The 66367-nt window shown below is 45.3% G+C and overlaps 1 gene segment (V, D, J or C); it reads right to left on the reverse strand.

Annotated features, from left to right (window-relative positions):
* Positions 1 to 43046: 43046 nt before the first annotated feature.
* On the reverse strand, positions 43047 to 55053 carry LOC148149261 (Ig kappa chain V region Mem5-like). The segment is given in 4 exon segments: positions 43047 to 43916; positions 54049 to 54082; positions 54516 to 54811; positions 54998 to 55053. Coding segments are annotated over 4 exon segments (708 nt in total).
* Between the last annotated feature and the right edge of the window lie 11314 nt (positions 55054 to 66367).

Raw genomic sequence — 66367 nt, forward strand, 5'->3', positions numbered from 1 at the left:
TCGAGGGTCATAATCTCTGGATTACTACCCGAGCCACGTGCTAATTGTCATAGGGATAAGAAAATTAGGGAAGTAAACACGTGGCTAGGAGATTGGTGTGGGAAAGAGGGTTTCCGTTTCATGGGACATTGGCATCAGTTTTTGGAACCTGGGCGATCTGTACCGATGAGACAGTCTCCACCTGAACCGATCTGGAACCAGTGTTCTGGTGAAAAGGATAAATCGGGTGGTCACTAGGACTTTAAACTTATCAGTCTGGGGAAAGGGAAAGCAACAGGGAGTATGGAGTCAAGTAGAAAGATAAGCAGCGGGTAAGCATGTGTGCAGGGTTTAAGTTCAAGGCAGACTAGAATTGAAGCAAAAAAGGATAACTTCGAACATATTAGTAGAGATGTTGGAAATCATGAGGATAAGAAAACTAGGATTAAGGCACTTTACTTGAATGCTCGTTGTATTCATAACAAAGCAGATGAATTAACAGCACAAATCATGATGAACGATTATGATGTGGTAGGCATCATAGTGAGGTGGTTGTAGGGGGTTCAGGACTGGCAGTTAAACATCCAAGGATTTACAACTTAGAGAGAGAGAGAGAGAGGGCAGAGTTGCCTTTTTAGTTCAGAATGAAATTAAATCTATGGCACTGAATGACATAGGGTCAGATGATGCGGATTCTCTGTGGGTGGAGTTGAGCCATAAAGGCAAAAAAACCATAATGAGCGTTATGTACAGACCTCCCAGCAGTGTTCAGGACTAGGGGCACAGATGTACCAGGAAATAGATAGGGCATGTCAGAAAGGCAAGGTCACAATGATCATGGGGAACTTCAATATGCAAAGGACTGGGTGAATGATGTTGCCAGTGGATCCAAAGAAAGGGAATTCATGGAATGCTTACATGATGGCTTTTTGGAACGGCTTGTGATGGAGCCTACAAGAGAGCAGGCTATTTTGGACTGAGTGCTATGTAATGAGCCAGATGTTGTAAAAGATCTTAAAGTAAGGGAGCACTTAGGAGGCAGCAATCATAATATAGTCGAGTTCAGTCTGCAATTTGAAAGGGAGAAGGCAAAATTGGATGTAATGGTGTCAAAGTTAAATGAAGGCAATTACAGGGGCATGAGAGAGGAACTGATGCAAATCGACTGGAAGCAGAGCCTAGTGGGGAAGACAGTAGAGCAACAATGGCAGGAGTTTCTGGGTGTAATTGAGGACACAGTACAAAGGTTCAGCCCCAAAAAAAGGAAGATTATACGGGGGTGGGGGGAGGGGGGTGGCGAGGGCATTAGACAGCCATGGCTGACAAAGGAAGTCAGGAAATGGATCAAAGAGAGTGAGTAAGCCTATAAAGTGACCAAGAAAACTGGGAAATCAGAAGATTGGGAAGACTGTGAAAACAAACAAAGAGAGAAATAAAGGAGGAGAGGATCAAATAAGCTCACCAGTAATGTTAAAAATGATAGTAAAAATTTCTTTTAATACATAAGAAACAAACGAGAAGCAAAAGTAGAAATTGGGCCATTCCAAATTGATACAGGAAGGCTTGTGATGGGAGATAAGGAAATAGCTGAAGAACTTAATCAGTCTTCACAGTGGAAGGCATGAGTAATATCCCAACAGTGAAGGAGAGTTGGGGGCAGAGTTGAGTATGGTATCCATTACAAAAGAGAGAGTGCGAGAAAAGCTAACAGCTGTAAAAATTGATAAATCCCCTGGCCCAGATGGGCTCCATTCCAGATGTTCTGAGAGACGTGTCTGAGGAAATAGCAGAGGCATTGGTTGTCACTGGAGTCAGGGAAAGTCCCAGATGATTGGAAAATCGCTTTTGTAACTCCCTTGTTCAAGAAAGGATCAAGACAAAAGATGGAAAATTATAGGTTGCTTTGCCTCACCTCGGTTGTAGGAAAATTCTAGAATCCATCATTAAGGATGAGATTTGTAAGTTCTTGGAAATGTCGGGTCTGATTAAAACAAGCCAGCATGGATTTAGTAAGGCAAGGTCATGCCTGAAAAACTTGTGGGCATTCATTGAAGAGGTAACAAGAAGGTTAGACCAGGGAAACCCAGTGGATGTGATCTATCTAGACTTCCAAAAGGCCTTTGGTAAAGTGCCTCATGGGAGGCGGCTGAGTAAGGTGAGGGCCCATGGTGTTTGAGGTGAGCTACTGGCATGGATTGAGGCTTGGCCGTCTGAAAGAAGGCAGAGAGTTGGGATAAAAGGTTCTTTTTCGGAATGGCATCTGGTGACGAGTGGAATCCCGCAGGGTTCAGTGTTGGGGCCGCAGCTGTTCACTTTATATATTAATGATCTGGATGAAGGGAACTGGGGGCTTTCTGGCGAAGTTCACCAATGATAAGAAGTTAGGTGGACAGGCAGGATGTTCTGAGGAGGTGGGGAGACTGCAGAAAGATTGAGACAGTTGAGGAGAGTGGTCCAGGAAATGGCTGATGAAATTTAACGTGAGCAAATGTGAGGCCTTGCACTTTGGAAAAAAGAATACAGGCCGAGACTATTTTCTAAACGGTGAGAAAATTCATAAAGCCAAAGTACAAAGGGATCTGGGAGTGCTAGTCCAGGATTCTCTAAAGATTGACTTGCAGGTTGAGGCCGTGGTGAGGAAAGCAAATGTAATGTTGTCATTTATCTCAAGAAGGTTGGAATATTAAAGCAGTGATGTGCTACTGAGACTTTATAAAGCTCGAGATAAGCCTCACTTCGAACACTGTGACCTATTTTGGGCCCCACACCTCAGGAAGGACATACTGGCACTGGAGTGTGTCCAGCAGCGATTCACACGGATGATCCCTGAAATAGTCGGCTGAACATAAGATGAATATCTGAGAATCCTGGGATTGTATTCATGAGAGTTTAGAAGGTTGAAGGGAGATCTACAAGAAACTTAGAAGATAATGCATGGCTTAGAAAGGGTGGACGCTGGGAAGTTGTTTCCGTTAGGCAGGGAAACTAGGATCCATGGGCACAGCCTTAGAATTAGAGGGGGTCAATTTAGAACGGAAATGAGGAAACATTTCGTCAGCCAGAGGGTGGTTGACCTGTGGAATTCATTGCCACGGAGGCCGGGATGTTAAATGTCTTCAAGGCAGAGATTGATAAATTCTTGATCTCGCAAGGAATTAAGGGCTACGAGGAGAGTGTGGGTAAGTGAAGTTGAAATGCCCATCAGCCATGATTGACTGGTGGAGTGGACTCGATGGGTCGAATGGCCTTACTTCCACTCCTCTGTCTTATGGTCTTCATTTTTAAACTTCTCTATCAAATCTCGTTTTCAAAGTTCTCTATCCTGTCACTAGTTTATACAGTTAATGGTCGGGCCCTGGGGAGTTTTGCTGAACAAAGAGACCTTGGGATGCAGGTGCATAGTTTCTTGAAAGAGTAGTTGCTGGTAGAAAGGGTGGTGAAGAAGGCATTTGGCATGCTTGCCTTCAATGGTCAGAACATTGACTGTAGTGGTTGAGGCATTGCATTGCAGCTGTACAGGACATTGGTGAGGCCTCGTCTGGAATACTGCATACAGTTCTGATCGCCTTTCTACAGGAAGGATGTTAAATGTGAGAGAGTGCAGAAAAGATTTACAAGGATGTTACTGGGACTGACTTACAGGGAGAGGCTGAATAGGCTGAAGTATTTTTCCCCAGAGCATTGGAGGCTGAAGGGCTTTTGCAGAGGTTTGTAAAATCATGAGGGGCATGGATAGGGTGAATAGCCAAGATTTTTTTTCCCAGGGCAAGGGAGTCATAAACTAGAGGGCAAAGGTTTAAGGTGAGAAGTGAAGATTTAAAAAGGGCCTGAGAGGCAACTTTTTCAGGCAGATGGTGCTGCATACATGGAATGAGCTGCCAGAGTGGTGGAGAGGGGTTCAATTTTAACTTTTTGAAAGCATCGGGATGGCTACATGAATAGGAAGGGTTGAGAAGGATATGGATCAAATGCTGACAAACTGGGACTAGATCACGTTGAGATATCTAGTTTGTGCGGGTGAGTTGGGTCTGTTGTATAACTGACTCTATGACCCCTTGCCTTTTGACCCCCATGCTCAATCAATGTTTGGAGATGAAATATTTCATGGCCAGAACTATCTGGAGTTTAACATTTTTTTAAAAAAAGGTGCATTTGTAATGAAGTTGATCTGTTTATTCTGTATATGAAAAAGAAAGAGAATTAGTAATTATTTTTAAAGATGAAATGATGGCTGAAGGTTGCATTTGACTTAAAACCTGTATACTTGCTGCTGCAGAATATTATATGCTCATATAGAATATTATCAGTTCTATTGGGTGAGTTTTTGAGATGTGCCTTAAAGCAGTCTAGTGGGTGAAAGATTTCTCCAAAGTATTGAGTATTGTTGGAATGGAGAACTGCCACATATATTGTGATCCGACCCCCATGCTGTAATTTTTCAAACAATGAAATGGACAAGATCACTGCCCGTTCATATTCAATACCCTTTTATACATGAAATGTGACCTTAGTTTTGCTTCCCACTTCCCTATCTCTATCTCCTGAGGATCTGAAACCTGAATACAGACTGAGGTAACTAGTTGTTGTCAGGAACAACCACTTAACCCATGCTGTTACTAACTTAAGTGGGAACAAAATGGCTTCTCAATGCAAATAATATGACAAAATGGCTTCCAGGCTGCAAATTGACAATTCTGTTAAACGCTGCATAAAATAGCTTTTAACGCTGTTCGAGCTACATAATTGACTCATCACAGTCTGCGAGGAGAAAGTGAGGTCTGCAGATGCTGGAGATCAGAGCTGTAAATATGTTGCTGGAAAAGCGCAGCAGGTCAGGCAGCATCCAGGGAACAGGAGAATCGACGTTTCGGGTATTCCTGAAGAAGGGCTTATGCCCGAAACGTCGATTCTCCTGTTCCCTGGATGCTGCCTGACCTGCTGCGCTTTTCCAGCAACACATTTTCAGTGCTAATCACAGTCTGCCTCAACAGAGATTAGCAGACAATGCTTCCTTTACAGCATAGAAATAACTAGACTAGGTGAGACATTACTGGCCACCCTAACTGACCTTCAAGTGCAGATGGCAAGACTCGGTTAGTGAGATAAAAGTGGCTTAAGTGTTGGAAAACAAAGTTGGTTCCCAGGAAATATCATTGGACCGAGAAGCTATCAGTTAAGATTGTTTCATAAGTTAGTTTGTAATTGTCTAAATGTACTATACAATAATGGCCTGTACCTTTCTTTAAGAGAAGTATAAAAATGTCTGTTTGAAGGGGTGTAGGTTTGCTCGCTGAGCTGTAGGTTTGATATCCAGACGTTTCATTACCTGGCTTGGTAACATCATCAGTGGCGACCTCCAAGTGAAGCAAAGCTGTTGTCTCCTGCTTTCTATTTATATCTTTCTCCTGTATGGGGTTCCTGGAGTTTGTGGTGATGTCATTTCCTGTTCGTTTTCTGAGGGGTTGATGGATGGCATCTAGATCTATGTGTTTGTTTATGGCATTGTGGTTGAAGTGCCAGGCCTCTAGGAATTCTCTGGCATGTCTTTGCTTAGCCTGTTCCAGGATAGATGTGTTGTCCCAGTCGAAATGGTGTTTTTTTTCAACCATGTGTAGGGCTACGAGGGAGAGAGGGTTGTGTCTTTTTGTGGCGAGCTGGTGTTCGTGTATCCTGGTGGCTAACTTTCTTCCTGTTTGTCCTACGTAGTGTTTGTGGCAGTCCTTGCATGGAATTTTGTAGATGACGTTGGTTTTGTCCATGGGTTGTACTGGGTCTTTTAAGTTTGTTAGTTTTTGTTTGAGAATGTTGGTGGGTTTGTGTGCTACTAGGATTCCGAGGGGTCTTAGTAGTCTGGCTGTCATTTCTGAACATTCTTTGATGTATGGTAAGGTGGTTAGGGTTTCTGGTTGTGTTTGGTCTGCTTGTCGTGGTTTGTTCTTGAGGAATCTGCGCACTGTATTTTTTGAGTATCCGTTCTTCTTGAATACGTTGTACATGTGGTTCTCTGTTTTCCGAAGTTCGTCTGTGCTGCAGTGTGGTTCGTTGGAATAGTGTTCTGATACAGCTTTGATTGGAGGTTGCCACTGATGATGTTACCTAGCCAGGTAATGAAACGTCTGGATATCAAACCTACAGCTCAGCGAGCAAACCTACACCCTAAACCTCAACCTGAGCTACAAACTTTGCAAATGTCTGTTTTAAGCAATATGTGCAGCTCCTCTGAGGAACATGGAAGTGTATAACCTCTGTGTTTGTGGATGATCTGTGCCTGGCTGTATGAAAAATAAAGAATTAAATGTTAAAGAACCAGACCAATTGTGAGTGCTTTTTCACCGATCACGGAATAGAGAGATGTACAAGAAAGCTGGTTTTGTAATTTAAAGTATGACTCATAACTGGAGATGAGTCGTATTGCGTGCAGTTCTGGTCTCCTTCCTATCGGAAAGATGTTGTGAAACTTGAAAGGGTTTAGAAAAGATTTACAAGGATGTTGCCAGGATTGGAGGATTTGAGCGACAGAGAGGGGTTAAACAGGATAAACAGGTTAGGGCTGTTTTCCCTGGAGTGTCGAAGACTGAGGCGTGACCTTCTAGAGGTTTACAAAATCGTAAGGGGCAAAGTCTTTTCTGTGGGGTGGAGGAGTACAGAACTAAAGGGCATGGGTTTAGGGTGAGAGGGGAAAGATATAAAAGAGACCTAAGGGGGAACGTTTTCACACAGAGGGTGGTATGTATATGGAATAAGCTGCCAGAGGAAGTGGTGGAGGCTGGTACAATTGCAACATTTAAAAGGCATCTGGATGGTTATATGAATAGGAGGGATATGGGCCAGGTATTGGCAGGTGGGACTAGTTTGGGTTGGGATATCTGGTCGGCATGGACGAATTGGACTGTGCTGTACATCCCCATGACACTAAATGCAATTTACGACGATCTAGTGGAAATAAAATCGTGCAACAATTTTGTGATTCTGCCTGGGGTTATCACTGTTCAGTTGCCAGTTTTGCCTATTGCAGACTGTGTTGAAGGTTAGACAGAAATGGGGGAATGTTGCTCATTGAACGTGATTAAGTTAGACGGCTACAGAGATAAGTCTGGACAGTGGGACTATCTAGATAGCTCTTTGGGTAGCCGGGATGGACACAATGGGTTGAATGGTCTCATTCTGTACTTTAAAATTCTATGATTCTATAATTATGGATGCTACATCTGTGTCACCACTGTCCAGGAAGGTGGTGTTGGGATGTATCCATTATGAAATTACAGAGCTGATTATTCTGCATGTGCTGTGTGTTTTATGCTGCGAAATTCCAACTTTATAAATTATCTCCCATGTTTCCAGGACTGGATCTGCAAAGAGCTGGAAATCTCTTACTGAGAGTGAAATATCTAAAGCATCACTGGGCCCCATTACAAAGCAGGATATGTATGTAACACCACAAACTATAGGGCTTGTTTCTTTACAACAACTATGGCGTTAAGTTAGTTCAGGATTGCAAAATTCCATAAAATGTTTACGAGTAGTTTAATAAATTGACTTTGTTTATTCAGCAGCAAACTATCAGCATTCAAACCGGAAACTAACATAAATAGACAGCTGATGTATCTGGTTTTTTTGTAATTCTGCAATTCTCCACTAACTGCTTCAGCTCAACATGTTCTCCCTTGTAGCTGGATTTTTTAAATTTAGTTCAGACCACTATGTGCCATCACTAAACCTTGTTTTTAAAGAATCTAAATAACATATATTTCAAAAAGGCTTGTTCTTTCATTAAGAATGCACATTTTTTCGAAAGGTATAAAAATTGCATTCTCAAGCGCTTTCATTGCAAGATTACGTAAAGTAAGTTCATGTCCCACTTCAGAGACCTGTGTTTTGTGAATCAGACTGATGCACCAGTGCAGTGCCATGGGTGTGCTTTGCTGTTCGAGTGCGATCATTTGCTGAGCTGAGGCCCCGGCTGCTCATCAGATAAATGCAAAGAGTCTTTGCTACTTTTGAAAGACAAGCATAGAGGGTCCTTGTGGGTGTCTTAGCTAATATTCAGTCTTCAACGAACACCTAAAACAATTTATTTCATCTGTGTCATTGCTGGAACTATGCTGTTCAAAATTGGTTTTGGACTTCCAATGTTTCAACCATGTGCTGAAAGATTATTTGATTCATTACAATAAGATTTTGGGGATCATTGATTGTGAAAGACATTATATTTTGGCACTTTCTTTATAGATACCGAGTTATAAACACAAATTGCTTATATTTGTTACAGATCGAAGATCGTCGAGTCGAGATGGGCAGAAATCCAACTTGTTCAGTGAACTATGCATCAGATCGAAACAAGTCTGCACTCTTCGATAGTCGACTTGATCCCCCTCTAAGAGTCCTTCTCCAGTTTTCAAATGTTATTTGAAATCTCGACCTGACTTTGTTGAAGGGCTGGATAATGTGGCAGGAGCTCTTAAATATAGTCGTATGCCAGATCAGTTGGCATTTAGGCCAGAGGATGGTTCTGGTGATGAAAGTGTTGTGTCCAGTCATCAGTCTGTGCAACATGATATCCAGGAGGAACTTAGTCATCTAAAATCATAAGACTCTGATGTCGAGGATGTACTAGGCTTGTCTCAGCAATCTGATCAGTCTGAACCCTTGCTGAAATGAGACATTGAGAAACTGCAGCACATCAATGTCCCTGAGCATATCAAGGAATTAACTCCAATAAACAGAGTCCTATCTGATGACACAAAACAGCCTTTAGTAGCTTACCTTGTTGAAAAGACATTTGAGGACTTGAAGGATGAGGAATATTACTTGCACATGGACGGCAATCCTGATGAGGAGGACGGTGCAAGTGATCATTCAGCCAGTTCTGTGAAGATTGTCACATCAGTTAAGTCGGGCACCTCCATTGCATCTGCGCTATCTGACTCTGGAGAACTCCATCAGAGAATGATTCTTATTCTCAAGATTTTGAGTACCTTTCCCAAGGAAAGGAAGCAACTTACTCAGAAAGTTTTGAGTCATTGCGAAGGAGGAATGAAGACATGAATAAAAGTTTACACGGTGGGAGTTGCAAAGCTGGCCCAGAATCTGCAGAAGCCCTTTCGCGAAGGATCAAAATCACCAGTGACAAAAATCTCACTGAGGCCCAAGTGCTCTCCTGTCCTGTGCATTTCAGCAGGAGGGAATGAATGACCAATGTGTCTTCCAGTGCACAAAGGGAGGAGTTTTCACTAAATATCCACAGGAACGCTTCAATTTCTCTGTTGAATTTACTCAACAGGGAAAAGGCTCAATTTAAAGTATCATTCCTCGAGCCTGAATCTGAGGAAATCCATGAGGAGCACGTGGACATCAAAGGAGAGGAACTCAAGGACAATCGTGAGGATAGTGAAGACTTTAAAGGAGATGATCGGAAGAGCAGTGATTCAAAAGCCAATTCTTTGGTTGATATGTTGCCATCTTCCTTTGTGAAGGACGCTATTGAACATTCAGCTTACTAATCAAGGATTACAGTTCAAACTGGATGTTGAATCCTGGCCCAGGTCACCTTCCAAGGCTCCAAAGGAGGAACACAAGACTGTTATCCAGTTGGAGACATCCGAAAGAGATGACAGTGTTGATGATAAGGAGGAAGTATTATCTCCAGATCTTTGTCCCTGACCTGTAAGTATTAATTTTGAAGCTGTTTTGGGATGGATTTGAATTTCAAGAATTGGAGATGTGTTATTGGTCTCGAAGCATTGATGCAATTGTTTTAGTCATGATTCCAGAGCTTGTTAAATTCCCACAGTTGAACATACAGGTAGACAATTCTTTATTCGAAATCCCGAAATCTGAAAAGCTCCGAAATCGGAAGTTTATGTCGTGAATTTTTTTTGTCTAATTAACAAAGTTGTTTGGGTTCACTCCACACCCACTCGACCCACATCACACTGGGGGTGTGGCCCAGCACTGGCAGGCGTCAGTTCTGTCTCAGGGCTCATAGTTTTCACAGGTGGGTCTGTTGTTCAGTAAGAGTTTTAAAACTTTTACTGTTAAACTGTCACTCTGAAAACTAAAGAATTCCAAATTCTGCAAACCAGCTGGTCCTGAGGGTTTCGAATAAAGGATTGTCTCCCTGTCGTACCGACAACAGGATGGTGGACCAATGACAGGATTGTTGTTGTTTCCCGAACAATATGTCAAAATACAACTCCACTTTCTTCAGGCACATTTTGCAGGTCATCATTTTCAGAAATTACCCTGTGTTCCACTTTCCCAAGGACCCTTTACCAAAAGACTGTTGTGAGGAATATCTTGATAAATTGTGAAATATATTTGTGGGTGATAAAATCAAGTTGTGGGGAATGTACTTAAAATTTCTGGTGTCTCGTTGTTTTCTACCTTGCCCATCAGTTCTCAAAATATGTATAAGTACACCCGATTATTTCTCAAGGATTTAGTGACCATTTCTACTGTGTAATTATTGAGTTTAGAACTTAAAGATTGCTATTGAAATTCAAATCTTTTCCTCCTGCACTTTTCTGACCTTCCCTCAAAGGGAGGCAATGTTTTTAAAGAGGTTTTTTTAAAAAACTAAGTTTTGAATCATGCTTTTCAATCTCTGGCTAAATCAGTTCACACACAGTTTATCCAGCGTAGTGTTCTGAAGCAAAGTCCCGAGCCTGAATGACCATCTGATTAGAAGAACAGAAGGGTTTATGGTTTGCACATATTAACATTGATTGGACAAGCAGCTCTTTTCATGGAAGTGCTTGACAAGTTCTCATACTGTCCATTCCTTTCTGAGCAATCAATGCAGGAAATCGCTGAAATAGGACCTTGGGTCACTTTGATTTGATACAGCAACATCCTGACTAAACTGACACATTCTTTTCTGATTTGCATTTACCTACAAATTGCAGGAATATAAAAGGGATGCAGCAGTCAACTGAAAATGATCTGATTTTGGAAAGCTGAAGCTCAGAACCTTCAGTATGAAATCGTTCATTCCCCTAAGTATAATAAATAGAAAGATGTAGAGAGTGTGAGCAGAAGAGTGTTTTGTGAGGTGAGATTCAGCTTTTGGCATTTGAACACAAAATTATTTTCCCTTAGTTAAGCAAGAAAGGTGTGGGTGAAGAGTGCTCCACAGCAGCTCTGATTGATAATATGTATAACAGAGCATGTTAAAAACATTATCTCGATCCTGATGACTGTATTGAATTCAATTTACCATTTTGCCCCTTCCCTAAAAATCCAAAACCCCTTTCTCCTCCACTGTTTGTACTCTCCCATTATTAATTTATCATCCTCATCATCATCAGACTGTTATCCATTAAATCCCATCTGTCATAACTTTGTTCACTCTGAGAATCTATAGTTTCTGTTTCTATTTACATAATATATGGTGTCTCTTCCAGTCACTCAGTATTTGTTTCAAGTTCTTCTGTATCATTTCTGTCTTTCTATTGCTGTTTCCATTTGTTGATAAGACAATATATGATTATTATTCACCTTCTTAAAACTCTCTAGAATCATGATCTTCCACGTGTCACTCCATAATTTTCAGATAAAGAGTGCCTCAAAGGTTGAACTTCTCAATCTGTGATCATGTCTGTACCTCTTTTCCTGATAATATCTTGAGAATATGCACTATGTTGAGATTCCCAAAATTGACCAAAATATTTGAAGATCTTATGCAACTGTAATGGAAATTAAATCGACTTGACTCAACTATTAGCAAGAGCAAAGAAAGGAGCTTTATTTAAATTCTGCAGAATATTCAGCTAGATGCCTCAATGTAAGGGGTATCTGAGCAGTGTTCAGATACTTGCCTTATACTGTTTCTTATCACGCTCTCAAAGGCAAAGACTGGGAAAACTCAAATTGTTATTCTCTCATCCCCTGGTCTTGGACATGACAGTTCTTCAGCTTTCGCTGAGTACGACTATCGCAAGGTCAAGGTGAATGATTACAAATTCAAACAGCTGACTGCAGACCTCCTCAAAGTATTGTTTACAAAGCTCAGCACAGCATTAAGTTTTAGAAAAGCATTCTCTTTCAAATTTCACAGTAAATGGATAATTTTCCATTACACAACTTAATGTGACTTAAATTGTTTGTGTCCAGTTGGAAGAGCCAGCTGTTTTTTTAATGGCCATATCTATCACCTTAAATTGCCTGTATGTTTGAATACTTTGTGGCCTTTGCTGTAATCGGATTAGGAACTTACCATTTCAGGTGTAATTCCTTTTTTATCTTCTCAATATATGACTTCGTCTCACTCTCAACTTCAATTCCATCTTCCGGTAAATATTCTTCTGTATCTGTCACTGCATTACAATTCCATCTCTGTCCCTTCAACCCAAGTTGGAATCATTTAGTTTCCATCTCTTAAATTCCCAAGTCAAGATTGTGTTTATTACTATAACAATTAAGGGCAATCTGAGCATGGGCTCCTGTGGGTCCCTTCTATTCTCCGCACCTTTCTTGTGTGAAATCTTTATTTTACTCTGACCCTTGCATTTTCCCAACCACCTCTATCCATTTGACTATGCTCCCCTTCATTTGAGGTGCCCTTGAGTTTTGCCATTGGTCTCCTCAGAGGCAACTACTTGAAATAATTTCTGAAAATCCACGTCAACCATGTAAACTTTTTCCCACTAATCTGCTCTTTTACAAATACAACCTTGTCAAATTGTTTGGTAGGTTCACAACCTGCTCATTAGAAATTCATGCTCATTTCTCCTGATTAGCTACGGTCTCTTCAAGTGCTCATACTTCACTCCATATTGTTCACTCTTAATTTACCAACAAATGAAGCAAAACTAACTAATCACAAAATTCCTGTTTTGCTTTTTTTGAACAAGGAGTTAGCTGCCCGATAATCCTCTGGTCGAATTTTAGGATATAATAATTGGAGCCATGATAGTTTGCTTTCTATTTGCAGCATGTCCCATAGGTGTCATTCATTTTGTTTCAAAGGTTTGCCTCCTTTTATGTTGTGGTGCCTTCCTTAGTATTATGCAGGTAATCTTATCTAATACATCCGCACCTACCCTTGGTAGTTCTGCAATCCTATTAAACCCCTTCTCTAATCTCTCTTTTGCCTTTTCTCCTGTATTCATTGATATTCTAAATGTATCCTGGTTCAGATCGTGGTAAGTTGTTATTTTATGTATTTTGAACAGTATTCCCTTTTGTTTTCACTGTAGCAATCTAACAAACATTTTTTTGGGGGGGAGAGGACGTATCTAATATAATCTTTTCTCTGTTACTCTTTTCCTTCTTCCACCTTGTATTTAACATGACGAGAGAAATTTTCACTGAGGTATTTTCTGAAGATCCCAGTTCCAGCCGACCTCCATGGATGAAGCCAAGCCAAACTAGCTCTGTTTTTTTCAAACGAGCGAGGAACCCACAGAATTTAAATGAAGCGAAGCTAATAACTCCATGTCATGCTTTTGTCCTACTTGTCAGTAATAATGTTGCAAGTGTGATGCTGTTTGGAGTTAAAATATGTAGATCGATTAAGTGAGTGACTCAACTTGTAAAGAGTGGCCACTATCCTGACTTGAAATCTGTCACTGCTTCTGGGAAGTCCCTCCCTAATGAGATTGTGGGTCCAGCTCAGCACCATCTTCTCAAGGACAACTGGGAAGGGGCAATAAGTGCTGGCCAGACAATGATGCCCACATTCCATGAACAAACTAAAGAAATATTTTCCTCTAAGCTCATTGAACACCAAGGAACACCATTTTAATTCTAAACTCCTCAATAAACATTCTTTTAAAATGACTCTCAGGCTCTGGGCATCGCCGGCTGGCCAGCATTTATTGACTGATCCTAGTTGCTTTTGAGAACCTGGTGAGCTATCTTTTGTAACCACTGCAGTCCATGTGCTGTAGGTAGACTCACAATGCCCTTAGTGGTCAGATGCATGGCAGATGCAGTTCAATGTGGATAAATGTATGGTTATCCACTTTGGTGGCAAGAACAGGAAGGCAGATTACTACCTAAATGGAATCAATTTAGGTAAAGGGGCAGTACAAAGAGATCTGGGTATTCTTGTACACCAGTAAATGAAGGTAAGCATGCAGGTGCAGCAGGTAGTGAAGAAGACTAATAGCATGCTGGCCTTCATAACACGAGGGATTGAGTATAGAAGCAAAGAGGTTCTTCTGCAGCTGTACAGGGTCCTGGTGAGACCACACCTGGAGTACAGTGTGCAGTTCTGTTCTCCAAATTTGAGGAAAGACATTCTGGCGATTGAGGGAGTGCAGCGTAGGTTCACGAGGTCAATTCCTGGAATGGCGGGACTACCTTACGCTGAAAGACTGGAGCGACTGGGCTTGTATACCCTTGAGTTTAGAAGACTGAGAGGGATCTGATTGAGACGTATAAGATTCTTAAAGGATTGGACACTCTGGAGGCAGGAAACATGTTTCCGCTGATGGGTGAGTGCCGAACCAGAGGACACAGCTTAAAAATACGGGGTAGACCATTTAGGACAGAAATGAGAAGAGACTTATTCACCCAGAGAGTGGTGGCTGTGTGGAATGCTCTGACCCAGAGGGTAGTGGAGTCCCAGTCTCTGGATTCATTTAAGAAAGAGTTGGATAGAGCTCTCGAGGATAGTGGAATCAAGGGTTATGGAGATAAGGCAGGAACAGGATACTGATTAAGGATGATCGAAGGGCAGAAGGGCAGAATGGCCTACTTCTGCACCTATTGTCTATTGTCTATTCCAGTAATTTGATACAGCAATCCTGTAGAAACAGTGATATTTTTCGAAGTCAGGATGGTGAGTGTCTTGGAGGGGCACTTGCAGGTGACAGTCCTGTGTTTCTAGTCTCACCTATGCCCTACAGTTTTGGATTTCCTACACCGGTTAAAAGACTTGTCTATTTACCCTATCCATGCCCCTCATGATTTTATAAAATCTTTACACAGTCACCCCTCAGTCTTCTTTGCTCCAGGGAAAATAGCCTCAACCAATTCATCCTCTTCCTATAGCAGAAAACTCCCAACCCTGACAACATCCTTGTAAATCTTTTCATAACCCTTTCAAGATTCACAACATCCTTCCCAGAGCAGGGAGTCCAGAATTGCATCGAGTATTTTAAAAGAGGCCTAATCAGTGTCCTGTAGAGCCGCAGCATGACCTCCCAACTCCTATACTCAGTGCTCTGACCAATAAAGGCAAACATTCACTATCCTGTTTACTTGTCACTCCACTTTCAAGGAACTATGAACCTGCACTCCAAGGTCTCTTTGCTCAGCAACACTCACCAGTGCTTTACCATTGAGTGTATAAGTCCTGACCTGATTTGCCTTTCCAAAATGCAGCATCTCACATTTATCTGAATTAAACTTCATCTACAACTCCTCAGCCCATCTTTTCGAGATCCTGTTGTATTGTTAACCTTCTTACTGTCCACTGCACCTCCAATTTTGATGACATCTGCAAAGTACTAACCGAAGTATGTGGAGAAAGTGAGGACTGCAGATGCTGGAGATCAGAGCTGAAAAATGTGTTGCTGGAAAAGCGCAGCAGGTCAGGCAGCATCCAAGGAGCGGGAGAATCGACGTTTCGGGCATAAGCCCTTCTTCAGGAATGAGGAAGGTGTGCCAAGCAGGCTAAGGTAAAAGGTAGGGAGGAGGGACTTGGGAAAGGACATTGGGAATGCAATAGGTGGAAGAAGGTTAAGATGAGGGTGATAGGCCGGAGAGGAGGTGGGGGCGGAGAGATCGGGAAGAAGATTGCAGGTCAAGAAGGCGGTGCTGAGTCCGAGGGTTGGGACTGAGATAAGGTGGGAGGAGGGGAACCATACTATGTTCCATGTTCATATCCAAATCATTTATGTAAATGACAAAAAGCAGTGAACCCAGCACCGATCCTTGTAGGTCACCACTGGTCACAGGCCTCCGACTGGAGATGGTTATTGATTGGCAGTTTTGGTGCAAAAATCACTTGCCTCTTGTCAGTCCAAACCTGCATATTGTGTAGATCTTGTTGCCTTTGAATATAGACTGCTTCAGTATCTGAGGAGTTATGAATGTTACTGAATAATGTGCAATCTCTCTCTCTCTCTCTCATTCCCCCATTTCCGATGAGATTTCTTCCCCTAACTCCTGATTCCAAATTTCCTTGACTCTCTCCATGTCCCCCAAGACATTCCCTCTCTGCAGATGATATATGGTACTAACTGAAAGACCGTCCCCACGTCGGAGCACTCATCATTCTGTATCCGACTTGTAGGGCTAGGTCAAGAACTTGGTAAATTTAATTAATTTTAGCGCCAAATAAATGATCCAAGCCATCCCGCAAACCTCCGCAGCACCTGGTTGGGTAATAACAAAGGGAACATCCTCACAGGATATAACAACCAAGGAAGAACAGTCATTTTAATCAAGGCTATATGGCCTCACCATGATCTGGGTATTCCCTCCCATCGCTGCAAATCCTGCTTTATCCTCTCAAACAGCGACACAAAGTTAGCTCCAAACAGTTGCAGGAAGTGAGGGGTGATAAAAATTCCCAGATAGAGAAAAGCTTTCTGTGACCATCTAAAAGGAAACTCCATTCCATCCTCCACCTTCAGTACCTCCACCAATCCCCCCACAGGCAGGACTTCAGATTTTGGAAAATTTATTCTGTATTCCGAAGAGCTGCCTAATAATTTAATGTTTTGTATGATCTGGGGTATGGACATTTCAGGGTTAGCTAAAAACAGTAGGACATTGTCCATATAGAGAGTGATTTTTATTTCCCCAACTCCCACCTTCGGGGAAAGAGAATTTCAGGGTCTTTTCAGACAGCCTCTGCCAGTGGTTCAAGTACCAAGGTAAACCGTAGGGGCAACAGGAGACATCCCTGTCGGCTGCCACTCCCCACACCAAAATTACTCAATTTAACCCCATTCATGATAACTGCCGCCTTGGGGTCTTTAGAAACACTGCCATCCACCTGGCAAAGGCCCCTCCCACACCAAAACGATCTAGAACAGCAAAGAGATACGACCATTCCACCCAATCAAAAGCCTTTTCTGCCTCCAGGGAGACCACCAAACCCGGAATCATTCTTTGCTGACACAGTTGCACTATGTTCAATACCTGCCTGATGTTGTTGGAGGAGCTGCGGCCCTTGATAAAACCCGTCTACTCCTCTTTTATAATAACAGGCAGCACCTTCTTCAGTCTCAGAGCTAACACCTTTGATAGAATTTTAAAATCCACATTCAACAACGAGATGGGTCTATACAATACACAATCCTCAGGGTCTTTTCCTTTCTTTAAAATAAGAGCGATATTAGCCTCTGTAAGAGAGGGCAGAAGACAGTCCTGGCGATACGAATGACTATACAGCTCTGGCAGTGGTTCAGCTGACATGTGTATGAGCTCCTTGTAAAATCCACATGGGAATCTGTCTGGACCAGGTGCCTTATCCCGTTGGACCTGCCTTACCGCCTCTTGCACCCCCTGTACTGTGAGAGGTACATTTAAAAGGGAGGCCTGATCTGCATTTATACCAGGGAGGTCCAAGTTTTCAAAAGAGGATTCCATTCTCACTTCTCCATCCCCACAGCCCTCTGACCGGTATAACTCTGCATTGAACTCCCAAAATCTGGCATCGATCTTCCTCAGTTCACGAGTGACATTGCCAGTTCTCTCCCTGATAAACACAATGGACTGTGGAGCACTTTCCTTCCTCGCCAGGTAAGCCAGGGATCTACCTGGCTTATCCCCATATTCAAACAGCCTTTGGTTTGCAAAGGAGACCCTTCTCTTTGCCACTTGTGTGAGCGCTGAGTCCAGAGCAGCCCGGAGAGCCGTGACCCGTTGCAATTTGACCCCGGATGGTCTGGGATAATGTACCGATTTGGCTGCCTTCAGCCAGGCCTCGAGTATCAGCTGCTGCTCTCCTCTCTGCCTCCTTCTCATTGTCAAGTGTGAAATAATCAAACCCCTTAAGAATGCTTTGGTGGTCTCCCAGAGCACTGATGGGTTAATGGCCACGCCCAGATTGATGTCCCAAAAACCCTGAACTCCCTTGTGATACACTGTACAAAGTTGTCATCCTTCAACAGAAACAGATTCATGCGACATTGCTGTGTGTCTACTCCACTACCTTTGGTCTTAACATCTAAATATACTGCCACATGGTCCGAAATAATAATGCTCCCAATCCTGCGGTTAACACCAAGTCCAAATAAACCGAAGGAACAAAGAACATTTCAATTCTTGTGTGGCACTTGTGCGGGTTGGAGTAAAAGGTAAAGTCCCTCCCATTCGGGAGGAGACACCTCCACACATCCACTAGCCCCAACTCCTCTCACAAGTCCACTAACTGTCTAGTCTGCAGAGGTGTACCCGACAGCTCCTTTGGCATCCTGTCCACCCCAGGGTCCATGAGACAATTAAAGTTTCCTCCTATAATCATACGGCGCATCCCAAGAGCCATTAACTTAGAGACTGCATCAACTAAAAACTTGAGAGGATGCGCCGGGGGACAGTAAACGTTCAGGATGGCATACACTTCTCCGTGTCCCAGAGCGTTGAGAATAATGAACCATCCATGCTCATCCTTAGTTTGATCTATCACCTGAAATGGGAGGTTCCTTCATACCAGTATGGCCACTCCTCTGCTTTTGGAGTTGAAGGAGGAGAAGAACAGCGTATCGTATTCTCCCTGCTGTAATTTCAGATGTTCCCTGTCAGTCAAATGCATCTCTTGCAGTAGAGCGATGTCAACCCTTTCCCTCTTAAGATTTGAGAGCACCTTCTTCCTTTTGACCACACACTACAGCCCGCAGTCCACCGAGAGGAACAAGCCCATTCAATGTGTGACGAGTGGGAAAAAAAAGACTTTATCAAATCTGAAGACTATTTCTACAAACGCCACCAAAACTTCTAAAACTAAAAAAAACTAACCACTACTCCTAATGTCAACAAATAAACACAAAAAACACACATTTCCAGAGATCCACCCCTTGCCCATAGGGGCCTTTCACTCCCAACCTCACAACCATCCCAGCACGTTCCAGTTAAGGTCATGCCCCAAACCCAAGCAATGGGGAAAAAAACATATTATTTCCACTCCGACAAGTTAACAATGGACACCCACCCCTCCCCCTTCTCATCTCAACCCCACACACCTTTACATCAAAGGAGTAACCACCCTCACCCAGCAAATCAGAACAATAGAATAGCTAATAACCACCAAACAGCTATAATATAAAACAAACCGGATCTCTCACTAAAGCAATACCAAGCCTATAAAGCGCGAGACCCCAAAAGGGAAAAGAACAAAGAGAGAGAAGATTAAAAAAAATTACGTTATGCCATTGTCTGCACGCCTCTTTTCCTTCCTCCTCGGTCAAAGTCTATCATTTCAGCAAGTTCAAAAGTTCTTTTACTTTTTCCGCCGAGTCGAAGTTGTAGACAGTTCCCCCATAACTGAAACGTAGCACCGCCGGGTAACTCAGAGTATTCAATGTTTAATTTTTTTTTCTTGACATCATCAAAAGTCTTTCTTTTCTTAATTATAGCCCCAGAAAATTCATGAAAAAACATTATTTTCAAACCTTTATAAGCCAAAGCCTATGGATCCCTTCCCAGTCTTCTGGCTGTTTCTATTATTAAATGCTTTTCCTTGTGATGCTGGAGTCGCACTAGGACCGGGCGGGGGCACTGGGCCGGCCCAGTCCTACACATCACGATGCGGTCGGCCCACTCCACACTCACCCGGCCCAACTCGATCTCCAGGCCCAGCAACTCCGGAAGCCACCTCTTGAGGAAATCAGCGAGGTTTTCACCTTCTACATGCTCAGGTAAGCCCAAGATCTGTAGATTTTTCTCCGACCTTGATTTTCGAGGTCGTCTGTTTGTTCCTTCAGGGCCTGAACCTGCCCTTCCAAGGTTCGAACCCGCCCCTTGGACCTTTCCATCGTGGCCTCCAAGGCTTCGTTAGTAAATTCTGTTGCTCCACTGAACTTAAGGACGCTGCCACAGGGTTTGACATAATGGCTGTGGGTGTGCCCGACATAGGGGAGCACCCTGCCTGCTGCACTCCTCTAGCTCCCTTTCCTTTAGATGTCTTCATTTCAGCTTCAGATCTTCCCAATCCTAATTTAAAGGGGCTCTAGGTTCTCTCCCGACTTTCTACCACAAACCTTCGTCAGGGGTGACTAATGGGGGGAGGTATAGGAGCCCACCTTGCCTGGGATATGGCACAGAATCCAACACACCAGACTGTTCAGACTGCCGCCATCTTGAATCTCCCATACCCATTCTCTACTGATCACATCCTCAAAACCTTCCAGAAGATGTGTCAGGCCTGATTTCCCTTTAGTAAATCCATGCTGACTTGGACCAATCCTGTCACTGCTTTCCAAATGCTCGGTTATTGTATCTTTAATAATTGACTCATGTAAAATTCCTCATTTTCACACTCCCTCCTTTTATTAAAAAGTGATGTTACATTGGATACTGCCTAGTCCATTAGAGTCTACAGAATGGTGATCATTTTCCAGCAATGTGTCCACTATTTCTACACCTGCTTTCTTATGGACTCTGGGATGTAGAGCATCAGGCCCTGGGGACTTACCGAGTTTTGATTCCATCAGTCTCCCCAAAACCATTTCCCGACTAACAAGGATTACCTTCAGTTCCTCCTTCACACTTGACCCTCTATCCCCCTGCATTTCCTTTCAATACGATTAGCATTCTTGGATATTTAGTTCCCAGCCCTGATCCCCTTGCAGCCACGTCCCTGCACTACAGGCTCATTTACCTTGTTTCATAAACTCGATACATCAAAGCACAACAACAGTCGTGCACTGACTGCCTCCTTCTCATAGTTATCTCCTTTAGAAATCACAGAATCCCTACAGTGTGGAAGCAGGCCATTCAGCCCAGACTGACCCTCCAAATAGCATCCCACCCACCCTACAATTCCCATGGATAATCCTCCTAACCAACACATCTTTGTGACAATGGGAGGAAACCCAAGTAGACACGGGGAGAATGTGTAAACTCCACACAGTCAGTTGGAATTGAGTCTGTCTCCGGAGCTGTGAGACAGCAGTGCTAACCACTGATCTACCATTCCACCCTGCGGTGCCTCAAGTTCAATTCCGTCTCAGGGGCAATTAGGGATGGGCAATAAATGCTGGCCCTGCCAGTGACACCCACATCCCAAGATGCACTTTAAACAATGTCTGTTCTTTTATGGGGTTTGTTAGGAGTTGGCGACAAATGTTCAAATGGATTGTTTTGCCAGTTCATGTTCGTAGAGTTAAAATCCCTTCAAAAGGCAGGGATTAAAATTGCTTCTCTTGTTTTTCAGGCCGTGAGAACACTCAGCCCAAGCTGACCCTGCTACCCCACTCCCCAGAGCAGGTCAATGCCAAGAGCACTGCCGCCCTGGTGTGCCTTGCCAATCACTTCTATCCCGATGAGCTGGAGGTGCAGTGGAAGAAGGGCAGCCATTTTGGACGGGGTTCAGACCAGCAACTACCTGCGAGCTTCAGACAGCACCTACAGTGTCAGCAGCCTGATGACCCTCTCTGGGTCTGACTGGGTGTCCAATGCTCGCTTCTCCTGTGCCCTCACCCACGTGACCCTCCCCTCAGCAAGAGCATCAGGAGATCAGAATGTGTGTAGAGTGTTTGAGACAGTCCACAGAGGAGACACAACTTTAAATAGAACAGGGCTGAGCTGGCAGGACAAAGGTCATTGTCAGCACTGAATTTCAACTCTCTTCCTTCTTGGGATTGGCTTGGTGACACTTCTGAGGTTCAAGGGTTAAGGCAGGTCATTGCGATCATCAAAAAGAAGCATTACGCTGTATTAGACTTCATGCTGACCCTGTTCTGGGAGTGTTTGATTGGGGCAGTGATGACCTGTGATGCCAAGTCAAACCTATTGAAAATGCTGAAGACTGTCAGCTGTACAAAAACAATGTGAACCTCAGAAGTCTCTGCTTCAGTAAAACAGACCTACTTCCTGCTCAGCCGCCAGTTCCAGTTTAAGGTTTTGTCACTGTTTAAAGGAACAGGATTCTTAGGTTATTGAGAAAATCTCCACAAGTGTTTTCCTCAAGCTCCATTGTGGCTGTGAATTTGTGCAGCTTCCTCTGCCTGGGCTGTTAATTGCAGTCTGTTTTCTGTCAATGTCAATCTGGGAAAGGGAATAAAGATGAAGAAGATTCAGTCTCTGTCTCGTGTGTGCTTTGGAAATGGCCAGAGCTGAAGCCTCAGGGAAAGCTGTGTGAAGTGTTAACCTCCACCCTCAAGGCCTGGAGAATGAGGGGGAGAATAGAGGGGGCAATGGGGTCCCCAGAGCAGGAGGGCAATGCTACCATTGTGTCCAGAAGGGGCACTTTCAGCAAGAATCCACAACCCCAAGGAAATCTTTCCCAATAAATGGGGAAAAGAAGGAAGGTAGGAGGGGACAATGGGGAATACAATAATCTGATGGAAATTCCCCATCAACGCTCACCCATCCCTTAGGCACAGCAAGATCACAAGCCAAGAAATTCAAATCAACTGTTAGGGTTCCCAGTGGCTCTGGCTCCCTATATTGATGAATATGACAAGCAGGACCTTGTTACTCAGAATAACAATTGCACAATAACAATTTGGGAAATAAATATTCCATAAATTAGACCTGGGTTTTCTTTACTCTTCAAATGAAATGAAATTGTCCCGTGTGTCCCTGGGGTGAGATTGAGAATGTTCAGTCCGGGGGAGTCTGGGAGTCACAGCTGGGGAGGACAGTCAATGATAAACTGGTTCCACTTTCTGCTGTCATATTCTGTAGCACCTGGGCCATCTCAGAGAGGATCATCCAGGGCTCAGGGTGGATTCCAGAGCAGCTCATTGTGTTGACTGTTGTATTCCTCAGTCCACATGTGGCTCCGGCAATCTCACTCCATGGTTCTGGTATCAGTGGGGCCCAATGAGGCTGAAATCTTATCCAAACAGACCCTCACACAGCGGGGAGGCTGCTGGTGGCTGAGAAACCCCTTGGATTCAGTCCCAGATTCCACTGTGGCTCTTTCATTCAAACACAGCATTAGCACACTGACACCACATTCAGAGGGCAATCCTGAGATGGGGCAAGTTTGGTTCTTGATTCCAGTGTGAGGAAATGGGGGCTGGGTGTGAAATGTCTAGTCTGAAACTGGTGGGGGCACTTTATAATGAACAATAGAAACTGATATCAGGATAAAGTCAGGTATTGATGGGAGTGAGGAATATCTCAGTGATCTGTCTCCAGAATCCACAGACGACACACATCCTTCTGTCAGACCATGAAGGCTCAGAAACAGCTCCTTGACATTTAATATTTCTCCAACTTTCCTAGAAAAGGTGACATATTTTCTGCATCAGTGATTCCCTGGAACAGGACATTTTAAAAAGTGCTGTGGGAAGGGAACTGTTGCCTCTCAATGACAAAGCCAATGGAAGGATGTGGAGCTGGCACTGTGAAATGTTAGGGCACAGAGGATGACACCAGAAGCAATTCAATTTTGTCACTCTCTCCTTTGCAATTGCTAAACTGGTAATAATTGGTTTTCCCTCACAATTTGCTCTCTTGTGTTCGATCCACTTGCCTTTCTTGCTGTGCTTCTTTTGACTTGAGTCTGTGGGTAGCTCCATCAAAACCCAATTTCCTCACTCTCATCCAGGCCCCTGAAGAGATTAGAGACAAAACAAACTGCAAATGCTGGAATCCAACATTGACAAGCAGGAGGCTGGGAGAACACAGCAAGCCAGGCAGCATCAGGAGGTGGAGAAGTCTATGTTTTGGCTGTAACCTTTCTTCAGGAATGGGGGTGGGTTGGAGGGTAGGGGGAATGATGGGGGAGCTGCAGATAAAGGGAGTGGTGGTGAGATGGGGATAGGTGAAGATAGGTAGAGGATACTACCTGATTGGTTGATGGGAGGGACGAATACAAATTAATCTCTCCTATCGACTAATCAGATCATACTCTCTACCATTCTCAACCTATCCCTACCTCAACACCCTGCTCCGCCCCATTTCCTTTATCCCCTTTTCCAATCTTTCCTCATCACACAGCCCACTCATTCCAGGGATCAATCGGGTAAAATTCCTGTGAACCACCTCCGATGCATTTATATTTTTCTTTCAATAGGGAGACCAAAACTACCCTCAGTATTTGAGATGTGGTCACACCAATGTCCAGGAATAACTGAAACATCACAGTCTCACTTTCTGGTCTTTAAGCATGCCTACTCTTACTTGTACCAGGCTTCTTACTGTCCATGTCTAATTGCCCTGGACCTGGTAGTGATTAATTGTCTTCTTGAACCCCTGCAGTCCCTGTGCTGTTGGTAAACCCACAATGTCCTTAGGAAGGGAATTCCAGGATTCTGACCCAGTGATGATGTAGGAACAGCTTCATATTTCCAAATCAAACTGGTGAATGACTTGGAGGGGAACTTGCTGGGGTGATGGTCCCGTGTACCTGCTGCCCTTGTCCAAATATAAGTGGTCATGGGTTTGGAAGCTGTTGTCTCAGGATCTTTGGTGAATCTCTGCAGTGCATCTTGTAAATAGTACACAGAGCTGTTACTGAGCATCGGTGTGGGGGGAATGCGTGTGTGTGAATGTGGTTCCAATCAAGTGGGTAAACTTGTTTTCAACAATATTTAAATAAAATAATATAAAACAGCATAAAATTAAATATAAATAAAAATTTGCTGCCTTTTAGATAAAACTTCATTGAACCCAAAAAGTTAATCCTCCTCTTCCCACAGAGGCTGAACCTGTTCCCTTTCCCCAGCATCGCGCTTCTATTTGAGATTTGCAGTATTTTGTTTCTGTATCTGTTTTAACGCCATTGGTCAGCACACTGGGGAGATATTCCCTGAGATGGTCTCAAATCCCTTATATTCACATCAACCTGAGAGGGCAGTGGTTTAACCGATCATCCAGCAGATGGCGTCTTTGCCTTTGCCAGCCTCAAGATAGTGCTCCAGTGTCTGGAGTGGGGCTTGAAACCTGCAGGTTCAGGTGACGGTGTTATCACTGAGCCCATCTATTCTTTCCTGGGATGTGGGTGTCACTGACAAGACCAGCATTTGTTCCCCATCCCTACCTGCCCCGAAACTGAGTGGCTTGTTTAGCCTTTCAAATGGCAGGTAAGGGTCAGCCACATTGCTGGAGTCCTGGCAGAGTCAGACATCTACAACAGGTCGACAAGAACAAGGCCCTTTGGCCCAATGAGCCAAAGCCAGTCAAACAACCACCTCACTATCCTAATTCCATGTTCCAGTACTTGGCCCATAGCCCTGTATACCTTGGCATTCCAGCTGCACATTGAAATACTTCATGTTATGGGAGAGCTTCTACCTCAACCACCCTTACAGGCAGTGAGTCCCCAGACTGTCACCACCCTCTGGGTGAATGTGTTTCCTTATGTTCCCTCTTAACCTTTGGCCATTTACCTTTAATCTATATCCTCTGTTCATTGATTATAACATAACCCCATGTCACCAAGTCACCCTTTATTGACACATGAACAGTCCTTGACTGTAATGCCTCATAGAGAGTCAGACACCGGAGGCTCGGGGTCTCTGACACTCAGCCTGTTTATGTCAGCGAAGATTTTCCCGGTTATATCCTGGTAACGATTTGAGCTTTTCTTGTGAAACCCAGTTAGGAATTTTAATGGCATTGAATCTCCCACACACTCCCACCTCTCTTGATGCTCACCCTTGTCTGGTTAATTCTTCCCATTTCCTTCTCTACTTTCAGGTCATTCCATTTCAGTAAAATCTGTGATATTTCCACGAAAGATGTGCACGAGAAACCGCCATAGAGAAGCTCCCAGCCCTTCAATAGGAGGACGGCCAATGTTTGCAGCAAGCCTGGACTGTGCCCTTGTGTACCTTGCCTGAAGGATTCCATGTGATCTGTCAGCCTCCATCCCAGCCTGATAACCATCTCGGACATTGGAAGGAAATGCCCAGGGAGTAGGTTAACATGGTGCAAAAAGCCTTTCAGCTGAAGCTTCAGTGTTTGCGCTCAGTGTGCATTATCATATGCTCATTGCTCCCCTTTTACACAATAATGGAGAGAGAACTCTTGTTGATGCAGTTTTTTTTTAATGTGTCAGGCTATTGAAAGCTGTGAGCACAGAGCAGTCACGTTCACGGGCAAGATGGTGCGGTCCCACAGACAGTAAATGAATGACAAGACAAATCTGTTTTGGTGGCACTAGTTGAATTTTGAGCAGGGCCCCTGAGGGGATCTCTTTTAGATTGGGATCTTGTCGAACCCCCTGAAGTGGGGGTGGGGGTGGTCGGGGTATGGTGGTGGTGGAGCCTCAAATGATGGTGCCAGAGACTGTGCAACTTTGAGCAATGCACCGCAGTCTCAGCGTGGATTCTAATTTCTGAGGTGGCTTTCAATCCGATGACCATTTTGACGATGAGGCAGAGCTTTGCCCATGGAACCACGGTCAGTAACAATGTAAACTGTGTGGCATTGAAAGCCTGAGTCTGCATCTCAGCTCGGAAGGATATCAGCTCATTCATCAAATCTGTTTCTGCCCCTCTGCAGGCTGACCAGGCTGCCGGTGCCTTTCCAACACTCCCACATTTCCTCTTGTGCCACAGCTCATTCTCCTGAGGGATAGTTTACTCGGAGTCGAAAAGTGTGGCGCTGGAAAAGCACAGCAGGTCAGGCAGTTGTGCTCAGGCCGAGGACATGACCTTGTCCCTCTGTCAGATCCTCTTCGAGAAACTCATGGCTCACCACCGCCCTCTCCAGGACAATTAGGGAAGGGCAACACCCACTCCATCCCAGGAGAAATCAAAATAAATTACCTATAATTCAAATTATCAAATTGGTGAGGCTTGAATTCATCTCTTTGAAAGACTGGAGCCTCGGTCAGAAACAGAGCCATGACATGGATGAACCTGGTTTGTCAGACTGCAAGGTGGCGTGTCCTTCGGATTGACACTGGGCTCAGCAAAAAATGAATTACACTCAAAAGATGTAACAACTGGCTATCAAAACGTGCCCCCAAACTGCACAGAACAGCACTTGTGGCTTCGCGCTCCCGTCTCCATCCTTGCTTGTTGACCTTCCCTGGGAAATATCTGGGACGGTCATTCCCACGGGAATCCCCTGGAATTCCTGTGGATTTATTCTCGGATAATGGAAGGAGTCATTACCCATCGTCCTCAGTTGAAGTGCACATTCTCTATAGTTACTAGAAAGCAGCTGTTTCACTGTGCCTGAACAATATAAAGTCAGAAGGCACACAACACCAGGTTCTCGCCCAACAGGTTCATTTGAAATCACAAGCTTTCGAAGCCCTGCTCCTTCATCAGGTGTACCCCAGTCCCCACATAACTGAACAGTACAAATAAACTGGGGCTCTGCGAGGATCTAATTGGCTCCATCTGTAGAAACAAGGCGAGAGAGAGATCAGCTTTCGGACCAGGATACTTATCGCACCACAATGAAAATGCTCTGCATGCTATGATATATCAAAAAGAAGTACTTTGGTGTGATTTTTGATTGTCTTCAAAACAAGTGCTGTTTTGTTCATTCTGTGATACACGGAGACTATGTCAGTATTGGGTAACACAAGGTATGTTCCCTCCATTAAACACTTTCCAACACACTCTCTCCATCTTGCTTTACTCCTTATTGACTCTTCTACAATTGTCCCTGTTCCCTCACTCCGTCCTGGTCCCAGAAGGGTTGATGGCCGGAGTTCATGACCCCGCACTATGTGACGGTTGGTGTGAAGTGAGGCCAGTGTGTTGGAGCTTGGGCCCCTGCCTCAGGCCCAGGTGTAGGGGCCTTTTCAACAATCTGCACATTGTCCTTTTTCTCTTTCTGAATGAACTGGATCAAGTTGCAGTAACGAGCTGGCAACAAGGTGTTTTGTCTAAAATGTTCCCAGCATTGGGCACAGAACTGGCTGTGTAGGAGGAGACAGAGGTCAGTGATGGGAGGATGAGTTTCAGATTGGAGGGCTGTGACTCGTGGTGATCCACAGGGAACTCTGCTGTATATGGTCTACATAAATGATTTGGAGGAAAGCGTAGCTGGTCTAATTAGTAAGTTTACAATTGATACAAAGATTGGTAGAATTGCAGATAATGAGAAGGATTATCTAGGATATGGCAGGATAGAGGTCAGTTGGATGCTTGGACAGAAAAATGTCAGAGGTAGTTTAATCCAGACAAATGTGAGGTGATGCATTTTGAAAGGTGATGTACAGGTGGGAATTATACAGTGAATGGTAGAATCCTTTGGAGTATAGATATGCAGAGGGATCTGGGTGTGTATGTTCACAGATCACTGAAGGTGCCAGCACAGGGAGGTAAGGTTGTAAAAAAGGCTTATGGCCTGCTTGCCTTCATTGGAAGGGGCATTGAGTATAAGGATAGACAAGTTATGCTGCAACTTTATAGAACTTTAGTTCGGCCACACTTGGAATATGGCGTACAGTTCTGGTTGCATACAACTGCATACCGTCCAAAAAGAAGGATGTGGATGTTTTGAAGACGGTGCAGAAAATGTTTACCAGGATATTGTCTGGTATGGGGGGGGGGATTGTAGTTCTGAAGAAAGGTTGGAGAGACTGAGTTTGTTTTCACTGGAATGCAGGAAAATGAGGTGCGTCCTGATCGAAGTTTACAGAGTTGTGAATGGGATAGGCAGAGTGGAAAATATGAGGCTTTTTCCCAGGGTGGAGGGGTCAAATACTAGGGGACACAGGTTCAAGGTGCAGGGGTTTGGGGGGAATTAATTGTAAAGAGATGTACAAACCAAGTATTTCACACAAAGGGAGTTGAGTACCTGGAACACACTGCCAGAGGAGGGGGTGGAAGCAGACACAATAGAATTACTCAAGAAATACCTGCCCTAATGCATGAATAGAGGGGAAGGGAATAGAGGGATATGAATCCTGTCGATGAAGGCAGTTTCAGTATAGAAGGGCAAAATGTATCAGCACAGGTTGGGAGGGCCGAAGGGCCTGTTCCTGTGCTGTATTGTTCCTTGTTCTTTGGTCCCTGCTGTTGAATTGGATTCTCGGGAGCCAGCTCCGTATGAAGAGCCTGTTCTCATTCTTTTGTTGGAGTTCATGGGGCAGCTGCTGCTTCCTTGCTACGTCACTGATCAAACCAACAATGCGGAAAGCCTCTTGATATTTTAAATACACTGTCTGCAGGAAAATGTTTGGCTGAGGTTTTAATATTGTTTAATAAGATAATGACATCAATATACCAGTGTTGTTTACGGCTGGGAACATTTAACATCATAGTCCGTGTTTTAAATGAACTCTCACTCATGATAATACAGTTTTCAATGTTTCTCTCCCTTTACGTGTTATGAAGAGATTTGCCAACATGTTTTGGTGAGGACAGTGCATCTTCATTGGAGGATTGGAAGATGATATCTTAAGGACACATGCACTAAACAACCCCACCACCCTGTGACCGACCATTTCAACTCCCCTTCCCACTTGCTAAGGATATACAAGTCCCTAGGCCTCCTCCACCGGCCAATTGAAGCCATCTAACAACTGGGGGAAGAACACCACATCTTCCAACTTGAGACCCTCCAATGACACGGAATCAATGTTATAGAGTCATAGAGATGTACAGCATGGAAACATACCCTTCGGTCCAACCCGTCCATGCCGACCAGATATCCCAACCCAATCTAGTCTCACCTGCCAGTACCCGGCCCATATCCCTCCAAACCCTTCCTATTCATATACCCATCCAAATGCCTCTTAAATGTTGCAATTGTACCAGCCTCCACCACATCCTCTGGCAGCTCATTCCATACACGTACCACCCTCTGCATGAAAAGGTTGCCCCATAGGTCTCTTTTATATCTTTCCCCTCTCACCCTAAACCTATGCCCTCTAGTTCTGGACTCTCCAACCCCAGGGAAAAGACGTTGTCTATTTATACTAGCTATGCCCCTCATAATTTTGTAAACCTCTATAAGGTCACCTCTCAGCCTCCGACGCTCCAGGGAAAACAGCCCCAGCCTGTTCAGCCTCTCTCTGTAGCTCAGATCCTCCAACCCTGGCAACATTCTTGTAAATCTTTTCTGAACCCTTTCAAGTTTCACAACATCTTTCCGATAGGAAGGAGACCAGAATTGCACGCAATATTCCAACAGTGGCCTAACCAATGTCCTGTACAGCCGCAACATGACCTCGCAACTCCTGTACTCAATACTCTGAATGTTAATGTTACTTGTTTCCTCATCTCCACTCCCCCCAGCTTATCCCAGATCCAACCCTCCAACTCGGCACCACCCTCTTGAACTGTCCTACCTGTCCATCTTCCTTCCCACCTATCCACTCCACCCTTCACTCTGACCTATCACTGTCACCCCCCACCTCCACGTACCTATTGCAATCTTCACGACCTTCCCCCCAGCCCCAATTCCCTCCCATTTATCTCTCCGACTCCTCACTCCCTCCTCCCCATTCCTGATGAAGAGCTTATGCTCAAAACGTCGACTCTCCTGCTCCAGGGATACTGCCTGACCGGCCATGCTTTTCCAGCACTACACGATTTCACTCTGTGCTGTGGTAACAGTGTGTTAAAGCCCAGTGCAGGTCATCCATCATCTCAATCAGGTCATAGAGTCTAAGGTTGGTCAGTAATGTCTGTCCCCAGAACAGTAACACTGACTGACTGGAGACAACCCAGATCAAGTCCCAGTGAGAGTGTTATTGACCTTCACACTCAAAGCCCACCAAGGAGGTGGTTGTTGTTAGTCTCAATGTTGCCACAGATTAAGTTCTCCCAGAGATTCATAATTCATTCTAGATTTTAAACAAGGGAGGGATGTTGTGGGGAGCCAGATGGGAAGGCATGGAGAGGAAACAAAACGGAGAGAGAATTGCACTTCTGTTACACCGTTCATGAGCTCAGGATGTTCAAAGATGTTTTACAGCTAATGGAATACTTCCAAAGTCTAGTCATTGTTGTAATGTGGGAACTGTGACAGCGCATTTACTCTCAGCAGGCTCCCACAATAACAGCGAACTATTGACAAGGATCTCAGGGATAGGACGCGGAGTGGAGAATAGGATGGAATGGCAAGTGAAACCCAAGCAGCCAATGAGGCCTGAGTATGAGGCTGGGTGGAAGGGAGATGTCAAAGGAAATGGGCTTCTTAAAATTCCTTCATGGGATGTGGGGTGCACTGAATGGGCCAGCATTTATTACCTATCCCTAGTTGCCCTGGTGAAGTTGGTGCTGAGTTGCTTTCTTGAACCGTTGCATCCATGTGCTATAGATAGACTCATGAAGCCCTTCGAGGGGAAATTCCAGGATTTTGACCCAGTGGCAGTGAAGGAACAGTTCAAAGTCAGGATGGTGAGTGGCTTGCATGGAACTTCCAGGGATTGGTGTTCCCATATATCTGCTGCCCTTGTCGTTCCAGACTGAAACGGTCATGGGTTTGGAAGGAACTATTTTAAGGACATTTGGTGAGCTGGTGTTAGTGGTACAGTTGGCTGAAAATGATCACCTCTCTACAGCTGTGGTCATTCCCTTTCCTCTTACATCTGTCAATAAATAACTCCTGGTCAGTAATATCAACAACAACTTGTATTAATATAGCATCTTTAATATAGTAGCCATTCAAAAGGTGGGGACACATGGTGTTTGTGATGGTGACCAAAAAGAGACAAAGAGCTCATTCTAAGAAGTGGGAGGGGTTTTTGGAGGAAATCCCCGTGCTGAGGGCCTGGGAGACTGAAGGCACAGCTGCGAGTCATGAGGGGGAAGGCCAGATTTGAGAGTTTGGGAGATGAGGGAGGGATTGAGGATAACCGAGTGGTCCATTATATCGCCTCCCCCACCTGCTGGGAAGAGGAATTGGGAGGCTGGGCAAGGCACCACCCAGAGGCTGGAGGCTGTTACTGCAAGCAGGTGCCAAACCAGTTCTGCTGTGAGAAATTGGAGCAGGAGGATGCTTCCAATGCCAGTCCATCCTTTCTTAAATACAGGGACCCGAACTGCACACAGCACTGCACGCGCAGGCTCATTAACACCCATTAGAATTGGTACAAGATTTCTCTATTTTTAAATTCCAACCTGCAGCAATAAAGGTTAAAATTCCATTCACCCCCACCCAGTGCCCGAGAGGTTTGGGGGTGGGGGGGGGGGCGTGGGAGGTTGGGGGTGGGGAGTGGGTTGGGAGGGAGGGGTGAATGACAGCATTCCCCGACAGAAGGAATGCTAAAAATGCTATCACTTTCAGAGTGAAAAGGTGGGGTGGGGACAGTGACAGTGACCCCCTCCACAGAGAGAGGGGAAAGTACACTGACACATTTAAAACTGTATTATCACAAGTGAGAATTCAAACAACCACCCACTCCATCATGAGTCTTCCCACATTGTTGGTTTGATCAGTGACGTAGCAAGGAAGCAGCAGCTGCCCCATGAACTCCAACAAAAGAATGAGAACAGGCTCTTCATATGGAGCTGGCTCCCGAGAATCCAATTCAACAGCAGGGACCAAAGAACAAGGAACAATACAGCGCAGGAACAGGCTCTTCGGCCCTCCCAGCCTGTGCTGACATATTTTGCCCTTCCTCACTGAAACTGTATTCACCTACAGGATTCATATCCCTCTATTCCCTTCCTATCCATCTATTCATCCAGGTATTTCTTGAATGCTGCTATTGTGTCTGCTTCCACCACCTCCACTGGCAGTGTGTTCAGCCCCTCACCATCGTTTGTGTGAAATACTTACCTCACACATCTATTTTAAACACCCACCAGCTCCCCCCCCGCCCTCCCCACACCTTGAACCTTTGTCCACTAGTAACTGACCCCTCTACTTTGGGGAAAAGTCTCATATTTTCTACTCTCTCCATGCCATTCACAATTTCATAACCTTCTATAAGGTTGCCCCTCAACCTCCCGCATTCCAATGAAAACAAATCCGGTCTATCCAACCTTCCTTCATAACTAAAACCCTCCATATCAGACAGCATTCATGGTAAATCTTTTCTGTACCCTCTCCAAAGCATCCACATCCTTCTGGTCATGTGGTGACCAGAACTGTATGCAAATGTTCCAAGTGTGGCCAAACTAAAGTTCAGTAAAGCTGCAGTATAACTTGTCTATCCTAATACTCAGTGCTCCGACCAATGTAGCCAAGCGTGCCATTGGCCTTTTTTACTACCTTAGGTGCTGCTACCTTCAGTGATCTGTGAACATGTACACCCAGATCCCTCTGCATATCAATACTCCAAAGGATTCTGCCATTCACTGTGCAGGTATTCTGCCACGTGCTTCATCTTTCAAAATGCATCATTTCACATTTATCTGGATTAAACTTCATCTGCCATTTTCTATCCATGCATCCAATTGATCTATGTCCTGCTGTATCCTCTGATAATCTGATCATTAACTGCAACTCCAGCAATCTTTGTGACATCCACAAACTCATCAATTAGACTAGCCATGTTTTCATCCAAATCACTTATGTAGACTATGAACAGCAAAGGTCCCATCATTGATCCCTGTGAAACCCCACAAGACACAGCCCTCCATTCTGAAATCCATCCTTCCATCACTACTCAGCCAGTTCTGTACCCAGTGCTGGGAACATTTTAGACAAAACACCTTGTTGCCAGATCATTACTGCAACTTGATCCAGTTCACTCAGAAAGAGAAAAAGGACAATGTGCAGATTGTTGAACAGGCTCCTACACCTGGGCCTGAGGCAGGAACCCAAGCTCCAACACACTACACATGAAACTTAAGACAGAGTGGGGTCATGAAGTCTGGCCATATGTTCCTCTGGGACCGGGACGGAGTGAGGGAACAGGGACAATTGTAGAAAAGTCAATAAGGATTAACACAAGATGGAGAGGGTGTTTTGGAAAGGGGCTAGAGGAGGAAATATACTTTTTGCCACCCAACGCTGACATACTCTTCGTGTATCACATCATGAATAAAACAGCACACTGTGCGGACAATCAAAAGTTACACCAAAGCACTTCTTTTTGATATATCATAGCATGCAGAGCATTTTCATTGTGGTGCAATTAGGTATCCTGGTTCAAAAGATGTACTCTCTCTCTCTCCTCGTTTGTACATATTCAGCCGGTTAGATCCTCGCAGAGCCCCAGTTTATTTGGACTGTTCAGTAATGTGGGGATGCCGATGGTGGACTGGGGTACACCTGATGAAGGAGCAGCGCTTCGGAAGCTTGTGATTTCAAATTAGTCTATTGGGCTAGAACCTGGTGTTGTGTGTCCTCTGACTTTGTATTGTTTGGGCACAGTGAAACAGCTGCTTTCTAGTTACTATGGAGGACTTGCACAGCTGCTGAAGACTATGGGTAATGACTCCTTCCATTAGCCGCAAACACACCAGTAGTCATTCCAGTGGATTCCAGTGGGAATGACCAATCAGTTGCTTTGACCTGGTTCCCCAGTTAATCAGGCCATGGCTGACCTGGAATACATTCTCCCTTTGTCCTGTAAACCGTACTGCCCTGAGAAAATGAACATTGAAACCCAACCTCAACAGCTTTTTATTTTGGATTGAGGGTTCCAGATTTCCATCACTCTGTCGGAAGGAATTTTTCCTGAAATCATCTGAATTACAATTTTTACAACCCTCTTGTTCTGGACTCTGGCACTGGAGAAAGCAATTTACATCAACACTGTTCATCATCTCTGGGGAAAGGTCTCGCTGATGTAACCTGTTCTCTCTCATTAATAGTTTCTGATCCGAAGGTGACATGACAGGCTGGATACTGAGAGGGTGGTTCCTGTTATTGGGCAGATGAGAACTGGAGGGCCGGTTTAACACAAAGCAGTCTCCCATTGAAAAGGAAGGAGGGGTTTTCTTGCTGAGGGTTGACAGTCTGTGGAAGTCTCTTCTCTACATGGGAATGGAAGTTCACTCATGGAGTTGGCACAAGGCTGCGGTAGACAGAGTTTTTGATGAACAAGGCAATTAAGGATAATGGGAGGGGGTGGGGAGCAAGAAAGTGCAGGTGAGACCATAAGCAGTGATCGTCTTCATTGGCAGAGCAGCTCCCAAAAGGCCTGCTCCTGCTCCTGGGTCCTATGTTCTGGCAGAGGCTGCAGCAATCCGGGACCCCCATCTTCCCTTTGTCACTCACCGACAAAAATGTAATTTTAAAATGAAAATTATTTTCTTGAACAAGACCAACTCAACTCTTGTTGCCGTCTTTTTCTTTGCTGACTTTTAATTTTAACAGGGTTTTAGAAACACGTCATTTGTCTTATGTTGCAGTGGAGACAGGCACAAGGCAGTGAGGCCTCAGAGAACACCGAGAGCTTTCACTCTGCACAACAAGGCTGTCAGCACAAGCATCTGGTGACAGGATTGTAGGGGGTTGAAAAGGAGAGAGTCACGGAGAAAAGAGACCTATCGTTCAAAATAAAACCTCTTCGTATATTCCCACACTCTAATGAATTAATGTTAGAGGATTAGAGACCCAGAACGGTGAGAGTGTGGTGGCTCAGACGCTAAAAGGCAGACAGCAAGGAGCTGCATTATTCCTTCTCATTATTATTTCTGCTTCATCATTGGCGAGCTTCATAATTATTGCCCACCCCCAGTTGCTTGGACTAAGTTCTTTGCTGAGCCAGATCATGGGGTCATTAAAAATGGATCATGTCACAGTGGGGCAGGAGTCACAGACCAGGCTCCCTCGCCGAAAGAACATTTGTGAACATCACATTGATTTTCATGTCTTTTTTTGTACAGATTCCAGTGCCTCCCTTCCCAGATATTACATGGCTCACCACCGCCCTCTCCAGGACAATTAGGGAAAGGCAACGCCTGCCCCATATCAGGAGAAATCAGGAGAAATGATGTAAAATTAAATGATCAAACTGCTGAGGCTTGAATTCATCTCTTGAAAGACTGGAGCTTCGGCCAGAAGCAGTGCCATGACATGGGTGACCCTGGTTTGTCAGACTGAAAGGTGGAGTGTCCTTCGGATTGACACCGGGATCAGGCACAAAATGAATTACACTCAAAGACCGAACAAACGGCCCCCAAACTGCACAGAACAGCACTTGCAGCCACGTGTCTCCATCTCCATCCTTGCTGTTGCCCTTCCCTAACTGTCCTGGAGAGGGCGGTGGTGAGCCATGAATATCTCGAAGAGGATCTGACAGAGGGATAAGGTCATGTCCTCGGCCTGAGCACAACTGCCTGACCTGCTGTGCTTTTCCAGCACCACACTTTTCGACTCCGAGTAAACGATCCCTCAGGAGAATGAGCTGTGGCACATGGGAAAACGTGAGAGTGTTGGAAAGGCACCGGCAGCCTGGTCAGCCTGCAGAGGGGCAGAAACAGATTTGATGAATGAGCTGATATCCTTCTGAGCTGAAATACAGACTTAGGCTTTCAGAGCTACACAGTTTACATTGTTACTGACCGTGGCTCCATGGGCAATGCTCCTGCTTCAGAGTCAAAATGGTCATTGGATTGAAAGCCACCTCAGAAACAAGAGCACAGAGTCCAGGCTGAGACTGCGGTGAACTCTTGCACCATGTTATGTATGGGATGCTCATTTAAAGCCCCACCAGCACCACCCAGACCCCAATCCCTCCCACCTCAGGAAGCTCGACAAGATCCCATTCTGAAGAGATTCCCTCGGGTATCCTGCTCAATATTCATCTAATGCCACCAAAACAGATTTGTCTCATCATTCATTTGCCTGATTTTGGGACCTCAGCATTTTGTCTTGTGAAGGGGATTGCACTGCGCACGCAGCTTTAAATATCCTGGGACGATTAAAAAAAACACTGCACCAACAAGAGTTCTCTCTCCATTCTCATGTAAAAGGGGAGCAATGAGCAAGTGAAAATCCAGACTGAATGCAAACACTGAAGCTTCAGCTTAAAGGCTTTTTGCACCATGTTAACCTGCTCCCTGGGCATTTCCTTCCAATGTCCGAGATGGTTATCAGGCTGGGATGGAGGCTTGCAGGAGGCTGGAAGAACACAGCAAGTCAGGCAGAATCTGGAGGTGGAGAAGTCAACATTTCGGGTATAACTCTTCTTCAGAACTGCAGGTGGGGGTGGAGGGAGCTGCAAATCAAGGTGGGATCAGTTGTTTGGGCGGGTGAAGGGGAATGGTGGAGTGGTCGGTATTGAATGATGAACACAGGTAGAGGGTTTGAAGTGGTTGGTCGATGGGAGGAATGAATCCGTTTAGTGGCTGGAAGGAAGGGTCCATAAGTGGAATAGAATGGAGGAGGGGGACAGGAAAGGGAGTTGAAAGTTGGGAAAGGGAGGCTTTTTGAAATTGGAGAACTCAATGTTGATTCCTCTGGGTTTAAGCTACCCCAGGCAAAAGATAATTATTTGTTCGTCCAACTTGCAGTCTGATTGCTTGTGGCAATGGAGGAGGCAGAGGACGGTCATGTCAGAGAGCGAGTAAGAAGGGGAATTGAAATAGGCAGTGACTGGGAGGCCAGGTGAGCCTTTGTGAGCATGGCTGAGATGCTCAGCAAAACATGCCCTTAGTTTATGTTTGGTCTCACCGATGCAGAGAAGACCACAGCGGGTGCACTGGGTACAATAAACTAGGTTGGAGGAGAGGCAGGTGAACCTCTGTCTGACCTGGAAGGACTGGGGTCCTGCATGGAAATGACAGGCGTGGTGTGTCGGCAGGTTTTGCATCTTTTACGGTTGCAGGGGAAGGTACCAGGGTTTTGTTGGGGGAGTAGGTGTGAAGAGTGGTGAAAACCAAGGATTGGCAAAGGAAACACTCCTTGTGGAAGGCAGAGAGGGGTGGGGAGGGGAAGGTGTTCTCAGTGGTGGGGTCTAGCTGGAGTTGGCTGAATTGTTTGAGGATGATACGTTGGATGTGGAGATTGGTGGGGCGTAAGGTGAAGACAAGGGGGAACCCTGTCTTTATTGCATTTTGGAGGGGGGTGTTTAGATTTGGGGAGCAGAGAATGGAGGAGGTGCGGTGGAGGGCTGTCTGGATGGCAGAAGTGGGAAAAATACATTGTTCAAAATAGGTGGACATTTGAGACACTTGGGAGTGGAGCACCTCCTCGTTCGAGCAGATGTGACGGAGATGGAAGAATTGGGAAAACGGGACGGTGTTCTTGCAGGATACTGGTTGGGAGAAGGTGATGTCCAGGTAGTTGTGTGAATCTGTGGGTTTACAGTAAATGTCTGTTCCTAGACTGTCACCGGAGATGGAAATGGGGCGGTCAAGAAAGGAGAAGGAATTGTCCAAGATAGACTACATGAATTTAAGGGCAGGTTGGAAGTTGTTAGCAAAGTCAATGAACTGCTCCAGTTCAGCCTGGGGGCAGGATGCAGCACTGATGCAGTCACTGATGTAATGGCGGAAGGTTTGGGGAACGGTGCCTGTGCATGTACTGGTAAGGTGTTGTTTGATGTAGCCGACAACAAGCAGACATAGCTGGGACCCATGGCCACCCACTGGATTTGGAGGAAATGGGAAGAGTTGAAGAAGGCTGACAGATCACATGGAAATGTTTGGAAAAGGTACACAAGGGCACAGTCCAGGCTTCCTGCAAATATCAGCCTTCCTTCTATTGAAGTGCTTCTTCATAGGAGCTTCTCTATGGCGGTTTCAAGTACACATCCTCCGTGAAAATATCACAGACTTTACTGAAATAGAATGAAATGAAAGAAGACAAGAAAATGGGAAGAATTAACCAGACAAGGGTGAGCATCAAGAGAGATGGGAGTGTGTGGAAGATTCCGTGCCATTAAAAAATCCCAAAGGAATTTCACAAGAAAAGCTCAAATCTTTACAAGGATATAACAGGGAGATTACTCACTGACATCAAACAGGTTGAGTGTGAAGGACCATGTGCCTCTGGTGCCTAACTCTAACATTACAGTCAAGGACGGTTGATGTGTAAATAAAGGGTGACTTGATGATGTGGAGTTATTTCATGATCAATGACCGTGGGCATAGATTTAAGGAATTGGCTGAAGATTAAGAGGGAATATGAGTAAACACACTTTCGTGCAGAAGGTGGTGGTAATTTGTAACTCGCTTTCTGTAAGAATGGTTGAGGCAGAAGCTCTCCCATAACATTGAAGTATTTCGATGTGCAGCTGTGATGCCAAGGTATGCAGGGCTACGGGCCAAGTGCTGGAACATGGAATTAGAATAGCGAGGTGGTTGTTTGACTGGCTTTGGCTCATTGGGCTGAAGGGTCTTTTTCTTGTAGATCTGTTGTAGATGTCTGACTCTGCCAGGACTCCAGCAATGTGGCTGACCCTTATCTGCCATTTGAAAGGCCGAGCAAGCCACTCAGTTTCAGGGCAGTTAGGGATAGAGAAAAAATGATGGTCTTGCCAGTGACACCCACATCCCAGGAAAGAATAGACGGCCTCAGTGATAACACCGTCACCTGAACCTGCAGGTTTCAAGCCCCACTCCAGTCACTGGAGCACTATTCTGAGGCTGGCAAAGGCAAAGACGCCATCTGCTGGATGATCGGTTAAACCACTGCCCTCTCAGGTCGATGTAAATATAAGGACTTTGTGACCATCTCAGGGAAAATCTCCCCAGTGTGCTGACCAATGCTTCTCTTATACCCAATGGCATTAAAACAGATACAAGAGTAAAATACTGCAAATCTCAAATAAAACAAGATGCTGGAGAAAGGGAACAGGTGGAGCCGCTTCAGAGAGAGGAGGGAATAATGTTTTGGATTCAGTGATGTTTTATCAAAAAGACACCACAGTTTTTGATGATTTTATTTAATTCGAAACTGTTTTCTGTTATTTTGTTTTTTACATCTTGTTTATCAAATTTCAGCCGGCTTGGTTGGTACCACATCCACAAATATCCATTGCCTCCACACTGACCCTCAGTAACAGTTGTGTGCACTATCTACAAGATACATTGCAGAGATTCAGCAAAGATCCTGAGAGAGCACCTTCCAAACCCATGACCACTTCCATCAAGAAGGACATAGTAGCAGATACACAGGAACACCGCTCTTTGCAAGTTCCCCTCCAAGCCATTCAGCCGTCTGACATGGAAATATATCGCTGTTCCTACATTTTCACTGGGTCAGAATCCTGGAATTCCCTTCCTCAGGACATTGTGTGTCTACCTACAGCACACAGACTGCAGCGGTTCAAGAAGGCAGCTCAGTGCCACTGTGTACATGACAATGAGAAATGGACAGTAACAAGGCTGGTGAAGAGTAAGAGCAGGTGTGATTAGGGATCTGAAAGCGAGAATGTGATGTTTCAGTTCTTCCTGGACATCTCAATGTTTGTATGAACTTTTGGTCTCCTAATTGCAGAAAGAATATAAATCCATTGGAAGTGTTTCAGAGGGGTTTTACCCGATTGATCCCTGGAATGAGTGGGCTGTGAGATGAGGAAGGATTGGAAAGGCTGGCCTTGTTCTCACTGGAGTTTCGAAGAGTGGGGGGTTTTCCTGTCCCACTGTATTCTCCAAACCCTTATCTGACCCCCTCTTGGGTCATACCTTCCTGCCCCTTACTAACATGGAATTGGACTGCCCAGTCCCGAGGCTTACACCTTCCATCTGGAACAAAGTCTCCAGGTATCTCTGCCCCTCCCTGATGTATCAGGATTCTTACAACTCAGTTTCCAATCCAAACCCCCTGAATGGGAGTTGGTGTAGTTTTATACAGTCACTACAGATTTATTTACCCCGAATCATTTCAGTTTAATGAACAAATGCTGATCCTACTTACAAATGAAAGAAATCAATTCTTTCATTCAACTAGTAATTGTCCTCAGTCTCTGGATCAATGTTTCAGTGCTTTTCATTTCTTGAATTTCCCTAATGGAGGTTTCCTAAGCATACTATTTATATGGTTCCTTACACAAAGCTCTTCCCAGCTGATCTGGTCAACAGACTCCTGTCCCCTTGTTTATTAATTTGCTATTTTCAAACCAAGTGCATGTGCAGGCTCTCATCAGCTGAAGTGACAATCAGTTCACCGAACTCCCACATTGTCCAAACTTCCCAGCATCCCCCTCTGTGCCAGCTGCATGAGTGCCAACTGCAGGATATAGGCTGCCCTTTATTTATACTGGTACTAATTGATATCACTTTGTTCTGTTGTGCTATTAGAGTCATAGAGATGTACAGCACGGAGACAGAACCTTCGGTCCAACTCGTCCACGCTGACCAGATATCCCAACGCAATCTAGTTCCACTTGCCAATGCTCAGGATCTGGGTTAAGCTCGCTCATTTCTCAGTCTGAAGCTTCCTTCTTTCAACCGAGAAATACATTACTTTTACAACCAACAAATGTGACTTTAATGCTGGAATCTGTTTTGAAGATTAATGGGCTCAATGGTTTGATTCAATGAGGTAAAATATGAAATACCTGTGACACTTGTTGTAATCCAGTCTTCTCTAACCAATCTCTTCAGGGGCCAGGATGAGTGTGAGGAGATTGGCTTTTGATGGAACTACCCACAGACTCAAGTCAAAAGAAGCAAAGCAAGAAGGACAAGTGGATCGAATACAAGAGAGCAAATTGTGAGGGAAAACCAATTATTACCAAAGGAGAGAGTGACAACATTGAATTGCTTCTGGTGTCATCCTCTGTGCCCTAACGTTTCACAGAGCCAGCTCCACATCCTTCCATTGGCTTTGTCATTGAGAGTCAACAGTTCCCTTCCCAAAGCCCTTTTTAAAATGCCCTGTTCCAGGGAATTACTCAGACAGAGAATATTTCACCTTTTCTGGGAATGTTGGAGAAATATTGGATGTCGATGAGCTGCTTTCTCAGACTTCAGGGTCTGACAGAAGGATGTGTTAGTCTGTGGATTCTGGAGACAGATCACTGAGATATTCCTCACTCCCATCAAAACCTGACTTTATCCTGACATCAGTTTCTATTCTTCAATATAAAGTACCCCCACCAGTTTCAGACTAGACATTTCACACCCAACCCCCATTTCCTCACACTGGAATCAAGAACCAAACTTGCCCCATCTCAGGATTGCCCTCTGAATGTGGTGTCAATGTGTTAATGCTGTGTTTGAATGAAAGAGCCATGGTGGAATCTGGGACTGAATCCAAGGGGTTTCTGAGCCACCAGCAGCCTCCCCGCTCTGTGAGATTCTGTTTGCGTAAGATTTCAGCCCCATGGTTCCCACTGATACGAGAATCATGGAGTGTGATTGCTGGAGCCACGTGTGGACTGAGGAACACAACAGTCAGGACAATGAGCTGCTCTGGAATCCACCCTGAGCCCTGGATGGTTGTCACTGAGATGACCCAGGGACTACAGAATATGAGAGCAGAAAGTGGAACCAGTTTATCATTGACTGTCCTCCCCAGTGGTGACTCCCAGATTTAACATTCTCAATCTGACTCCAGGGACACACGGGGCAATTCCGTCTCATTTGAAGAGTAAAGAAAACCCAGGTCTAATTTATGGAATATTTATTACCCAAACCCTGTGGAATTGTTATTCTGAGTTCCAAGATTCTGCTGATCATATTGATCAATAGAGTGTCCCAAGTGGCCCTGATCTGAATTGCTTGGCTCAGGATCTTGCTGTTCCTGATGGATGGGTTGGTGTGAAGGGGGAATTGCCAAAAGAATATTTTGTACCAGGGAAGGATCAAATCAGTATAGTGGGTGACATGGTGACTCAGTGATTAGCAATGCTGCCTCATAGTTCCAGGGACGTGGGTTCGATCCCTTCCTCAGGTGAATATCTCTGTGGATTTTGCATATTCTCTCCAAATACGAATCAAATGCTGCATGGAATATTTACTTTGCAAACCCTGTGGTATCGTTATTCTGGGTAGCAAGATCCTGCTGGTCAAATTGCGAACTGAACTGCTTGGCTCGGGATCTTGCTGTGCTGAAAGGATGTGTTGGTGTTCAGGGGAATTCCCATCAGATTACTGTGTTCCCCATTGCCCCCTCTATTCTCCTCTTCCTGCTCCATACCTGCGGGGGTGGGGCTTTTCACTTCATACACCTATCCCTGAGGACTCAGCTGTGGCCATTTCCAAAGCACACACAAGACAGAGACTGAATCTTCTTCATCTTTATTCCCTTTTCCAGATTGACATTGACAGCAAACAGTCAGCAATTAACAGCCCAGACAGAGGAAGCTGCACAAATTCACAGCCACAATGAAGCTTGAGGAAAACACTTGTGGAGATTTTCTCAATAACCTGAGAATCCTGTCCCTTTAAACAGTGACAAGACCTTAAATTGGAACTGATGGCTGAGCAGGAAGGAGATCTGGTTTACTGAAGCAGAGACTTCTGAGGTTCACATTGTTTTTGCACAGCTGACAGTCTTTAGCATCTTCGAGAGGTTTTACTTGACATCGCAAATTAACACTGTCCCCATCAAACACATCCAGGTCAGGGAAAGCATGGGGCTAGATAAAGTGTAAGGTTTTCTCTACACTATCCCAATGACCTGCCTTAATCCCTGAAGCTCAGAAATGTCTCTGAGCCAGTCCTGAGAAGGAAGAGAGTTGAAATTCAGTGCTGACAATGGCCTTTGTCCTGCCAGCTCAGCCCTGTTCTGTTTAAAGTTGTGTCTCCTCTGTGGACTGTCTTGAACACTCTACACACACTCTGATCTCCTGATGCTCTTGCTGAGGGGAGAGGGGAGGGTCACGTGGGTGAGGGCACAGGAGAAGCGAGCGTTGGACTCCCAGTCAGATCCAGAGAGGGTCAACAGGCTGCTGACACTGTAGGTGCTGTCCGAAGCTCGCAGGTAGTTGCTGGTCTGAACCCCGTCCGAAATGACTGCACCATCCTTCTTCCACTGCACCTCCAGCTCATCGGGATAGAAGTGATTGGCAAGGCACACCAGGGTGGCAGTGCCCTTGGCATTGACCTGCTCCGGGGAGGGGGGCAGCAGGGTCAGCTTGGGCTGAGAGTTCTCACGGCCTGAAAGACAAGAGAAACAATTTTAATCCCTGCCTTTTGAAGGTACATCAACTCTCTGAACAGTAACTGGTAAAACATTTGAACATTTGTATCCAGTACCGAGCATACCTGACAAAAGCACTGGCATTTTAAAAATTGCTTTTTGTGACATGTACGGCACTGGCAGAGCCAGTTGCTGCCCATCCCTAACTGTCCCTGAGAAGGTGATGGTGACGCAGCAGAAAGAGAAGGGACAGTCCTGGACTATCATTTAAGGAATGAATGTGGGCACCTGAAAGGGCTATCAATGGGGGAGCATTTTAGTGACAGTGATCGGAACTCAGTGAGATTGAGAGTAGGGATGGAAATGGAGAACCATGGAGCAAGTGTAAAAGTTTTCATTTGGGAACAACCCATTTTACCAAACTGTGTGGTAATTTGGTAAAAGTGTACTGGAACCATCGACTTGATGGGAGATCAGTGACAGGGCAGTGGGAGGCCTCCAAGGACGAGACAGAGACAGAGATCATTCAGAATCTTTTCCCAAAAGAGTAAGAGTGGCATTCCCAAAGGGAGAGTCTCAGCAAAAATGTGAAACTATCGATATGATGTGGAGGCTCTGGTGTCCGACTGGGGTGGACATGTTCAGGAGTCACATAACACCAGGGTACAGTCCAACAGGTTAATTTAAAATCACGAGCTTTTGAAACGCTGCTCCTTCTTCAGGTGAAGCGACTTCAGTGCTGAAGGAACAGTGCTCTGAAAGGTTGTGATTTGAAATAAGCCTGTTGGACTATAACCTGGTGTCGTGTGACTTCTGACCTCAAATGAAGCCCAGTTAGAGCATAATGAGAGACCTGTGTGCAGTTCTGGTCACCACATTGCAGGAAGGATGTGATTCCCCTAGAGATGGGGACAGTGGAGGATTTTGTCAGGAATGAGGAGTATTAGCTTTGAGGAATGATTGGTTTGGCTGGGACTGGTTTCTTTGGAACACAGGAGGCTGAGGGGAGATTTGATCGAGGTGTGTAAAATGATGAGGGGTCTGGATCGAGTGGGTAGGAAGGACTGATTTCCATCAGCACAGAGGGCAATAACTATGGGGAGAGATTGAAATGAATTGGGGCAGGGTTAGAGGGGAGTTGAGGAGTAATTGTTTTCACCCAGTGGCTGGTGGGATCAGGACCTCACTAGCTGAAAGGGTGAGTGCGGCAGAAACCCTCATCACATTGAAAAAACACTTGGATATTCACTTGAAACACCAAAGCCTCCAGAGCTATGGAGCAAGAGCTGGTATGTGGGGTGGAGTTCGACACCTCTTTAACAAACCTCCGATCACCCACAGCTCGGGAGAACTTTATGTAAGAACACTGGAGCAGAGTTGGATCAGCACACTTCAGGAAGGAGTCACGTTGGGTGTCCATGTAGAAGGTTCTAGATTTTGTTTCAAATCTTCCAGCTCAGCACTGGGGTAAAGTCAAGAGTGAGGCTGCAAAGAGTCTCAGTGTCTTGGGATCAGACAGTGTCATTGCTCTTAATGATCCCATGTTCCCTGGAAGATGGAAGCGTGCATCCGATGGGCAAGGGTCAGGTTCAGGAGACTCCAACCTCAAAGAAAGACTTGCATTTATGTTGCACCTGCCTCCACCTAAGGATGTCGCATTGGCTCTTTCCACCAGACTGTGCTCAGCAAGATCCCAGAGAACTGGGTGACAATGAGTCGAAGATCAGGTTTTTAATGATGCTAATTAGGGAATCAATATTGACCAGGACACCAGGGGAAACAGTCCCGCTGTCTGTCTAATAGGGCCATGGAATGGCATCTCTGATATCTGAAAGGCTCCCAGTGCATCAAAAGAGAGACTTGTATGTCAGGCTCTCCCAAAGCATTTACAGAGAGTGAGGGACTTGTCTGAACACTGGTCACTGTTTAATGCAGAAAACATAATTTGTACATAGCAATATCGCGCAATCGTAAATGAGATTATGAGCATGTTCAGTGATGTTTCAGGGATGAATATTGACCTGAAGTCAACCCAAAGAGAAAGCAAATGGGTTCACTTGCACAGAACGTGAGAAAATGAAAGGCACAGGAGAAGGTGGGATTCGTGGTTAGTGATGGGTTTGATTGTTACCAGAAAATAAAAGGAAGGATCAGAATTTGTGAATGTCATATTGTAACAAGGCAATACAGACGTGCAGGGGAACTTGACAGTAGAAATAACTTAAAGTCTTTGTATGATAAAGCATTCGGAATAAGGTAGACAGAGTGATGCCACAAATTGAGGTTCCCAAGGACTTTAAAATCATTAAAGTGACGCAGGGCTCAGGAGAGGTTAATAAAGTTCCCAGAATAATGAATAGGACATAGATTATGGAAAGGGTCAGAAAATTAATTTTAGGCATAGTGCATAAGGGGACAACTATGAAAAGGAGGGCAGTCAATGCAGGACTGAGGGTGTTGTACCTGAATGCAGGGAGTATCCGAAATGAGGTAAATGAGCTTGTAGCGCAGATTGGAATTGGCAGGTTTGATGTTTTGAGTATCACAGAGACATGGCTGTGAGGGGTTGAGGGCTGGGAATGAAATACTCAAGGATGCACATCCGATTGACAGGTCATGCTGATGGGCAGGTGGGGGTGGGGTTACCTTATTGGTAAGAAATTAAATAAGATCAATCACAAGAAGGGATTTGAGTTGGAATGCATTCAATCTGTGTGGGTGGAGTTGAGGAGTTGCAAGGGAGAAAGAGCATGATGAGAACTTTGCACAGCTCCCCTCCCCCCCAGCAGTCGTCAGGATATGAGGAAGAAAATAAATCAGGAGATAGAGAAGGATGTAATAAAGGCCCTGCTACAATAGTCATTAGGGACTTCAATATGCAGGTAGACTGGAAAATTAAGTTGTTTGGGGATGTCAAGCGAAGGAATTAATGGAATTCTACGAGATGGTTTTTGGAGCAGCTTGTGGTAGAGTTCACTATGGAACAGGCAATTCTGGATTGGGTGATGTCAAATGAAGCAGACCTGATTAGGGAATTTAGGGTGAAGGAATCCCTTGGGGGCATTGACCGTAATATGACAGAATTCACCTTGCAGTTTGTGACAGAGAATCTGGAGTCAGTTGTACCGGTAATGCAGTTAACTGAAGGTAACTACAAAGACATGAGGGAGGAGCTGGCCAGAGTTGATAAGAAGGGAAGCTGAGCATAAGAGAGAATGAAGCAGCAATGGCAGGAGTTTCTGTGAGTAATTTGGGAGGCAGAGCAGGAATCCAACCCAAGGAAGAAGAAAGATACTGAGTGGAGGCCAAGGCAACCATGGCTGATGAGGGAAGTCAGGGTCAGCATCAAAGCAAAAGAAAAAACATGCAATGTGGTGGAGATTATTGGGAAGCCAGAGGATTGGGAAGCCTTTAAAAACAGCAGAGAGTAAGTAAAAAAAAGTAAGGACGGGTGTGTAAATAAAATATAAGGGTAAGCGAGCTAGTAGCAAAAAAAAATTGCAAGAGTTTTCCTTTAGATATATGAAAGGCAAGAGGGAGTCAATAATAGAAATTGTACCACTGGAAAAGGCAGAAGTAGTAATGGGGAGCAAAGAAATGGTGGAAGAAGTGCATTGATGCTTTAAACCAGCTTTCACAGTGGTGTGACAATACTGCTCATTTCACAAGGTTGAGTTGTCCTTTGATTTTCTTTCAAGAGGGGTTGTAAAGGCAGAGGTTCCAATTTGTCTGGGTTAGGGACTTTGCTCATGGCTAACAGATACTGCCTAAGGCAGCAGTCAGGGAAAAGGCTTTTAGGTTTTATATTAAACACTTGTCCAATAAAAGGAGAGTGGCCAGTTCTTCCAATTTGCTGTTTTTGACAAACAGTCGGTTGGAAGCTCCTGGATAAAGAAAGCTGCTGGTGATAAAGGTTCCCCAATTCAACATTTTTCAGTGGACTCTGTCTGAAATTCCTCACCTGTAAGAACCCCTGTGTTTATATTTACCTTTTTGCCGAGGCTGTTGCAGCAAATTGGAACAGCTCTTTGTCAAGTTACATTTTCTCATCAGTTGGGATTTCAAATAGTTAAGTTATTCTAAAGTCTGTTTTCTTTTGATTGTGTGTAAACAAATTCTCTTTTCCTTCAAGCTGAGCAGTTTGGCCAGTTGTATCAATCCTGGAATATCCAGGTTACATTTGCTTAACACAATTCGAAAAGGGAAGGTCTGGGCTGCATTCTCAAAATGTTTCGAAGGGTCTGGCCTGGTCCATAACAATGTCATAGAGTCCTACAGCATGGAGACAGGCCATTTGGACCAAACTGGTCCATGCCAACCAAAATGTCCATTTACGCTAATCCTGCACATGGCCCATATCCTTCTGAATCCTTTCCTTTGCTGTATTTGTCCAAATGCCTTTTAAATGTTATTAATGTAACCACCTCAACCACTTCCACTGGCAGCTCATTCCTTGTGCGAACAACACTCTGTGTAAAAAGGTTGCCTCTCAGGTTCCCTTTTATTCTTTCCCCTCTCACCTTAAACTGATGCGCTCTAGTCCATATTCGCAAACCCTGGGGAAAAGACCGAGTGAATTCACCCTATCCAAGCCTCTCATGATCTCATGAGGTCCTCCCTCAGTCTCCTACACTCTAAAGAAAAAAGTACTCTCCCTTTAACCAAAACCATTGAATCCTGGCAACATCCTTGCAAATTTCTTCTGCACTCTTTCCAGGTTAATAACATCCTTCCTGTAACAAGGTGACCAAAACTGAACACAATATTCCAAGTGTGGCTTCACCAATGTCCTGTATAACTGCAACATAACTTCCCAATGTCTGTAGTCAATGCCCTGACTGATGAAGGGCACTGCAGAAAAAGCTCTCGTCTCTGCTCTATTTACTGTGACTCCATTTTCAGAGAATGCTTACCTGAATTCTAAGGACCCTCTGTTCCACTATATTCCTTAAGGCCCTATCATTCACCATGAAACTCCTACCTTCCTTTAAATTTCCAAAATACAAGACCTCACATTTATCTGTATTAAACTCTATTTGTCATTTCTCGGCCCACTTCCCCAGCTGAGCAAAGTCCTGCTGCAATTTCTGATAACTGTCCACGATGCTGCTTATTTGAGTGTCATCAGCAAACTCACTAACCATGCCTTGTACATTCTCATCCAAAACATTGATACAGATAACAAACAGCAATGGGCCCAGCACTGACCCCTGAGGCACTCCACTAGTCACAGGCCTCCAGTACAATAAGCATCCTTCCCCTGTTACCCTGTGCTTTCTACCATCAAGCCAATCGTGTATCCAATTTGCCAGGTAACCTTGGATTCCATGCAATCTAACCTTCCATAACAGCCTACCATGTGGAACCTTATCAAAGGCCTCACTGAAATCCATATAGACCACGTCTACCATCCTGCCCTCATCAACCTTCCTGGTCAATTCATCAAAGTACCTTAACAAATTTGTGAGGCATATTCTCCCACTCACAAAGTCATGCTGACAACTCCTAATCAAATCCACTCTTTTCAAATGCATGCGTATCTTATCTTATCAAACAACTTACCCACCACAAATATTAAGCTTATAATTCCCAGGCTTATGTTTTGCAGCCCTTTTTGAACAATGGCACAGTCTTCGCTATCCTCCAGTCTTCTGGGACCTCACCTCTGGCTAACCATGATACTAAAATATCAAGGAGAAAGTGAGTCTGCAGATGCTGGAGATCAAAGTTGAAACTTTATTGCTGGAACAGCACAGCAGGTCAGGCAGCATCCAGGGAACAGGAGATTCGACGTTTCGGGCACAGGCCCTTCTCCTGAAGAAGGGCCTGTGCCCGAAACGTCGAATCTCCTGTTCCCTGGATGCTGCCTGACCTGCTGTGCTGTTCCAGCAATAAAGTTTCAACTACTAAAATATCAGCCAACACACCTGACCTTCAAGAGAGTTGGGAGCAGAAGTGAGTGGGGAGGGCATCACTAAGGTGGAGGGGTTGAGGCAGCTGAAAGGTCTGAAGGTGGATAAATCATTCAGACCCGATGGACTACACACCAGAGTTCTGATGGAGATAGCTAAGGTAATTGTAGGGCCATTGGCTGTGATCTTTCAGAAATCACTGCAGTCAGGGGTGGTCCCAGAAGACTTCAAAATAGTGAATGTAACATCCCTGTTTAAGAAAGGAGGGAGGCAGAGATGGGACATTATAAGCTGGTTAGCCTGACCTCGGTCATTGGTAAGATTTTAGAGGTCTACTTAAGGGTGAGATTGCAGGTATTTGGAATCTCACCCTGAAACCTGGTAAAATTGCAGCCTGGTAAAATTGGGCTGAGTCAGCACAGCTTCATCAAAGGGAGGCATGCCTGACAAATCTGTTAGAAATCTTTGAGGAGGTCACAAGTGAGTTAGACAAAGGAGAGCCAGTGGATGTGATCCATTTGGATTTCCACAAGGCCTTTGACAGGGTACAATAAAGGAGACTGCTAAGTCAAATCAGAGCCCATGTTGTCAGGAGCAAGGCACTGCGGTGGGTAGAGGATTGGCTGACCGGCACAAAGGCGAGAGTAGGGACAAAGGGATTCTTTTCTGGATGTCTGTTGGTGCTTTGTGGCAATCCGCAGGGATCTGTGTTTGGACCACAGCTATCTATTAACAATCTGGATAAGGAACTGAAGATATTGTTCATATGTTTGTAGATGACACAAAAATTGGTGAAAGGATAGGTGGAGTTGAGGAAGTGGGGGAGATTGCAGAAGGACTTGGTCAGGCTAGGAGAATGTGCAAAGAAGTGGCAGGTGGAGTACAATGCGGGAACTTGTGAGGCTAGATACTTTGGTGGGAAGAATAGAGGCACAGACTGTTTTCTAAGTGAGGAAAGATTTCAGAAATCTGAAGCACAAAGAGAATTGGGAGTCCTTGCTCAGGTTTCTCTGAAGGTTAACGTGCAGGTTCACCATTGGCAGTTTGAAAGGCAATTACAATGTTAGCATTAACTTTAACATCAGAGGTGTACTGCTGAGTTTGTATAAGTCTCTAATCAGACCAGATTTGGAATTTTGGGCTCCTTATTATGGAAGGATGTGCTGTCATTGGAGAGGGTCCAGAGGAAAAAGTGAGAAAGAATAAGAATGGTCCTGGGAATATAAAGAGTGGTTGAGGATTCTGGATCTGTATACAATTGCGTTTAGAAAGATGAGGGGGGAATCTTATTGAAACTATAGAATATTGAGAGGCCTGGAGAACATGGAGAAGCTGTTTCCACGAGTAGAAGAAACTAGAGCCCGAAGGCACAGCCTCAGAGTGAAGAATGATCCGTCAGAACTGAGATAAGGAGGCATTTCTTCAGCCACAGGGTGGTGAATCTGCGGAACTCATTGTCACAGAGGTCTATGGAGGCCACGATGTTGAGAGTATTTAAAACAGAGACAGATACGTTCTTGATCAGTAAGGAGATCAAACATTAAAAGGAGAATGCAGGAGAATGGGGTTGAGGAACACATCACACAAGATCAAATGGCAGAGCAGACTCTATTCTGACTGGCCCAATTCTGCTCCTATATCTTAAGTATTTTGGGTTTATGTAGAGGTTCCTTGAAACCCTGGAAAACTGGAAGTACGGTCACTTAGTGGTTAGCCCTGCTGCCTCACAGCGCTATGGACCCAGGTTTGATTCTAGCCTTGGGCGACTGTCTGTGTGGAGTTTGCACGTTCTCCCTGTGACTGCGTGGGTTTCCTCCGGGTGCTCTGGTTTCCTCTCACAGTCCAAAGCTGTGCAGGTTCGGTGAATTGGCCATACTAAATTGCCCATAGCGTAGGTTAGGTACATTAGTCAGGTGTAAATGTAGGTTAAAAAGGTAGGGTAATGGGTCTGGGTGGGTTACTGTTCGGAGGGTCAGTGTGGACTTGTTGGACCAAATGGCCTGTTTCCATACTGTAGGAATTCTATGATTCTATGGACATTGAAAGGACTGGATTGTGAGCCCTGCTGTTGCTGTTTCTCAAAAGTACTTTGACAAAAGATAACCAGGGAGTGGTGAGAGTGTGCATCAGGCTGCATGAGGGAACTGCTTGTCCTGCTTCCTGGAATACCATGAGCACAGGAAGTGTGGTCAGTGACTGTAGTTGGAACTCTGGGTTTTGGAGCTTGAGCAGCAGCTGGTGTCAGTGCGGAGTGTCCGTGAGGCTGAGAGCTCCGTGGAGAGCACATTTCTAGATGTGGTCACTCTGCAGCTTCAGAGTATGCAGGGAGAGAGGGAAGGGGGGAGCAGCAGACAGTCCAAAAGGATCAGGCAGCTAGTACAGGAATCCCGTGAGTGCATCCCACTCTCCAACCAGGATTCAGTTTGGAATCCTGATCAGAATGATGGTTCATCTGGGGAGTGCAGCAAGAGCCAAGTCCCTGGCACCACGGGGGGCTCAGCTGTACAGGGGGGCACAAGGAAGACTGGAAGAGCGATAGTGAGAGGAGAATCAAGAGTGAGGGCAATCGATAGGTGTTTCTGTAGCTGCAGATGGGATTCCAGGATGGTGTGTTGTCTCCCTGGTGCCAGGGTCAAGGCTGTCACTGAGCAGCTGCAGAGCACCCTGAGGGGAGACGGGGAACAGTCAGCAGTCATGGTCCACATCGGTCCCAGTGACAGAGGGAGAAAAGGGATGTGGTCCTCCAGTCAGAATTTAGGAATTCCAGAGGGAATTAGCAGCAGGAGCTCAAAAGTAGGAATCTCCAAGATTACCCCAGTGCCCCATGCAAGTGAGAAAAGAAAGAGGAGGATAGCACAGGTGAATGTGGAACTGAAAAGACAGTCCAGGAGGAAGGGCTTTCGATTATGTGAACATTGGGACTGGCTTTGGGGGGAGATGGACATGTACAGACCAGACGGGTTGCTCCTGAACAGACCTGGGACTGAGTTCCTTTGGGTGATGTAGTCGTGCTGTTGGAGAGGGTTTAAACTAACTTGGCTGGGCTGTGGGAGCCAAGAGGTAATACCAGAGAGGAACACAGAGGTGCACAGAATCCTGGGAGAGATAGATAGCACCAGAATAAGGAATAGAACTTCTGACCCAGTTTCAGAGCGAGGGAGAGAGAGTAATAAATTCTAAATCAGGGTCACTGTGTAAGGGACTGCACGGAGTGTTGGGAATAAGACTGGGAAGGTACAGCCACAGAGTGTTAAGTGGGAATCTGATGTGTGTCTCTCACATTGGAAGATAAGATAATAAGAACATGAGAAATAGGAGCAGGAGTGGGCTATCTGACCCATCGAGGATGAGGGATGTTAGTTATGAAGATAGACTGAAGAAGTTGGGACTGTCTTCATTGGAGAAGAGAAGGCAGAGAGGAGATTTGATCGAGAAATCAGGAGGGGTCTGAACAGAGTAAACCAGGAGAAAATGTTCCCACCTGAGAAAGAACTGAGAGGGAGAGGCCATGGATTGAAAATAATTGGTAAAAGAAACAAAAGTGAGACGAGGGAAAACATTTTCAGCCAGTGGGTGGTTAAGGTGTGGAATGCACTGCCTGAGAGTGTGGTGGAGGCAGCTTCAATTGAAACATTCCGAAGGGAATGAGACTGTTATTTGAAAAGGAACAATGTGCAGGGTGACAGGGAGAAGGCAGGAGAATGACACTCAGTGAATTGCTCATTCAGAGAGCCAGTACAGACAGGATGACAGAATGGCCTCCGTGTGCACTGTAACAATTCTGTGATTGTGTGATTGAGCAGAGTTAAAGCTGGGGGAGGTGGGAGCTCGGTGTCTCACTGTGCTGCTGCTGCTGCTGCTGCTGCTGAGGTCAGTGAGATCAGAGACTGGGACAGGGAGCCAGAGCTCACATCAAACTCTGCCCGTGTCCGTCACACTGAGACTGGCAGGAGGCTACTCACTGATTTCACTCCATGCTGCAGGAATGGGACCACAGGCTGCAAATGGACAGAGCTCCTCCACACGGTGAGGAAAACTGACTGACTTATATCTTACTGCTCAAAGGGGGCAATGGAACTAAAGAGGTACAGCTGGACACCCTGTTAGACACAGTGCTCCTCAATCAACCATTTCATTCACTGCAGCTCCCCAGTAACACCTGCAACAATTCAGCATTTGTATTTTAGAAAGTTTCAGTATTGAAAGGGTTATTAACGGAGGAATGAGGTTTACTTACTCAGTCTGAGCTTGGTTCCTTTACCGAAAGTCTGCCACAGTGAGAGCTCCCAGTGCAGAGGCTGTACAAAAACCTCAGCTCTCTGCTTCCCTCTGTCATTCTCACCCTCTCCCTATCTCACAGTCTGTTGATCACTCCCACCCTCTTTTTGTGTCTTTCTGTCTCTGCCTCTGGGTTGTGAACTTTATTTTTCGTTGTTAAATCTTGCAGCTGTTCTTCCCATGTGGCCATGGAGTGGAAGAGGGAAACTTGAGGCCTTAAGTGAGCATTGAGACACCATAGGGACTGGAGTGTGTAGCAGACAGTGACCATCCCAGCATGGGGTAATTTGTTCAGTTTCATTTGTATCTAACTGTGGGATATGTCAGTTCAGGCGGTGGGACTGTGTGTCCATTATTATGCATTTTATATAACTGTGGATGTGTCAGTACAGGAGGTGATTTTGTATGGCTCTGTATCACTGTGTAGGGGGAGCTGCTATGCTGCATACAGTAATAGTCAGCGACATCCTCATTCTGAACGTTGCTGATTTTCAGGGTGAAACTGGTCCCTGATCCACTGCCAGTGAATTGATTGGAGACTCCTGTGAATCGAGTTGTTGCATCATAGATCAGGAGAGAGGGTTTCTGACCTTCTCGCTGCTGGAACCATCTCACCCACTTGCTAACAGATTGACTGGCCGTACAGGTGATGGTTACGGTCTGGCCCAGTCCCACTGACAGCAACGGGGGAGACTGGGTCATGGTGATGTCCCCACTGATACCTGAGGGGTCAGAGAGAAACACAGTGAAGTCAGAACTGTCACAGAAAGAGCCAGTCAAATGAGAGATTGTTGGAGACACTGAGCATTCCTCTGGTTTCAGCATTTTCCCTTCAATCACAAGTCAGTGGAATTGGAGTGAAATGGAGAGCAGCTAAAAATTCAAGGTGGAAGGAGAGAGATTTGTACCTGCGACACAGAATGCCAGGGGCCAGATCAGCTGGATGTGTGAAATCATGGTGTGTGCTCCTGTCCCTGTGCCTGGTTCCTGATAAACTCTCCCTTCACTGGGCTCTGCTTTATAAAGCTGCAGCCTGTGAGAGTCTGACTGGGTGTTCTTCAGTATGTAAATGGCATCAGGCAGAGAGAGCCACGTCAGCTCCTCACACTTCCTCTTCTCACTCTCTCTCTCTCTCTTTGTCTCAGAGAGTGATTGATGGGAACAGCACTGAATGAGGCCATTTGGCCCATTGTATCTGTGCTGTTAAACAGCGATCTGATGACACTAATCCCATCCTCCAGCTCTTGGCCCATTACCCTGGAGGTTACAGCAACACAAGGGAATATCTAAACACTGCTCCAATGTCACGAGAGTTTGTGAGTCAACCAGCCTTTCAGGCAGTGAGTTCCAGACTCCCACCACCCTCTGGGTGAAAACATTTCTCCTCAATTCTCCTCTCACTCTGCAACTCGACTGGGCCTAAATTCACTCGAGGATGAGATGGGATCTGATTGAAACATATAAAATTCTAACAGGCCCGGGCAGGGAGGAGGTTTCCCCTGGTTGGGGAGTCTGGAACCAGGGGACACAGTCTCAGAGAGATACGGGGTAGACCATTTAGGACTGAGATGAGGAAACATTTCTTCACTCAGAGGATGGTCAACCTGATGAATTCTCTACCACAAATGGCTGAGGAGGATAAGGAACTGAATATGTTCTAGAAAAAAAGAGAGATAGTTGTTTTGCATTTTAATGGCATGAAGGAAATGGGGAGAAAGCAGGAACATCGCATTGAGAAAGAGGGTCAGCCATGATCATACTGAATGACACACAAGACTCAAAGGGCCGAATGGCCTGCTCCAGCTCCGAGTTTCTTTGTGTCCATGTCTGTGTTACCTTCAATCTCTGTCCCTGGTTATTGAGCCCTTTACTCGTGTATAAAGTGCCTTCCTGTGCAACATATCACTGCCAACAATTATCTTATACCTCTCTGTCAGGTCCCTCTCAACCTTCAATGCTCCAAGGAAAACAGCCCCAACCTTTCCAATCTTTCCTCATAGCTGACCCTCCATCCCAGGCAGCATCCTGGAAAAGCTCCTCTGCCCCCTCTCAAGTACAATCACATCCTTCCCAGAATGTGGTGACCAGGACCTCTCTCTCTCTCTCTCTCTTTTCCCCTTTCTGTCTCACATCTGCTACTTTGATCTCTCTACATCTATCTCTCTCTCCCACTGTTAATCTCTCTCATATTCTCTCTCTCTCACTCTGTCTCATAGCCACTCTCTCCAACTCACTCACGCTTCCTCACTCCGTCTCATAATCTTTCTCCATCTCTCACTGTCTCTGTCACTCGCTCCATCTCTCACTTCAATTGAAAGCCTCCAAATGTTATCTACCCCTCTCTATTTCTCCCTCTGTCTCTCCCTTCATCTCCGCATCCAAATCGACCTCTATTTCTCTCTCTGTCTCGCTTCTCTCTCTTTCTCACAGTGTCCCGGGTGGTGACAGTTGAATTCAGGATAAATCTCCCTCTGCTCTGCCCCACAAATGGATGTTAACCCTTGACCCCAGAGGCATGTCTTCTCCTGGAGTAAAGGCCCATTTCTACATTGACCAGGTTTTGGTATCTCTCAGGAAGATGGACAGATTCTTGATAAATGAAGGGCAGTTTTGTGCTGTTGGCCGATTCTCACTGGGGACTGGTTTGGACACAAACCTCATTCCATGAAGGCCCAGCAGAGAGAGGAGATCCTCAGGCCATCAGTGTGAGCTGGAGGGACAGGACAGACTCTGACCGACTGACCATCCTGTCCATTCACAACATGTTCCAATCCCTTCCCCTGTCCTTCTCCTTCCATGATCAGTCTCTGAGTCAGAGTGTTTTACTGGAATGAGGGTTGGACCATCACACAGTTACAACAGAAAGGAACTGAATCCCACACCCACCATGGTGTCCACGCTGCACTGGACTCTCCAACAGAGTCCAGTAAACATGGACGTCAGTTCACGAGAGTGCCCCATGGAGAGACATGGGCCTTCTTCCCACTGAAGCTCCCAATAGAGACCAGTAAACATGGGCATCGTTCCTGCTTGAGCCTCCGATAAAGACCAGTAAATGTGGGCCTCCTATTCACTTGTCCTTCTAATGGAGACAAGTGGATAGTTGAGTTTTTGAAGAAATAGATGGATTAAGATAGATCAGTACACATCGTCGACATGGACTTTAGCAAGGCCTTAGACAAGGTTCCCCATTGTAGACTGCTTAGTAAGATTATATCACAGAGGATCCAGGGAGAGCTAACCAATTGGATATAAAATGGGCCTGATGGTAGGAGGCAGAGGCTGGTGAGAGAGGGTTGTTCTTCAGACTGGAGGCCAGTGACCAGCCGTCTGCCACATGAATCGATCCTGGATCCACTGTTGTTCATCATTTATATGAACAATTTGGATGAGAAAATAGCAGGAATAGTCAGTAAGTTTGTGGCTGACATTAAAAGTTTTGGCATCGTGGACAGGGAAGAAGGTTATCTAAGAGTGCAATGTCATCTTCATCAACTGGGCCAGTGGGTCAACAAATCTAGATGGAGCTTAATTTCGATAAATACAAGGAGTTTCATTTTGGTAAGACCAACCAGGGCAGGAATTACACAATTAATGGTGGAGCCATGGGGAGTGTTGTTGAACAGAGAGACTGAGGGGTACAGGTACATAGTTTCTTGAAAGTGGTGTCACAGGTAGACAGGGTGGTGAAGAGGGTATTTGGCACGCTCACCTTCACTGGTCAAAGCAGGGAGTACAGGAGCTGGGACATCATGTTACAGCTGTACAAGGCTTTGGGAAGTCCACATTTGGACACTGCGTGCATTCCAGCTCACCCTGCTATAGGAAGGAAGTTATTACACTGGTTTGGATAAAAGAAAGATTAACAGTGATATTAGCAAGGTTGGTGAGTTTGAATTACACGGTGAGGATGGACAGGCCGAGAGATTTTTCCAGTGAATGCAGGAGATTGAGGGGTGACCTTAGAGAGGTTTATAGAATCATTAGGGCCATAGATAAGGTGAATAGCCAAAGTTTTTTTTTCCCCAGGGTAGGAGAGTCCAATACGAGAAGGAATAGGTTTAAGTTGAGAGGGGAAAGAATTAGAAGGGGCCTGAGAGACAACGTTTTCACACAGAGGTTGGTGTGTATGTGCAATGAGCTGCCAAAGGAAGTGGGAGAGGGGAGTACAGTTACTACATTTCAAGGACATTTTTACAGGAACATGGATAGGAAGGATTTAGAGAGGATTGGGCCAAACACAGGCAAATGGGACTAGTTCAGTTTTGGAAACTTGGTCGGCATGGATGAGTAGAGCTGAAGGGCCTGCTGCCACGCTGTAAACCTCTATGACTCTATGATGAAGTAAACATGGGGCACCTTCCCATAGGACCAATAAACAGTAAACATGGGCCTCCTTCCCACTGGACTGTCCAGTACCTGAGCTGCAAACCCCACATCCTGTCCATCACGTAGGTCTCTTATTTCAATCTGAACAACATTGTTTGTCTCCACACTACCTCAGCCTCTTGACCACAGAAACCCCAATTCCTGCTCGTCCCATCTCCTGACTCTATGATTTCAATGTCCTCTCCCAGCTTCCTGAAGCCACATTCCATAAACCCCAACTTGTCTGATATGGAGTGGTCCCTTCCCTGTCTTACAACTACAGTTGTTCCAGAATCTGACCTCACAGACAGCCAATTGCCTCCATGGTCTCCGTCCTCCCTCACTCTGTGTCCTGCTGTAGACTCACATTCCCTCCCTCCCCCTTCCACCTTCTGTCTCTGGTCTCCTGCCCATTGCTGCTTCCACCATCCCACCATTGACAGCAGAGCCTTCAGACCCCTACTGCATGCTCTCTGTCCTCCTGCCCTTCATCCCTTTCCCTCTCATTGTTTGTGCTATTGAATATACTGTTCAGTTCCATCACTTTTGGTTCACTGTTCCCTTGCCATTGATTTGCTGATTTATTCTCGTTAATCTAGTCTGGCGTGTTCTCTGAGTTGGTTCAAGAGTGTTTTGCTTGAGAAAACACTCTTCTGTGAACTGGTTTGTCTGTTTCTCCCAGTCTTTGTGTAAAGGTGAGACTAAGTGAGCAAATGCTGTCATTTCATGGAGCAATCCAGTCAGTCCCACCCCCTCCCCTGCTCGACCCCCAGAGCCTTGCAGGTTTATTTCCATCAAGAGCCCATCCAATCTGCCATTGCAATCACTGAGTGTCTTCACCTGCCTCACCTGAATGGGCACTAATTTCCAAGTCATTACCAATTGCTGCTAAAAAAAGTTCTTCCTGAGATTCTGTATCTCTTGCCCAACAAAATGCAATGTAATCTCAATGTGAAGATGGGATTTTGTCTCCACACGGACTGTGCAGTGGTCACCCTTACTGATACTGTCATGGACAAATACACCAGCAGCAGGCAGATTGGTGAGGGTGATAGTGAGTCTGTTTTTCCCTCTTGTTGGTTCACTCACCACCTGCCTCAAGTCCAGTCTAGCAGCTGAATCAGGCGGAACTTGACCAGTTTGCTCAGTAGTGATGCTTCCGAGCAGCTCTTGATGGTGGGCTTTGAAGTCCCTTACTCAGAATATATCCTGCATCCTTCCCACCCTCAGTGCTCCCTCCAAGTGTTGTTCAACATGGAGGAGGACTGACTGCTCAGTTGAGGTTGGAGGGGAGGGTGGTGCTGTGTGGTAATCAGCAGGAGGTTTCCTTCCCTATGTTTGACCTGCTGTCATGAGGCTTCATGGGTTCCATAGTTAATGGTGAGGACTCCCAGGGCAACTCCCTTCTGACTGTACACACCACTGTGTTGCCTTTCCTGCTTGGTCTATCCTGCCAGTTAAAAACTGAATGAGGGAACAATTCTGTGCAGGTTTCACAGCTTGGAGACATAGCTGCTGCTGGATTCTGTTTCTGATCTCTGAGTGCAGGCGTGTATGTTTGTGAGAGAGTGACTGTCCTTTTTTCCATCACTGTGCTGTTTCTGAAAAGAAAAGTCCCAGAACCAGCCTCCTGTGCTGTCAGATTCCAGGGATTGCAGACAATTCACAGTTTTCTCCTGTCTCAGTAACAAACGTCCAGCTGCTCCGAGCTCCTTCTTTCACTTCCTCTTTTGGTGAAGTTTCAACCTTGCGATCTGACAGTCTTTGCAGTTATTTTTTACACTGGGGCTTTCTGCTGTGGTCAGACTATCTAATAATAAGTGTCCAATCAGTGACAATCACAGCAGCTAAGAGCAGTCAGGACTGAGGAGCCAGGCTCACTGTGAAACACATTGGGAAGATCAAAGCCATCCCCTTCAGATCCTGGTATAAACTCCATCCCTCTCCCTGGGCACTATCTGCTGCTCAACCAGACTCTTTACAAACTTGGCCTCATCTTTGAGGCTGATCTGAGCCCCATATCCTCCACATCACAAAGATCAGCCACTGAAAATCTCTGTCATGTCCATGGGACTCCAAACATGACCATACCAATGTTGTGCTTGCACACATCACAGCCACTGCCCTCCGTATCCTTCAGCTCATCCCAAATTCTGCTGCCCATATCCAAACTCACACCAAACCCCATTCCCCCAACCCCCTGCACCCTGTGCCTACATTGGCTCTTGGTCCAGCAACACCTCGATTTTCAAATTCTCATCCTTGTTCTCAAGTCCCTCCCTGTCCTCCACTCTCCCTATCTCTGTAACCTCCTCCAAACTGCCTCACTCAGTGTGATCAACAATCTTGGATATATGGCTGTCTATTCCTTCATCCAAGTCATTTAGAAATATCGTGAAATGCTGAGGTTCCAGCCCAGTTCCCTGGGGACACCACTATCCACATTTTGCTCATTGGAGAGCACACACATTATCCCTCCTCTCTGTCTCCCACCTCCAAACTAATTCCTGACTTTTCTCTAACTGGCAAGAATGGGAGAAAGCAGAGGGACAGAGTGGAAGGATACTTGTCAGACTGGAGGCCTGTGTCTAGTGGAGTGCCTCAGGATTGATGCTGGGCCCATTACTCTTTGTTATCAATATCAATGATTTAGAAGACATTACAATAGCCGGTATTGTGGGCAATGAGGAAGGTTATCAGATATTGCAGCAGGACCTTGATCAGCTGTGGAAGTGGGAAAAGAAATGATAAATTGAGTTTAGATTAGATTAGATTAGATTAGATTACTTACAGTGTGGAAACAGGCCCTTCGGCCCAACAAGTCCACACCGACCCGCCGAAGCGCAACCCACCCAGACCCATTCCCCTACATTTACCTCTTCACCTAACACTACGGGCAATTTAGCATGGCCAATTCACCTAACCTGCACATTTTTGGATTGTGGGAGGAAACCAGAGCACCCGGAGAAACCCACGGGGAGAATGTGCAAACTCCACACAGAGAGTCGCCAGAGGCGGGAATTGAACCCGGGTCTCTGGCGCTGTGAGGCAGCAGTGCTAACCACTGTGCCACCGTGCCACCCATCATGTAGATAAGTATGAGGTCTTGCATTTTGGGAAGTTAAATCAAGGTAGGAGTTTCATGGTGAATGGTAAGGCCTTCAGGACTGTAGTGGAACAGTGGGATCTCGGAGTTCAGGTGCACAGTTCTCTGAAAGTTGAGTCACAGTTAGACAGGGCAGTGAAGCAGGCTTTTGGCACACTGGCCGTCATCAGTCAGGGCACTGGGTGTAGAAGTTGGGAAGTTATGTTTCAATTGTACATGACGTTGGTGAGGCTGCCCTTGGAGTATTGTGTTCAGCTTTGGTCACCTTGTTATATGAAGGATATTATTAAACTGGAAAGAGTGCAGAATAAATTTACAAGGATGTTGCCAGGTTTCAACATCTGAGTTTTTGGGTGAGGTTGGACAAGCGAGGACATTTTTCTTAAGAGTGTCGGAGACTAAAGGGGAATCTTTTAGAAGTGTATAAGATCTTGAGAGACATGGATAGGGTGAATGCACTCAGTCTTTGTCCCAGACTTGGATGAAGGAATAGACAGCCATATATCCAAGATTGTTGATCACACTGAGTGAGGCAGTTTGGAGGAGGTTACAGAGATAGGGTTGGGGAATCAAGGAATAGAGGGCATCAGTTGAAAGTTAGAATAAACGGGAACCTGAGGGGCAACATTTTTACACAGAGGGTGGTACTCATATGGAATGAGCTGCCAGTGGAAGTGATTGAGGTGGGTACATTAACAACATTTAAAAGGCATTTGGACAAATACATAGATAGTATGTAATTTGAAGGATATGGGCCAAGTGCAGGGAAATGGGGTTAGTGTGGATGGACATTTTGGTCAGCACGGTCCAGTTTGGGCCAAAGGGCCTGTCTCTGCGCTGTAGGACTCGATGACTCTATGACTCTATGATTCCATAGGTTTCCATGTTTATGAACAGTCTCTCAAACAGAGAAACAAAGGAACTAGGAGCAGGAGGAGGCCATTCAGCCCTTCGAGTCTGCTCTGTCAGTCAATATGACTATGGCTGATCATCCAACTTAGTCCCCTGTTCCCACTTTTTCTCCATAACCTTTAATCCCTTTAGACTTAAGATCTATATGTCGCCTTCTTGAAAACATTTAATGTTTTGGGCTTGACTGCTTTCTGTGACAGAATATTCCACTAGCTTCCCACTCTCTGGCTAAAGAAATGTCTCCTCATCGCAGTCCGAAATGGCCTTTCCCTTTTCTTTAAACTGAAATTCCTGGTTCTAGACTCTCCAGTCATCAGGAACATAATTCCTGTGTTTTCCGGTCTTGTCCTGTTAGGATTTTACAGGTTTCAATGTGATTCCTCTCAAATTTCTAACCTCCAGTGAATATAGTCCTAACTGATCCAGTTTCTCATCAGATCTAAGTGCTGTCATCCCAGGAATCAGTCTGGTAAATCTTCGCTGCCCTCCCCCCACAGCCAGAACATCCTTACTCAGCTAAGGAGACCAAAACTGCACACAACAGAATCATAAAATCACACAGTACAGAAGAGGCCCTTCAGCCCATTAACTGTGTACCAGCCAAACTACACTAAACCTACACCAGTCCCACTTTCCAACATGAGGCCCATAGCTTGAATGTTATGTTATTTCAACTGCTCACCCAAGTACTTTTTAAAGTTTGTGAGGTTTCCCACCTCAACTACCCTCCCAGGCTGTGCATTCCAGACCCCCACTACATCTTGAAACCTCCTATCTTTGACATTGAATGTGAGCCAACTTGTTATTGACCCTCCCAAGAAGGAGAACAGCTGCTTTCTCTCCTCCCTGTCCATTCCCCTCATAACCTTATACACCTCGATCAGGTCGCCCCTCCACCTTCTCTGCTCTGAAGGAAACAACCTGAGCTGATCCAATTTCTCTTCATCACTGAGAGGTTCCATCCCATGCAACATCCTGGTGATTCTCCTCTGTACTCCATCCAGTGCAACCACCTCCTTCCTACAGTGTGGTGACCTGAACAGCACACAGTACTCTAGCTGTGGCCTAGCCAATGTTCTGCTTAACTGCAACATCTCCTCATGCTTTTATAACCAATATCTGACATGACAAAGGCAAGTGTCCCCTGTGCCTTCATAACTGCTCTGTTAACCTGTCTTGCCACATTCAGGGATCAGTGGAGAAGCACCCCAAGATCACTCTGTTCCTTTGAGTTTCCTCAGTTCAAAGATCAAAGAGCAACGAAAATTACAGCACAAGAACTGGCCCTTCGGCCCTACTAGCCTGCACTGGTCCATATCCTCCATCTAAACCTGTCATCAATTTTCCAAGGGTCTGTCTCCCTTTGCTCCCTGCCCATCCATGTATCTATCTAGATATATCTTAAATGATGCTATTGTGCCTGCCTCTACCATCTCCACTGGCAACGTGTTCCAGGACCAATCACTCTCTATGTGAAGAACTTTCCACACATATTTCCCTTAAATGTTTCCACTCTCACCTTGAACTCATGACCCCGAGTAATTGAGTCCCCCACTCTGGGAAAAAGTTTTTTGCTATCCACCCTGTCTATACCTCTCATGATTTTGTAGACCCCAATCAGGTCTCCCCTCAATGTTCGACTTTCTAATGAAAATAATCCTAATCTACTAAACCTTTCTTCATAGCTAGCGCCCTCCATACCAGGCAATCCTGGTGAACCTCCTCTGCACCCTCTCCAAAGCATCCACATCTTTCTGGTAATGTGGCAACCAGAACTGTACGCAGTATTCCAAATGTGGCCAAGTCAAAGTCCGATATAATTCTAATATGACCTGCCAACTCTTGTACTGAATACCACGTCTGGTGAAGGAAGGTATGCCATATGTCTTCTTGACCACTCTATCGACCTGTGTTGCTACCTCCAGGGTACAATGGACCTGAACACACAGGTCTCTCTGGGCATCAATTTTCCCAGGGCGTTCCATTCACCGTACAGTTTACTCCAGATTTGGATCTTCCAAAATTCATCAGATCGCATTTGCCTGGTTTGAACTCCATCCCTCCGTTTCTCTGCCCAACTCTCCAATCTATCTATATTCTGCTGCATTCTCTGACAGGCCCCTTCACTATCTGCTACTCCACCAATTTTAGTGTCATCTGCAAACTTGCTAATCAGACCACCTATACCTTCCTCCAGATCATTTATGTATATCAAAAACAAGTGCGGTACAAGCACAGATTCCTGTTCTCCATTTTGAGAAACTCCTTCCACTACTACCGTCTGTCTTCTGTTGCCGAGCCTGTTCTCTATCCATCTAGTGAGTACACTATGGACCCCATGTGACTTTAATTTCTTTATCAGGCTACCATGGCAGATAAACTTTATCAAACACATTCCTGAAATCCATGTGTATGACATCCACAGCCCTTCTCTCATCAATCAACTTCATCACTTCTTCAAAAAATTCTATAAAGTTGGTAAGACATGACATTCCCTGCACAAATTCACTCAAGGCTGCCTCTAACTGATAAGTCAATTTTCTTCCAAATGTAAATAGATCTTACCCCTCAGTATCTTCTCCAGCAGCTTCCCTACCACTACATCAGGCTCACTGGTTGATAGTTACCTGGATTATCCTGGCTACCCTTCTTAAACATTAGCAATTCTCCAGTCCTCTGGGACCTCATCCATGTTCAAGGTTGCTACAAAGATATCGATTAAGGCCCCAGCTATTTCCTCTCTTGCTTCCCTCAGTAAGCTGGGATCGATCCCATCCCGACCTGGGGACTTGTCCACCTTGATGCCTTTTAAAATACCCAACACTTCCTCCCTCCTTAAACCGACTTGACCCTGAGTAATCAAACATCTATCCCCAACTTCAACATCTGTCACTTCCCTCTCCTTGGTGAATACTGATGTAAAGCACTCATTAAGAATCTCATCCATTTTCTCTGACTCCCCACATAACTTTCCTCCTTTGTCCTTGAGTGGGCCAACCCTTTCTCTAGTCACCCTCTTGCTCCTTATATATGAATAAAAGGATTTGGGATTTTCCTTAATCCTGTTTGTTAATGATATTTCGTGACCCCTTTTAGCCCTTTTAATTCCTCATTTCAGATTCATCCTACTTTCACGATATTCTTCCAAAGCTTAGTCTGTTTTCAGCTACCTAGACATTATGTATGCATCCTTTTTCCTCTTAGGTAGTCTCACAATTTCATCTGTCTTCCAGCGTTTCCTAATGCTGCCATTTCAATCCCTTATTTTCACAGGGACATGTCTGTCCTGACTCTAGTCAACCTCTCTTTAAAAGCCTCCCACATATCAAATGTGGATTTCCCTTTAAACAGCTGCTCCCAATCCACATTCCCCAGCTCCTGCCAAATTTTGCTATAGTTGGCCATCCCCCAGTTTAGCCCTCTTCCTTTCGGACCACTCTCGTCTTTGTCCATGAGCATTCTAAAACTTATGGAATTGTGGTCACTGTTACCAAAATAATCCCTTACTGAAATTTCAACCACCGGCCAGGCTCATTCTCCAACACCAGGTCCAGTATGGCCCCTTCCTGAGTTAGACTATTTCCACATTACTCTGTAAAATCCTCCTGGATGCTCCTTACAAATTCTGCTCCATCTTCTAGTCCAGCCTCAGGCGACTGACTGTGTGGAGTTTGCACGTTCTCCCCGTGTCTGCGTGGGTTTCTTCTGGGTGCTCCGGTTTCCTCCCACCATCCAAAAGATGTGCAGGGTCAGGTGAATTGGCCATACTAAATTGCCCGTAGTGTTAGGTAAGGGGTAAATGTAGGGGTATGGGTGGGTTTCGCTTCGGCGGCTCGGTGTGGACTTGTTGGGCCGAAGGGCCTGTTTCCACACTGTAATCTAATCTAATCTA

Source organism: Chiloscyllium plagiosum, unplaced genomic scaffold (assembly GCF_037043375.1).
Source record: "Chiloscyllium plagiosum isolate Xiang-an unplaced genomic scaffold, Cpla_swu_hap1 HiC_scaffold_9, whole genome shotgun sequence".
In the NCBI taxonomy this organism is placed as follows: Eukaryota; Metazoa; Chordata; class Chondrichthyes; order Orectolobiformes; family Hemiscylliidae; genus Chiloscyllium; species Chiloscyllium plagiosum.